This window comes from Somniosus microcephalus, chromosome 15 (genome assembly GCF_052327205.1).
Source record: "Somniosus microcephalus isolate GS21.2 chromosome 15, FLI_Smic_1.0, whole genome shotgun sequence".
NCBI lineage: Eukaryota > Metazoa > Chordata > Chondrichthyes > Squaliformes > Somniosidae > Somniosus > Somniosus microcephalus.
The window spans coordinates 51,843,394-51,915,482 of NC_141001.1; positions in this window are offsets into that span (position 1 = coordinate 51,843,394).

Here is a 72,089-nt window from a genome sequence, read left to right on the forward strand (position 1 = left end):
TGAGATCATTGAAAGGTTTGCGCCACTGCAACCAGGTCCTCCTGATGATATCCCTGCTTGTGGCCTCCTCTGCAATGTGCAATCAGGCTGTGTTGGTCTCCTGGGGAAGACGCTTCCACCCATGGGAAGGGAAGAGGACCTCCCTGCATGATGTGACTCCCTCCATAAGCATATGGAGGGAGTCATGGGAGAACCTGTGTGCAGCCCTGCAGCGCTGCTCAGTGATTGTCAGTGTTTGCAGCAATTCAATGCTGTAGAACACTGACAGCACAAATGTCAAAACAAATTTGGACATGGTCCCTTTAAGGAAACCAGCTGATGGCGCATCATGAAATGACATCACCAGACCCGCTTCCTCTAATTGGACTGGGAAATGCGCAGGGCAGTCTTAACAAGCCCTATTAACCTAAGTTCCTTTTAGGCAGTAGGATGGAGCCAGCAGCAGGGTCACGAACTGCCACTGACATCACCCGCCCTGGACCCGCCGAGGTCAGCAAAACCCTGGCCTGAGTGATCTCAATACTCAGATTCACATGTCGTATGCATGGCTACTTTAACCATATTGTACATTTTTTGTTAAATGGTAAGATGAAAAGTAGAGTGTGCAAATGTTTTTTTAATAATTGTGTGGCTTGAGGCAAATAGCATAGATGCATTTAAGGGGACGCTAGGTAGGTACATGATGGAAAAAGGAATGGAAGGATATGTTTATAGGATGAGATGAAATAAGATGGGAGGAGGCGTGTGTGGAGCATAAACACCGGCATAAACCTGTTGGGCCGAATGGCGTTTTTCTCTGCTGCAAGGTTTTATGTACATTCTGAAATAAACTTTGCTGTTACTGACAAGCAGGTTACCAATGCCTGGATGTTCTGAGGGTTGATATATTCAAGTTTGTCAAATTTTAATGTTAACAAAGAGCTGACTTCAATTGTCCGTTTGCTGTGAAAAATGAACAAATTAAAGTTTGCCTTACTCAATTACAAATATATTCTAGCCTGTGTGAAGCTCAAGTGGTCTTTAGCTACCTTCCTTGATATAGTCTCACACCACTTGCTCAAATTTGGTTTGGGCGACTTCACACCTGAATTACATCGCACAATATGTGCAGTGTAAGAGATTGGGTCGACTAGGCCTGTATTCACGAGAGTTTAGAAGAATGAGAGGGGATCTCATTGAAACGTATAAACGTATAAAATTCTGACAGGGCTAGACAGACTGGATGCAGGGAGAATGTTTCCCCTGGCTGGGGGGTCTTGAACGAGGGGTCACAGTCTCAGGATACGGGGTAGGACATTTAGGACTGAGATGAAGAGAAATGTCTTCACTCAGAGGGTGGTGAACCTGTGGAATTCTCTACCACAGAAGGCTGTGGAGGCCAAGTCACTGAATATATTTAAGAAGGAGATAGATAGATTTCTAGACACAAAAGGCATCAAGGGGTATGGGGAGAGAGCGGGAATATGGCATTGAGGTAGAGGATCAGGACCAAATTGCCTACTCCTGCTCCTATTTTTCTATGTTTCTATGTACCTGATGTATCAGTGACTCGCTGGCACCTTTCAATAACCATCTACACATGTTATCTGCAGCCAGGTACAAAAAGAAAATTGCCAATAAGGCATTCTTGATGGGTTCAGTTATCATGTACACCCTGATTTTTCAGTACTTTCACTTCTAGCCTTTGGCTGCTGGTGCAAATTCTAGAGCTGTTGTATCTCTTTCTTTCCATTTACTTCGAGGTTTTGTTTACAATTGTCTCTCCTTTTTAGAAAAATACCTACATTCTGTTCCATTTTATAAATAATTAATGTTTTTGTGCCAATCACACCCTAAGGGTAGCTAATGTTACCCCACTATTCAAAAAAGGTGGTAGAGAGAAAACGGGGAATTATAGACCGGTAAGCCTGACATCAGTAGTGGGGAAAATGCTAGAGTCCATCATAAAAGATGTAATAGCAGAGCACTTGGAAAACAGTGACAGGATCGGACAAAGTCAACATGGATTTACAAAAGGTAAATCGTGCTTGACTAATCTACTGGAATTTTTGAGGATGTAACTGGTAAAATAGATAAGGGAGAACCAGTGGATGTGGTGTATTTGGACTTTCAGAAGGCTTTCGATAAGGTCCCGCATAAAAGATTAGCGTGTAAAGTTAAGGCACATGGGATTGGGGGCAAGGTATTGACTTGGATAGAGAACTGGTTGGCAGACAGAAAGCAAAGAGTTGGAAAAAATGGGTCTTTTTCCGAGTGGCAGGCAGTGACTAGTGGGGTACCGCAGGGATCGGTCCTAGGACCCCAGCTATTCACAATATATATTAATGATCTAGACGAGGGAACTAGATGTAATATCTCCAAGTTTGCAAATGACACAAAGCTGGGTGGGCGTGTGTGCTGTGAGGAGGATGCCGAGAAACTCCAGTATGATTTGGACAGGTTGGGTGATTGGGCAGAAGCATGGCAGGTGCAATATAATGTGGATAAATGCGAGGTTATCCATTTTGGTGTCAAAAACAGGAAGGTAGATTATTATCTGAATGGCAATAGATTGGGAGAAGGGGAAGTGCAACGAGACCTGGGTGTCCTTGTGCACCAGTCGCTGAAGGTAAGCATGCAGGTGCAGCAGGCGGTTAAGAAGGCAAATGGTATGTTGGCCTTCGTAGCAAGAGGGTTCGAGTACAGGAACAAGGATGTCTTGCTGCAGTTGTACAGGGCCTTGGTGAGACCACATCTTGAGTATTGTGTGCAGTTTTGGTCGCCTTATCTGAGGAAGGATGTTCTTGCCATGGAAGGAGTGCAGCGAAGATTCACCAGGCTTATACCTGGGATGGCAGGAATGATGTATGAGGAGACATTGGAACGGTTGGGCTTATACTCAATGGAGTTTAGAAGAATGAGCGGGGATCTCATTGAAACGTATAAAATTCTAACAGGACTAGATAGACTAGATGCAGGAAGGATGTTCCCAATGGTCGGGGAGTCCAGAACCATGGGTCACAGTCTAAGGATAAGGGGTAAGCCATTTAGGACAGAGATGAGGAGGAATTTCTTCACCCAGAGAGTGTTGAACCTGTGGAATTCTCTACCACAGAAGGCAGTAGAGGTCAATTCATTAAATATATTCAAGAAGGAGTTGGATATATTTCTTAAGGCTAAAGGGATCAAGGGGTATGGAGAGAAAGCAGGGGCAGGGTACTGAATTTGGATGATCAGCCATGATCTCATTGAATGGCGGAGCAGGCTCGAGGGGCCGAATGGCCTACTCCTGCTCCTATCTTCTATGTTTCTATGTTTCTAATTCCTCTTCACTCTTCCTCTCGGTAGACACTCCAGATATAATGGATGATTACAGCTCCACAATCCTCTAATTATAATCTTCTGGATTTTTAATAGCAGTTCTGCCAGGGGAAAAAAGGGGCTGGTGTGTAGGTCGGCGATTTGTACATTAATTATTCTTTAATTGCCCTTAATGAGTACAGATGTCAACTCCCTTCGTTGGCTACCACAAAAAAAATCTTCTTGATGTGAAAAAAGTAAAAAATAGCAATTGCAGCAAGTTTAAAGTAAGGAAAGTCTAAGTTACCACACATCAAGTCACATGTTCTAACTGGAGGAGCATGTCATTTGTGTGGGATTGATACGTAAAAGTATAATCATAGGTGACTTAAAAAGATTATCTGTGACATTCTGAATGCTTAATATTAACAAAGGAAAGTATTGAAAAGATTCAAGATTGAACAGCCCACGTGTAGCCCACAGAAATAGCTGTGGGAAGCATGACAGAAAAATTACACATTACATTTACAGTGCATTTTAGGTAGCCCCGAGACTTGGAATGCTAATTATATGTTGGAGCATTTTCCGTTGATAAAGGAGCTTATATTTTTAAAGAGTTGGTTATTAGGGTTGTCAATCTAGAAAATATTATTTGTATGGTGCTGTGATTATTTATAGTGTTCAGAAAAACTCAGATGAGAGTTTACTTTCAATCCTGGTGTGTTTAGTTTCGGGTGGGGGATAAGGGGTTTGCTAGGCATGGGCGTTAATAATTGGCAGCAGGATTCAAATGTACACTAGTTGTTCATTGTTGCAGATGTTAGCAGAGCCCGACGTAGGCTGTGATTCAAAGGTGAAGAGTCCTCTGTAGTGCAATGGATCGTTAGATTCAGAATGCATAAGAATTCCAAACAAGATAAGCCAGCACCAAATTATAAAGAACAGTTGGACCTGCAGAGCTCAGCCTTCACTTCCCCTGGAAAAAGCAGCAGTAGGCTCTCCTCAGTAGTATTTTTATCCTCAGAATGTTAATGTAAATAGCACAGTTTATATAAGCACATAGAAAAATTCAAGGATGAGAAAAAAAACACTTGGCTCACTGATCTTGTCCTCTCTGCCATCCATGTCTTGTGCTTCTACTATTTTGTCTTATTTTAAAGTAATATTCAGAATTTACCTTATCTAAGCCATTTAATATTTCAATTTTTTTTCAATAGGTTCACCTTTAAGTGTCTTTCCTCCAGCTGTAATGTTTGAGCTTCTTTTAATCTTTCCTCATAGCTCACCCCCTTAGACCAGAACTCATTCTTATTGCTCTTCCTAACACCCTCTCCTGTGTAGCACATTCATTTTGTTGTGGGATTACCAATGGAGATGATCTTACTAGAAATATCAACCAGAAGAAAACTTCACACTTTTGTTTACAACATCACTACATATGATGACAAGAGAAAATCGTCTCCGCTGAACTGTACACAGTGCTCCAAGTATGGTCTGGCTAATGCATTGTAAGTAAGCTTGTTTATCACATCTCTGGGAGAGGTTCCTAAGTGCTTCATACAGAGAAAATTACATTTTAGAATGTAATTACTGTTAGGTGGGCAAGTGTGCTAAGCAATTCACACATTTCAGATCTCGCAAACAGCAGTAAGAGAAATGACCAGTAAATCTGATTTTGCTTGAAGAAGGAATGTTGGCAAGGACATTGGCAGAACTCTCTGTTCTCCCAGTGTCAGCAAGTAATGTCATAAACATTTAGCATCCACCAAACTATCAGAACAGACAGAATGTGCAACAGCTTGCATGCTTAACTTTAACTTAAATGAGAGCATTAATATTTAGCTTTCGGGTGGAAGTCCAGTCCAGTGTTGGATACACCCAAAGTAGATCTTATAGGAAAGCTGCATTCTGGCATATGAGGGAATCAAAGAAGGAATGCCCAGATGGCCAGCTGGTGCTAAAGCTGGGGAGCCTGCACCTGCCATTATACCATCAAATATACCTCCAGGCCTTAGCACATCTATCAAGGAGAATGAGCTCCAGAGTCTCCAGAGCAGCTTGGAGCCAGTTAAAATCTGCTTTATGTACACATGCAAAAAGCCTGCACCACAGGTACAGCATCACTGGTGACAATCCTTACTCAATATTTATGCTGCTAGCTCCTTCCAGGCTAGCACGGGGCATCTACAGTAAAAGCCATTTTGCTGCTCAAAGATGTAATAGGAGACTGATGCATTGTTCAGCTCTTTCCCACTGAAAAGCAAATTCTGCAAGATGGACCTGCCCTATTTCATTGCATTGCATTGCTGGTTTTCTTAAAATCTAGGGGTCATTAATAACATTCATGCTGTCTGACTGCTGTATGGAGTAGCAGTAAATATATAACTGGTTGTTAGGCAACACTTTGTGGCATTTATCTCATGCATCAGTGCCTCTACTGTCATCCATAAATCTAGGGGTTCAGTTTCTATGGCACCCCATCAATTACACAGAGAGCCTGTTTGCTGGATGGAATTTCTTTTGCTGTCCAATTGCCATGTTTCTTTAAATAGCCACTTCCTTTTAAATAGCTACTGCAACCCTTTAAGTATTACAGGAATTTAGGAAGTCCTGCTGCCCAGCATGTGAGCTTTCAGGGGTGGAGGTTGCAATGGTACGTAATTAAGCCCGAACCTAGGAATTTTGGTGAGAATGGGCATGTGCAGCACAGCACTGGATGTCCCACTGAGCACGCTTTTTACCTGGATTCACACAGCACAGATTTCCACCCTTATAATTTGGTATATTGGAGATATCCAAACTGGATGAGAGTACACACCAGGGAGTCTCATTAGAACAGCTGAAGGGTTATAAGCTTTAGTCAACCCTGATCCACTCGCAATGAGCATTACTGTCCCTTGGGCCTGTGAAGACAAGGGTTATCAAAAGCTTACCCTAATTTAGGTTAAATAATACCTGATTGAAACTGTCTTACTGAGGGCTAGAAAGTGACGCTACTATTTCCATTTGGCTGGAACCATGACTTACACTGACCCCTGAATGGGGCACAGTCCCGAGGAGTATTTATTTTGTAGAATTCTCCTAATGTAACATCATACAGTCTTACTGCAAAAGGTATTTTTTGTTCCAAGTACAGAAAGGATAATTGCATGATACAATTTTGTCCCATAACTCACCAGGGATGAGTTATGAACATCGTTCCCCACCAATTGGATAAAAATAGCACTTTCTGCTTTTATCCACTGAGTAATATATTTATAATCATAGTTTATTTTTTTTAAATGATTATTCCTACACTTTTCATTCCATATCTGTAGAAGCTATTAACTGTTACCACACCAAGAGAGTTTTGTATTCCAATGGGTTTACTGGGCCACTGACAAGATTATTCATTTTATAGCAGCACTTCTTCCTGGATTTATATGTAAAAAAAATCCCCTAGTAAATACTGTAAGATTTGCAAAATTCCCACATTCTCCCCAAAGTTATTAATGAAAGGGACCCTGCATGGACAATTTAAAAAAGGGTACCCAAAGATGGCGCCCGCACTTCGTGACCAAAAACCTGCAAAATTTTAGAAGCTTGGACTCTGTGGCACAAGCAGCTTTTGGGGAAATCGAAACCTAAAATGCAGTTTCTGTGAAAAAGGACTTTGTATTTTGGAAAGCAGACAGAAAACATTGAATATGCATTAAGCCAGATCGTAGGCAGATCAAAACCAGTTTGGCCTATACTTGAGGCCATCAAGTTGTCTGCATAAATAATCGGAAACAGCTTATGAGAGCCGTCAAGGCTGGACAGGCTGATTAGAATGCATTAATAACAATACAGCTCGGACATCAGGCCAGTAGGTGCGATAAACGGCCGTCTAAAAACAGTTAGTTTAGATTGCTACAATCATTTAAACCAGCCCGCCAAAATTGGAACAATGAACTAACCTGATTTGGCGTGCAGATAAGGGGCTATCGTAAGGAGTATAACTGCAGGCCCCGGGTAGCAATCTTGGGCTTGCTCTCTTGCTCATGCCCTTGTCCCTGCTCTCGTGGCTCCGGCCTCTTGGGCTGCCGCTCGTACTCGTGCCCTGGCCTCGTGGCGGGTTCTCTCCTCGCTCCCTGTAGCAGAGTTTCAGTAACTAAGGTCACCATACCAATGGCAGTGAAGGGAAACGAGACCCAAGCCCATAGCCATCCAGGACACCCAGGACGCAAAAAGGGCGAGACGAAAGTGAGTAGGCAGTTCAGGACTTGTGTAGTAACCGAACGAGACGAGACGAAAAGAGACGAAGAAGACGGTAACAACTCGATAAGAGCAGGGCAGTGAAAAACGTATTGATGAGGCCAAGCATCTAGTTATAAGCTAGCGCTTGGTGAGATGAACATTCCTGGTGAGCACTGCAAAAACGCAGGTGTCCACACCACGACGAATATACTGGCGATCTTATGCTTGGGTAGGAAAATCTAGGCAGTTAAAACTGCCAACTGCCCTGTAGGCACCACATTGCCGCCGCCGACCGCCCGAGGGAGAAGAAGAGGAGAACCCATCGCGACGAGACGACAACGGCAGCGGAGGGGAAGAAGGTGTGTCGCAGCAGCAGCTCCAGCACCGCGCCCCTGAAGACCATGTGGCGACGGGGTACCTAAGAGGACAGAGAACCAAACCTCAAAACCTGCACTCGTTAACAGTTGGCTTTGCTTTGGATTGGTGAGCATGAATTCTGGCCCCTCATAGCTTAATCTAGTCAGGTATAGGGGGTGGGATAAGGATAAGGGGATTGTTAAGATAGTTTGTTTTCCCTCGATGTGCCGTGTGTTCCCCATTCCCTGTATAAGTATAGTTATTTTGTATTTGCCTGTAATTTTATACTAGTAACTTCTCGTAAAACTGTGTTAATTTCTGTTTTAATAAAATCTTGGTTTTCTTACATCCAAACCACCTATCTACTCGAGTTTTCTGTATCGTCGCCTGTACCTAAGTCTGGTGTCTAGAACCCAGGGGCGTGGGAGTGATTTGAACTGCTCACAAACAGTCAGGGGCATAACTGACTGGGCACACGTGCCACACCCGCCACCCCCCTACAATACATTAGGCACTAGTCAAAAAAATTCTGATTAAAAGTAAGATACCAATTTTGGCTTTGGGGTAGCATACTCACATCTAAGTCAGAAGGTTGTGGGATCAAGTTCCATCCCAGAAATTTGAGCATATAATCCAGGCTGACACTTCAGTGCAGTACTGAGGGAATACTGCACTGTGGTAAGTGCTATCTTTCGCTGAGATGTTACACGGAGGTCACGTCCACGTTCTCAGGTGAATATAAAAATCCAATATTTATCCGTCAACCAACATCATTAAAACAGATTATCTGGTCATGTTTGTGAGAAACATGGGTTCCAACCTTGACTGGGGCAGGTTTTCCAAGCTGGGGGAGGAGTTGTGGTCGCACGCTGTGAAGTTTTAACTCCAGAGCGTGCGTCTTTTTTTTCAAGCAGGTTCCCTGCCTGGAAGATGGCCTGATTGACAGGCTTGGCTCCCTGTTGGGTGGGGAACACTCCGGAGGAGGCTGCAGACCAGGAGCAGGTAGGGAGCCTGCTGTTGGGGTAGTGAAAACTTGGCGAGGGGGTGTCCGACCCTGGGGGTGGCGGGGGGGGAGACGGCGATCTTGGAGCAGGGGTTGGCGATCCCAGAGGGGCGGTTGGCAGTCTTGGATTGGGGGGGGCGGCGGGGGGGTTAGCAATCTTGGGGGTGGGGGTGGAGGAGACACAAGCCGTGCTGGAAAAGCACTTAACTCTCTTCCATGCAGCAGTCCCCGCCTCCCTTTAGCTGCTGGGTTTCCAAGGCCTGGGAACCCTGGCCGGCCAGGGTTAAACTGGAAGACAGATAAAAATCTGGGGCACGCAGCCTCATTATAATATTTAAATGACCAACCCACCTCCTGGGAGCGGCTTGGTTGCTTGCCCTCAGTTGCGCCTCTGTTAAAACCGGAAGTGGGTGGGTTCGAGGCGGGTTGGGTTTGGGTTTGAGAATTTTTAAATTTTCACATCCCACCAGACCCAAACCCACCCATTTTTCGGGGTTTAAACTTCCCCCATGGTGTGCAAAATTGGTTGCCGTGGTTCCCTAAATGCCGACAGTAACTACACTTCAAAAGTACTTCATTGACTATAAAGCACTTTTGGGTCTTCCTGAGGGCATGAAAGGTGCTATATAAATGCAAGTTGCTTTTTTCTCCCTTCTAAAAGATCTCCATTGATATGTAGAGAAATTAGAGCAAGAAATGATATACTTGCCATAGAGGGAGTGCAGCGAAGGTTCACCAGACTGATTCCTGGGATGGCAGGACTGTCGTATGAGGAGAGATTGGGTCGACTAGGCCTGTATTCACTAGAGTTTAGAAGAATGAGAGGGGATCTCATTGAAACGTATAAAAACCTGACAGGGCTAGACAGACTGGATGCAGGGAGGATGTTTCCCCTGGCTGGGGGGTCTAGAACAAGGGGTTACAGTATCAGGATACGGGGTAGGATTGAGGTGAGGAGAAATTTCTTCACTCAGAGGGTGGTGAACCTGTGGAATTCTCTAGCACAGAAGGCCAAGTCACTGAAAATATTTAAGAAGGAGCTAGATAGATTTCTAGACACAAAAGGCATCAAGGGGTATGGGGAAAGAGCAGGAATATGGTATTGAGATAGAGGATCAACCATGATCATATTGAATGGCAGCGCAGGCTGCTCCTATTTTTCTATGTTCTTTCTATGAGATGTAAGAAAGGACATATGATAAGTATAAAGGAATAAGTTAAAAGAAAACTATAAGAAATGCAGGAAGGCTAAGAGGAAGTTTGAAAAAGACTACATTAAGGGAAATAACAAAGGCTTTTATAAGCACAAAGTAAAAGAATAATTAAAGAAGGTGTGGGACCAATTAAAGATGAAGAGGTCAGCGTGCAATTGAGATTGAAGAAATGTCAGAGATGCTTTGCTTCGGTTTGTACAGAGGAAGGTAAAAGTAGGTCTGTAGGAGTATCTGAGGTGGAAGAGCCACTGCTAAATATTGAAAAGGAAAGTTAATGGAACCAAAAGTACAAACGTCACCAAGCCCAGACGATACGCGTCCCACAACATCAAAACAGTTGGAAAGGAGATAAAAGGGCCAAACATATTTTTCCAAAAATCTTTGGAAATTGGATTTTTAGAGTATCAACTGTTACACCCTCTGAGTAAGAAAGGAGAAAGGGACATGCCAGGAAAATATAGGTCAATATCCTTAACAGGGGATAGATTTTTGAAGGCAAAAAAGTTAGAAATTGTGACACTTCATTGCCAGTGCAGAGCCTCACTAGATGCGAGTGTGGGTTGGAGATATGCTAGTGTCGAGTCAGGCTCTGTACTGGCAGCAGAGCCTCAAGATTTCTGCCCTTAAAACTCCATCATATGGATTATAACAACAACAACTTAGTCCTCATCCATGCCTTTGTTATCTCTAGACTTGACTATTCCAACGCACTCCTGGCTGGCCTCCCATGTTATGCCCTATGTAAACTTGAGGTGATCCAAAACTCAGCAGCCCGTGTCCTAACTCGCACCAAGTCCCGTTCACCCATCACCCCAGTGCTCGCTGACCTACATTGGCTCCCGGTTAAGCAACGCCTCAATTTCAAAATTCTCATCCTTGTTTTCAAATCTCTCCATGGCCTCGCCCCTCCAACGGCTCTCATCAAAGTCACAAATGACATCATTTGTAACTGTGACATAGGTAAACTAGCCCTCCTCCTCCTTCTTGACTTGTCTGCAGCATTTACGTAGTAAAACATCCCAAGGCACTTCACAGGAGTATTAAAAGACAAAAAATTTGACACCGAGCCACATAAGGAGAAATTAGGGCAGGTGACCAAAAGCTTGGCCAAAGAGGTAGGTTTTAAGGAGCGTCTTAAAGGAGGAAAGTGAGGTAGTGAGGTGGAGAGGTTTAGGCAGGGAATTCCAGAGACTAGGTCTTAGGCAACAGAAGGCACGGCCACCAATGGTTGAGCGATTATAATCAGGGATGCTCAAGAAGACAGAATTAGAGGAGTGCAGATATCTCGGGGGGGGGGGGGCGAAGGAGATTACAGAGCTGGGGGGGGGTGGGAGGCCGTGGAGGGATTAGAAAACAAGGATGAGAATTTTGAAATTGAGGTGCCGCTTAACCGGAAACAATGTAAGTCAGTGAGCACAGGGATGATGGGTAAACGGGACTTGGTGCGAGTTAGGACACGAGCAGCCGAGTTTTGAATCACCTCAAGTTTACGCAGGGTAGAATGTGGGAGGCCAGCCAGGAGTGCATTGGAATAGTCAAGTCTAGAGGTAACAAAGGCATGGATGAGGGTTTCAACAGCGGATGAGCTGAGGCAAGGGCAGAGATGGGCGATGTTACGGAGGTGGAAATAGGCAGTCTTAGTAATGCTGTGGATATGTGGTCGGAAGCTCATTTCAGGGTCAAATATGACACCAAGGTTGCGAACAGTGTGGTTCAGCCTCAGACAGATGTTAGGGAGAGGGGTGGAGTCAGTGGCTAGGGAACGGCGTTTGTGGCGGGGACCGAAAACAATGGCTTCGGTCTTCCCAATATTTAATTGGAGAAAATTTCTGCTCATCCAGAACTGGATGTTGGACAAGCAATCCGACGTGAGGTAGAGCTGGGTGTTGTCAGCATACATGTGGAAACTGATGCTGTGTTTTCGAATGATGTCGCCAAGGGGCAGCATGCAGATGATAAATAGGAGGAGGCCAAGGATAAATCATTGGGGGACACCAGAGGTAATGATGCAGGAGCAGGAAGAGAAGCTGTTGCAGGTGATTCTCTGGCTACGATTAGATAGATAAGAATGGAACCAGGTGAGTACAGTCCCACTCAGCTGGATGACAGTGGAGAGGCGTTGGAGAAGGATGGAGTGGTCAACCATGTCAAAGGCTGCAGACAAGTCAAGAAGGACAAGGAGGGCTAGCTCATCTATGTCAAAGTCACAAAGGATGTCATTTGTGACTTTGATGAGAGCTGTTTCGGTACTGTGGCAAGGTCAGAAACCTGATTGGAGGGGTTCAAACATGGAATTTTGAGAAAGATGGGCACGGATTTTGGAGGTGACAACACGTTCAAAGACTTTGGAGAGGAAAGGGAGGTTGGAGATGGGGCGGTAGTTTGCAAGGACGGAGGGGTCAAGGGTTGTTTTTTGAGGAGAGGAGTGATGATGGCAGATTTGAGGGAGAGGGAGGACAGTACCTGAGGAGAGAGAACCGTTAACAATGTCAGCTAACGTGGGAGCCAGAAAAGGAAGTTGGGTGGTCAGCAGTTTGGTGGGAATAGGGTCAAGGGATCAGGAAGTGGGTCTCATGGATAAGATGAGCACGGAGAGGTCATCAGGGGAGATTGGAAAAAAATTGGAGAAAGATGTGAGTTGAGGGCTAGGGCAGGGGGAACCTTAGAGGAAGTTTGGCCCAGTGGGCTAGGGGAGGAAGGGAAGTGGCAGAGGTAGCTGAACAGATGGTCTCAATCTTAGAGACAAAAAAGTCCATGAGCTCCTCACACTTGTTGTCAGAGATGAGGGTGGAGGAGACAGGGGAAAGGGGTTTAAGAAGATTAGTGAATGCCTAGAAAGGCATAGGTTAATGAGGGGCAGTCAGCATGGATCTGTGAGAGGCTTGAATATATAAATTGAAATTACTGAGGAAATTGATAAGAACATAAGAACATAAGAAATAGGAGCAGGAGTAGGCCAATCGGCCCCTCGAGCCTGCTCCGCCATTCAATAAGATCATAGCTGATCTGATCCTAACCGCCAATCTACTATCACAGAACCATCTCCTGAATCTAACAGAATTAGACACACGAAATAGGAGCAGGATCAGGCTACACGGCCCCTGGGCCCGCTCCACTACCCACAGGGCCATGACCGATCCGAACCTAGACTCATGTTCAAATTCCTGCCCGCTCCCCGTAACCCTTAATTCCCTTTACTTCTAGGAAACTGTCTATTTCTGTTTTAAATTTATGTAATGATGTAGCTTCTACAGCTTTTTGGGGCAGCATATTCCATGGACCTACCACCCTCTGAGTGAAGTAGTTCCTCCTCATCTCAGTTTTGAAAGAGCAGCCCCTTATTCTAAGACTATGCCCCCTAGTTCTAGTTTCACCCATCATCGGGAACATTCTCCCCGCATCCACCCGATCCAACCCCTTCACAATCTTATATGTTTCAATAAGATCGCCTCTCATTCTTCTGAACTCCAATGAGTAGAGTCCCAATCTACTCAACCTCTCCTCATATGTCCATCCCCTCATCCCCGGGATTAACCGAGTGAACCTTCTTTGTACTGACTCGAGGGCAAGTATGTCTTTTCTTAAGTATGGACACCAAAACTGTATGCAGTATTCCAGGTGCGGTCTCACCAATACCTTGTACAACTGAAGCAATACCTCCCTATTTTTATATTCTATCCCCCTAGCAATGAAAGCCAACATTCCATTGGCCTTCTTAATCACTTGCTGCACCTGTATACTAACTTTTTGAGTTTCGTGCACCAGGACCCCCAGATCCCTTTGTACTTCAGTACTTTCAGTTTCTTGCCATTAAGATAATAACTTGCTCTATGATTTTTCCTGCCAAAGTGCATAACCTCACATTTTCCAGTATTGTATTCCATCTGCCAAATCTCTGTCCACTTACTTAGCCTGTCTATGTCCCCTTGCAGGATTTTTATGTCCTCCTCACTCACTACTTTCCCCCCCGTCTTAGTATCATCTGCAAACTTTGATATGTTACACTCGGTCCCCTCCTCCAAATCGTTAATATAGATTGTAAAGAGTTGGGGACCCAGCACCGACCCCTGCGGAACACCACTAGTTGCTGATTGCCAGTCTGAGAATGAACCATTTATCCCAACTCTCTGCCTTCTGTTAGATAGCCAATCCTCTATCCATGCCAGAGTATTACTCCCAATCCCGTGATTTTTTATCTTAAGCAATAATCTTTTGTGTGGCACCTTGTCAAATGCCTTTTGGAAGTCTAAATACACGACGTCCACTGGTTCCCCTTTATCCACCCTATATGTTACTTCCTCAAAGAACTCCAGCAAATTTGTCAAACATGACTTCCCCTTCATAAAACCATGCTGACTTTGTCCTATTAAATTAGGATTATCCAAATGTCCTGTTACTGTCTCCTTAATAATGGACTCCAAAATTTTACCTACCACAGATGTTAGGCTAACCGGTCTATAGTTTCCAGCCTTCTGTCTACTGCCTTTTTAAATAAGGGTGTTACATTAGCAGTTTTCCAGTCTGCCGGGACCTTTGCCGAGTCCAGAGAGTTTTGGAAAATTATTACCAATGCATCCACAATCCCTACCGCCACTTCCCTCAAGACCCTAGGATGTAAGCCATCAGGTCCAGGTGATTTATCCGCCTTGAGTCCCATTATTTTACCGAGTACCACTTCCTTAGTGATTTTGATCGTGTTTAGCTCCTCCCCCCCTATAGCCCCCTGTTTGTCCAGTGTTGGGATATTCTTATTGTCCTCTACTGTAAAGACTGATACAAAATATTCATTCAGTGTTATTGCCAGCTCCATATTTCCCACCATTAATTTCCCGGTCTCATCCTCGAAGGGACCAACATTTACTTTAGCCACCCTTTTTCTTTTTATATAACTATAAAAACTCTTACTATCTGTTTTTATATTTTTTGCTAATTTACTTTCATAATCTATCTTCCCTTTCTTAATTAATCTTTTTGTTATTTTTTGCTGTCTTTTAAAGTTTTCCCAATCCTCTATCCTCCCACTAGATTTGGCTACCTTATATGCCCTTGTTTTTAGTCGAATACTATCCTTAATTTCTTTACTTAGCCACAGATGGCTGTCTTTTCTTTTACACCCTTTTCTTCTCAGTGGAATATATTTATTTTGGAAGTTGTAAAATAACTCCTTAAATGTACACCACTGATCATGTATCGTCTTACCCTTTAATCTATTTTCCCAATCCACTCTACTCAATTCCGCTCTCATACCTTCATAGTCTCCTTTATTCAAGCTTAGCATGCTTGTTTGAGATCCAACCTTCTCACCCTTTAATTGAATATGGAATTCAACCATGTTATGGTCACTCATTCCAAGGGGATCCTTTACTAGGACATTTTTAATTAATCCTGTCTTGTTACACAGGACCAGATCTAAGGTTGCTTGCCCCCTGGTCGGTTCAGTTACATACTGCTCAAGAAACCCATCCCTAATACACTCAATGAACTCATCCTCAAGGCAGCCTTGCCCAATTTGATTTGTCCAATTAATATGATAGTTAAAATCCCCCATAATTATAGATGTTCCCTTATTGCAAGCCTCAACTATTTCCTGATTGATATACCTATCAATTCATCCAATGAAAAGCGACGAGTTAAGACAGTAACTATAGGTTTTTATTGGCTAAATAACAGAGCCCACCCTCATGGGTGATCGGATCCAACAAGGAGGAATACCAGCCAGTCGACCACCTTTATACCTGGGCAAGTAGGTGGAGCCATGGGCGGAGTCAGCAGTGGTCAGCCCAGGTATAACAGCGTGACAAGAGGTGACCTCGTGTAGTGATACAACAGTGTAAACAGTGATAACCATAGTGTAACGATATAACAGTGATAACCATAGTGTAACGATAGTGAACGATAAAAGTGGTTTACCACATTCACCCCTTGTTTAGATTTGAGTCCGGCGGGGTGAAGTGTACTACCAGTTCGGCTATGTCAGTCTGTCCGGAGGCCTGGTAAGCCTTTCCGATCGTCGCAGCAGCGGTGGCGGTGATGCAGTATCCGATGTTAATGCTGGTGTCTGCGTGGTCGGCGAAGGCTCGTGGGGTGCGGGGAAGGGGGTATGCGTCCAGCTGGGTGTACCGGTTTATGGTTTGGCTGTAGTCGATGACTAGGCGGTTTTTATCGCCGGTCTTAACGACTACGACCTGGGCACGCCAGGGGCTGTTGCTCCTCTCGATGATGCCCTCTTTCAGGAGACGCTGCACCACAGAGCTAATAAAAGCTCTGTCCCCGGCGCTGTACCGCCTGCTCTTGGTAGCGACGGGTTTACAGTCGCGGGTGAGGTTGGCGAACAGGGAGGGGGGCGGAACCCTGAGGGTGGATAGGCCGCAGGTGGTACGCGGTGGGCGGTTTAAAGGCTGTTGGTTGTCGACTGTGAGTGGGGGGAGGGGTCCACCGTATGCCAAAGTGACACTTTGAAGGTGGGATTGGAAATCCAGCCTTAGTAGGACGGCAGCGCAGAGTTGGGGCAGGACGAGAAGTTTAAAATTTTTATACTCCATGCCCCTAACCGACAGGGTCACAACACAGTATCCGCTGATGTCTGTTGAATGGGACCTCGACGCCATCGAGATCCGGTTGCGCGTTGGCTGGACAGTGAGGGAGTAGTGGCTCACCGTGTCTGGATGGAAGAAACTCTCCGTGTTTCCGCTGTCGAACAGGCAGGTCGTGGCGTGGCCGTTTACTTTGATGTCCATCATGGACTTGGACAGGTGATGCGGGCGAGCTTGGTCCAGTGTGACGGAGGCTAGTGTATGGCTGAGCGAGCTGCTGTAGTCTGCGGGTGAGGCTGCGGTCGGGTCTGGAGACAAGGTGGCGGTCGAGTGTGGTGAACAAAATGGCGGTGCCCACGACGTTGCATAAAATGGCGGAGAAGATGGCCGCCCCCACAACTCACATGAGGCACTGCCGGTGTCGGTGGCCTTGATCAAAGATGGCAGCCCCCACGACTCACACAAGGGGATACTGGCATCTGTGGCCTTGATGAAAGATGGCCGCCCCCACAGCTCGCATGAGGCACTGCTGGTGTCTGTGGCTTTCCCCCTGCAGGCCTTCGCGAAGTGGCCTTTCTTGTGGCAGTCGGAGCAGGTTGCGTTTCTTGCAGGGCAGCGCGCCCTCGGGTGTTTCGCCTGGCCACAGAAAAAGCAGCCGGCGGCCCGATCGCGGGGCTCCGATGTCGCAGCCGGTACCAGGGGTGGCGGTCCCGATCGGGTCCGGGACGCCGACGCTGAGGTATGTCCCAGAGGCGGCGGTGCGAGGGGTATTGCGGTCGGGGTCGGGCCCGAGTCCCAGGGTCGCGCAGCACAGTACCTGGAATACGCCTCGAGGTCCCGATGGGCCACTTCCAGAGAGCGAGCGAGGGCTGCAGCTGTGTTCAGCTCGAGGTCCTTTGATTCGAGCAGTCTTTGCCATGAGTAGTCGGACCGAAGGCCTTTCACGAAGGCATCGCGGATATTCTCTTCAGTATTTTCTGCAGCCGTTACAGCTTTAAAGTCACAGTCCCTGCCGAGTGTTTGTAGCGCCCATAAAAATTCATCTACAGACTCTCCTGGCTGTTGCGGGCGGGATCTTAGGAGATGTCTGGCATACATAGAATTTACCGGGCTCCGGTACTGCTCTTTCAGCAGGTTGAGGGCGGCCTCGTATGTAGTAAGGTCCTGGATGAGTGCAAATTCTTTAGGGCTCACTTGGGCGGTCAGAACTCTTAGTTTGGATCTCTGAGGCACGCCGGATTCTCCCAGGTAGGATTCGAAACAGCTCAGCCAGTGTTTGAAGTCGAGGGCTGAGTTTGCTGCCTGTGGGTTTAGATCCAGGTACGGCGGTCGGAGGGCTCGCAGCCAGGCCGGCTGCTGTGGCTGTTGTAGCTGGGCGTCTGACTGGTCATTTGGCTGCTCCGTTAAAGACATTTCAAAATTTAGCCAATAAAATTGATATACCTATCAATTCATCCAATGAAAAGCGACGAGTTAAGACAGTAACTATAGGTTTTTATTGGCTAAATAACAGAGCCCACCCTCATGGGTGATCGGATCCAACAAGGAGGAATACCAGCCAGTCGACCACCTTTATACCTGGGCAAGTAGGTGGAGCCATGGGCGGAGTCAGCAGTGGTCAGCCCAGGTATAACAGCGTGACAAGAGGCGACCTCGTGTAGTGATACAACAGTGTAAACAGTGATAACCATAGTGTAACGATATAACAGTGATAACCATAGTGTAACGATAGTGAACGATAAAAGTGGTTTACCACACTGATTGATACTCCGTCCAACAGAGTTGCAACTGTTTGGAGGCCTATAGACTACGCCCACTAGTGTTTTTTTCCCCTTATTATTCCTTATCTCCACCCAAACTGTTTCATTATCCTGATCTTTTGACCCAATATCATTTCTCTGTATTACAGTGATTCCTTCCTTTATTAACATAGCCACCCCACCTCCCCTTCCTTCCTGCCTGTCCTTCCTGATCGTTAAATAACCTGGTATGTTTAATTCCCCGGCATTGTCACCCTGCAGCCATGTTTCTGTAATGGCCACAAGATCATACCCATATGTAGTTATTTGTGCCATTAACTCGCCTATTTTGTTACGAATGCTACGTGCATTCAGATAGAGAACTTTCAAATATGTTTTGTGACACTTAGTTCCTGCTTTTGCCCTTTTTATTACTTTACCTTTTACTCCATACCTTCTGCCCCTTCCTGACACGCTCTGGTTTTTAATTTCCCCACTGCTACCTAAGTCTATGACCTCCTCTGTTGTCATTTTTATTATTTGCTCTCTAGGAACCTCCCCCCCACTAGTTAGTTTAAAGCCCTCTCTACAGCCCTAGTTATATGATCCGCCAGGACTCTAGCCCCAGCACTGGCCAAGTGAAGCCCGTCCCAACGGAACAGCTCCCTCCTGCCCCAGTACTGGTGCCAGTGTCCCAGGAAGCAAAACCCATTTCTCCCACACCAGTCTTTGAGCCACGCATTTAACTCTCTAATTTTATTTGTCCCAGCCAAATTTGCTCGTGGCTCAGGTAATAATCCATTATTACCCTTGAGGTTCTGTCTTTTAATTTGACCCCTAGCTGTTCATACTCCTTTAACAGAACCGGCTTCCTAGTGCTATCTATGTCGTTTGTACCAACATGGACCACGACAACTGGATCCACCCCCTCCCACTGCAAGTTTCTTTCCAGCCCAGAGGAGATGTCCTTAACCCTGGCACCGGGTAGGCAACACAGCCTACGGGACTCTCGCTCTCGGCTGCAGAGAACTCTATCTATCCCCCTAATAATACTATCCCCTACCACTACAACATTTCTATTTACTCCCCCCTCTTGAATGGCCCCCCGTTCCACGGTGCTGTGGCCAGGTTGCTCATCCTCCCTGCAGTCCCTGCTCCTGTCCCCACAGGGAGTAATAACCTCGAACCTGTTGGACAAGAGCAAGGGCTGCGGCTCCTCCAACACTACCTCCTGGATCCCCGTACCTGCCTCACTCGTAGTCACACCGTCCTGTCCCTGACCATGGGTTACATCTGAATTAATTACCTTCATAGGTGTGACCATCTCCTGAAACAGAGTCCAGGGACTTCTCCCCCTCCCTGATGTGTCGCAGTGTCTGAAGCTCAGACTCCAGCTCATCAACACGGAGCTGGAGTTCCTGTAGCAGCAGACACTTGTCACAGACGTAATCACCGTGAGCCTCAATGGGGTTCACCGGCTCCCACATCTCGCAACAGTAACACATCACCTGCTCCATTCTATGTAATTAATTAAATTTTTTATTGTTAGTTATGGACACCCTCTGCCCAATTATAGATGCTAGTATCCCCTTTAATTTATTGGATTTAAATTAAATCAATCCCTCTAATTACACCAGTTAAATGGTTCACCAACAGTCACTCTGCACCAGAAAGGCCTTATTAACTGCAACCCACAGAGTTAAAGTTTGAAAAGAGCACCTAGCACCCCACTTACCCTAACTCACACTTACCCAAACTCACAGCACTCTCTGCTGACCTCGCACTCAGTGCTTGCTCGCACTAGCAATGGTCTTTTTATACTGTTTGTTTGTTTACAGCCAAATGAGTCACCCCTGCTGATTGGTTAGAAAACTGGTTTTCACTGCCTGCTGTGCCAATTTACTCCTACTGCAGTGTAACCTTGCTTTACTCTTCTTAAACCAACAGAATCCCAAATACTTAACTTGAGTATATATGGATAAAGGAATTGTGGTGGAGGTTGTATATATGGATTTTCAGAAGGCATCTGATATGGTGCCACAAATTGGAAAATTTAAGGCATATAGGGGGAAAATTCAGTTGGTAGCACCACCCATTAGCACCTTAAGAGGGCGCTAAGTGGGGCGCAAACCAACTAGCGTCCGGGCGCAGTGATATTTGCGCCTCTCGCGAAATTGACCGGACATTTTGCAGTGGCGCTAAACAATACCACCCGATCTCCTGCACACACAGATCTGGATGTTATTCGAGAGTGGAATGCCCTTGGGGCGCCTCGGACCGGAAATTCAGTGGCACCCCCCTCCTTTCCGCCTGGCGCTACCAATGACAGGTTGACTGGAAAGCTTCCCAGTCGCTGTGGGGCTGGGGGGTCGCTATATGAAGGGGGCCTCTTCCTGGCTTTTGTGTGGTAGCCAATTTTGCCCCACTCGTTCTGAGAGAGAGAGAGAGATTTGCAGCGAGACAAAAGAGAGAAAGAGAGACTTCTGCATTGAGTCAATGCTGTCTGAGGTCGTTTTGGCTTCTGACCATAACTTTGCAGGTACTTTGCTTTTTGACCTTCATAACTTTGATTGGCCAGATACTATGGGGGCGGCAATGAATGGGAACATCGTCCTTCTCCATCATATTCGGAGGGCACAGAGATGCAGAGAGAGAGTGGCAATCATGGCCAGATGGAGGAGGGTTAACAGGCCTCGGTACAGGAGACCTTACCCTCCCAGGGTTTTTCGCCAACAATTCTCCTACATTAATATGTCTGAGGAGCAATGTTTGCGAAGGATGCGATTCAGCAATAAAGTGGTCACTGAGCTGTGCCACCTGCGTCAGCCAGATCTGCAGCCTCAACTGAGGAGCAGGACTTCTCTGTCAGTGGCAGTGAAGATAACAGTGGCTCTCAACTTTTATGCCACCAGCTCATTTCAATCAGCTACTGGGGACATCGCCAATATCTCCCAGTTCGCGGTGCATTGCTGCATCCGTCAGGTAACAAATACCCTCTTTAAAAGGAGACGAGAGTACATCTCTTTCCCCATGACCCCGGACAAGCAGCAAGAACGCGCAACGGGCTTTGCTAGGATAGCGGGCTTCCCCATGGTGCAGGGCGCCATTGACTGCACGTATGTGGCTTTGTGGGCACCGCAAGAGAATGCCGAGGAGTTCCGCAACCGGAAGGGCTTCCATTCCTTAAACGTCCAGTTGGTCGGTGACCACAGACAGCTGATACTCGCTGTCAATGCCCACTTTCCAGGCAGCAGCCACGATGCCTTCATCCTGCACCAGACTTCTGTGGCAGACCTTTTCCAGGCACCGCATCACCCAGGAGGTTGGCTTCTCGGGGTCAAGGGATATCCTTTGTGCACCTGGCTGATGACACCGCTCCGTTCGCCCAGCACCCCTGCTGAGCTATGATACAACGAGAGCCATCAAGCTACCAGGAACAACGTTGAGCACACAATCGGTGTGCTCAAGCAACGGTTCCGCTGTCTGGACCATTCTGGAGGAGCCCTGCAGTACTCACCTGAGCAAGTCTCCCACTTCGTTGTTGTATGCTGCATGCTGCATAACCTTGCAATCCTCAGGACCCAGCCAATGCCACCAGGCCTTGGAGCACCAGCGAAGGAGGAGGAGGAGAAGGAAGATGAGGAGGATGATCATCAGTAGCACCAAGGCGGGAGGGAGGCACGAAGTGGAAGGGCCGTCCGTCAAAGGCTCATAGCAAGTCGCTTCTAGGCCCCCTCTGAGGGAATGGCTTCTGCCATTCAAACAACCTGAATGAAACCATCCCGCAACCCCTAAGCTGGTCAAGGCAAGAATGAGTGCAAAGACCAAACATGCATATTTTGAATACAGACACTTCTTTATTTCACAAACTGTGTCTCATTTCCGCATGACAAAGTAATAGAATGAAACACAAAAAAAAACCAGTCATTCACATAACTGGCTCTCACAACCTGGAGACAATGTCCAAAACAGTAACAAAAATTTGACCACGAACCTCGGCCTTCAATAAAACAATGAAAGACATTTTGCCACACCTCCTACTTTTTGCCCTTCGAGGGTGATCTGCTTCCCTTGTGAAATTGCACCTTTCCCACCCTGCAGCTCCTCCGTAATGGGACCCCAGTGGCTGGAGCAAGGCTGGGGGAAGGCTGCTGAATGTCAGAAACTGAGGCTGCAGATGCCCTTGAGGGACAGCCTGGACCAGCTCTGGGCCTGGAGGGCCCGGCTGCTGACTGCTCCAACTCTGCATGGGTGGCAGCAGTCTGTCCTACAGGTGGTGGCAACTGCAGTGGAGAAGTGCCAGTGGTGGCAGCAGGAATACTGTCATCTTGAGAGAGGACAGCAACTCACTGCTCGACCGACATACTGGCACTCCCATGGGGCAGCACTTCAGCATCCAGAGCAATCTGATGGAGCACAGATTACTGCCCTGCTGCGGCGCATTGAGAGCCCCGAGGAAATCTGCCTGATCCAGCGAGGGTGGCAGCAGTCAGTGCTCGCATGACCTCAATCTGCGTCTGCATGAGACCAGCCACTGACTGCATTGCAGGACTTAGCATTTGCGTGGCAGCCGCCTGTGCTACAGCGAAGTGCTCCACACTCCTTACCAGTGATTCAATGGATTCGGGCATCCTTGCCACTGCAGCCATGAGCTCAGTATGCCTTTGCTCCGCCTGGGCGCTCATTTCAGCGAGGACCCGCTCCTCGTCTGCGTCCAGTGCAGCAGGACTCGAGGCCATACTCTCCGACCGGGGAGAAGGCCCCCGAGCTTCCCTAACCCCCTTGCATTGCTGCAGCCTGCTGGGTCCTGGAGCTTCACCCTCATCAGACCATTCCCCCCTGCTCCCCTCCAGGGAAGGCGTGTCCCCAGTATGGGCATGGGCTGCCTCGATAGAGGGTGGCGCTGATGGTCAGGCATCCTCTTGCTCCTCGACTTCAGCTTCACTCTCACTGGCAGCTTGAGGGCCCGTCTCCTCGCCTGTTGAATCACCATCTGAAAGCAAGGAGGTACAAGAGTGGCTTTAGCGTGAGGACAGGGTGGCAGCAAGGGAGGCATGAGTGCAGCGATTTAGTGATTTGGATTGAAAGTGTCAAAGGCTGCTGTTGTGAGGAACGAGTGGAAGGAGAGAGGACAAAAAGGTGATGACCTTACCATTGCTGTCCACAACGGGGTCGGCGTCTCCAATGGTGATGGGACCAATCACCCGGCTTGCCACAATCCTGTGGACGCGCTGCTCAAGATCGCTGAGGGCTTGAAGGTGAGGCCGCCTTCCACCGGTCCATTGCTGCTTTCTCCTATTATGAGACAGCTTGGCCTGCAAGAAAAAGGACAGCGTCTGAGTAAATATGCAACCATGATCTTGCCTGAAATGTCTCCCATGATTGTATAGCCCTTACTGTATGCAGCCATGATCTTGCCTGAAAAGCCTCCCAAGGTTGAATAGCCCTTACTGTATGCAGCCATGATCCTGCCTGAAAGGCCTCCCATGGTTGAATAGCCCTTACTGTATGCAAAGTGTGGAATGTGCGTGTGTGTTTCATGAAAGGGCCATAGGTGTTGGATGAGTGTTGGGCATTGGGGCTTTCAAGACCCTCTGGCCATAAAGTGAGGTGGAGATGGAGGGATGAAGAGGTTTTGAAAAAAAGGCTCTCACCCTGATGACACGAGTGAGGTCGTTGAACTTTTTCCTACATTGCACATGGATCCTAGGCACCATGCTGCTTGAGGACACTCTCTGAGCCACCTCCCTCCACACTTTCCTGTACTCGCTTGGCAAAGGCCTCCTGCCACTCTCTGGGTACAGAATGGATCTTCTGCGCTCCACCCCGCGAACTAGAGCCTCCAAAGCCCGCTCGCAGAAGCGCTGTGCTCGCTCCCTGGCCCACTCCATAGTGTCTGGCTGCTAGATTTAGCCACAGGTCTGCCCAGGCGTGGCTGCAGAGCAAGATCGACCCTCCCCTTTAAGAACTGACCGGCGCCAGTGTGTCTGTGTTCAATTGCTAACTGACAGCACCTGCGCTACGCCCGCCCTCTGAGGTAGCGCCTCGCTTCTCGGCCTTAGCACCTTAAGAGAGTTGTGTAGCGCTTGATTTAGCGGTCCAATCACCTCCAGGGGCAATAAAAGCCAAGTTTGCTGTCAGAGGCGATAATTAGTGCCAGGCGCTAATATTTGCGCCCGGACGATAATTGCGCCCCAAATGGGACAATATCAAATTTCTCCCCCATAGTATAAAACAGAATGTTGCCATATGAATAAAGAGATGGCTCAGGGGACAGAAAGAAGAGAATAGAGTAAATGGATGTTTTTTGGATTAGCATGATGTGGGTGGTAGTGTCCCTCAGGGGATTATATATCTGTCATTTTTCATTTGTATAGATAATTGGGATATAGACACAAGAGGAATTAAATCACAATTTCCTGATGATACAAAATTAAGGAGCATAGCACATTGTGAGGAAGAATACAGGAGACTGCAGGAAGACACAGTAGGTAAATTGCACATAAAAGATCCCATGGCACTATTTCGAAGAAGAGCAGGGGAGTTATCCCCGGTATTCTGGCCAAAATTTATCCCTCAACCAACATTAAAAAAACAGATTATCTGGTCATTATCACATTGCAGTAGGTAAGTTGCAGATACAATGTTGTGAATGTAGTTCAATGTAGCTCAATGTAGAGAACTGTGAAGTAGTAAATTTCAGATAAAAGAAAGACTTGCATTTATATGGCACCTTTCATGACCACTGGACATCTCAAAGCACTTTACAGCCAATGAAGTACTTCTTGAAGTGGAGTCACTGTTGTAATGTGGGAAACGCGGAGCACACAGCAAGGTCTCGCAAACAGCAATGTGATAATGATAATCTGTTTTTTTTATGTTGGTTGAGGGATAAATATTGGCTAGGACACCGGGGATAACCTCCCTGCTCTTCTTCGCAATAGTGCCATGGGATCTTTTACGTCCACCTGAGAGAGCAGACGGGGCCTCGGCTTAACATCTCATCTGAAAGATGGCACTCGCTCAGCACTGCACTGGAGTGTTAGGTTAGCTTTATGTGCTCAAGTCCCTGGAGTGGGACTTGAACTTTCTGACTCGGAGGCGTATGAGCTTCCCACTGAGCCACAGCTGACACTGAAAGAAAGTATGCCTTAAATAGTAAGATTCTTAACAGACTGAAGGAAGAGAGCAGTTTGGGGTTGGATACATAGATCTTTAATGGTTGGAGTGCAAGTAGAAATCCTCACAAAAAAGCTAAATGGAGTTCTGGCTTTTATATATAGGCATGATGAATAAAAAAACAAGGAAATGACATTGAATTTGTACAAGACATTGATTAGTTGGGTTAGAGTATTGCAGTTCTGGGAACCCCAGTATAGGAAGGATGTTAGAGCCATGGAAAGGGTATACCAAGATTCACTAGAATGATGTTGGGAATGAACGATTATAGTTATGAGGAAAAGCTCAACAATTGGAGGTTTGTGCACTGGAACAGTGAAGATAAATAAAGGTTTTCAAAATTATGGAAGGGTGAATATTGAAATCTTGTTTCATCTGGTTGACAAATTGGTAAAAAAAAAGGGGGCAATTACTTGGAATTATCAGTGAAAGAATGAAGGGGGAAGTCAGAGGGATTTTTAACACGTAGAGAGCATTATTAGAACATGGAATGCATAACCACAAGTGGCTACTGAAGCAGAGAGAACAGGGTGATGGGATTAGAGTAGATAGCTTCAGCTGAAGAGCTAGCATTGGCAGTGACACAATGTTCTCAATTGCTGCAATTTCATTGATTCCATAAATTGACTTGATTACATTCAAGATAAGACCAGGTCAATCTTTTGATTTGCCGGACTCAATTGACTGGAAAAACTGGCATTTGAAATGGGTTATTTAGCCAATCTGTTGCTCTTGTAAGGATATTTGCACAATTCACAAACACACAAATTCATTATGGATTTTTTTTTGTAGCTATTGAAGAGACCACATTGGATAATAGACAACTGGATTGAGTCAGTCCTCAGATACATGTTGAAATTGCATTTTCTTGTGAATCAAAATAGAGAGGCCTTAACGTAGACAAAAAGATGCTGGGTAATGCTATGAATGGAAGACAGCATTGCAGCTCCGACCTCCGAGATGGGAATTAGGAGACACAGAAAGATAGGAAAAGTGTGCTTTACCTAATTTTAAAAAACCCCAAAATGTGTGATATTAAACAGAGACAAAGAAAAGTTAGAATAAAAGAGAAAATGGAGAAAATCAAATTGGGGAAAGGGGACACAAGGCGGGTTGAAGTAAAATGTTTAAAACATTATTTGTATTTGAAATTGTTTTCAAAGTGTTTATTTTATATTAGAAAGTTAATATCGTTGTAAGATAGCCACTTCTGATATTTGTTTCAGGATCACTGTATGTGAGCTGCTAAATATTTAAGAACGGACAAACCAGCGATTCTAAACCTGGTGGCATTCTGAGTGGTTGTATCCCCTGGGTGTGCTGTTTTAGTGCAATGGTTAATTCTATCAAATTCCAGTTTGCATTTTTACCCAAAAGATCACTGGTAAACATAGCTGAGGAAGACCATTCGGCCCATCTTAGTTCATCCATTGGGAAGACCTTACACTCCTTCATTGCAGCATCTAATTGTTTCTTAAATTATCTCAGGGTTTTTGTTTCCACTATTTTACCCAGAAGTCCATTGCATGCATTGATCATTCTTTGTGTGAAGAAGAACTTCCTGACATCAGTCCAAACTTTTCCTTTTGATTATTTTGAACCTCTGTCCCTTGTCTTAGGATTGGGCGCATCCCCATAGGGATAAACTTTGTACGCAGGTGAAGGCCTTAACGAGCTGCTTGTTCAGAAAGTATAAGGATCTGATCTCTTTCTTCTTTGCCAAACATCACTTCACTTTTGCTCCACCTTCCCATTGGTGCTCATGATGCTGAACTGTGAACTTTCCACCATCTCCTTTGCCCAGCATCATCTCCTTCAACACAAGGATGCCTGGGACAACCCACTGCCACTCCTTCCATGCCCAGACCTCACTCGCTGCACAGTTCTATCTTCACAAACCCTTCACACATGGGGATAGGCAGGTTCAATGCAATCATTGCCTGATAATCAATACTTGCTTCTGCTTTTGTAGGAGAAGACAGCACACCACAGGAGGCAGATGGACACAACTGGAAGGGGGAAGCTACATTGCATGATCTGACCCCAGTTGAGGAGAAGGCCCTGCAAGTTCAGAGTGGGACTTGGAGGAGACAGAAGATTTTTATTTCCCAAGCTGCCTCCTCAGAATCATCTGCAAATCTGACCAACTGTCATTGAGTTTCTGAATCCAAGTCATTGACGTAGATTAGAAACAGTAATGAACCCAGTCTCAATCCCAGTCCCTGGGACTCCCCAGCACTTAGCAACAGCACAGGGCCCTGTAATTTCTCTCTGAGTTATCCTCATAATTACACAGTAGCTTTAATATTTGTTCGGAGGAATTTGGGTAGTGAAACATTTAACTGGCACAGTTTAGGGAGCTAATACCCCACACATTTTTACATTGTTCTTCACAGTTTAGTTCTGTGAGTGATAAGCACTCAAAAAAAAAGTAATTAATCACCAACTTGTTATTGCATTCCCGAGGGCCAGGATTGTCTTTAAGAGTTATTTTGCAAACAATGTGACCTATAAATCCCGCCCAGACCAAATACAATAGGAAGGAGCTAATGCATTATTCCTTTGAAATCTTCTCACGTGGCCCAGTGCACAAAAAACTGTCATTAAATTGAAACCAAAAGCAATATTTTAAATTTAGGGTAGGATCAAATAAAGTTCCACCTCCATTATGAAAATGTAAGCTTTTTCTCAAATGCGTTTTGAGTTTGCTCAAATTTTCTCTTTCTAAATTCTTATCAACATTTTGAGTTTTTTAAAAATTTCTCCACAAATGTGTTTTTGGTTGGTGTGCCGTCAAGTTGCTTTATTTACCAGTCTGTTTCTCGTCACATCTTAAGCTGTTGTTCCATCAATGTGAAGTGCTTTCAAGAGCACATTGACGCACACAGGAGAATAAATCAGGAGGCTGATCTGATCCCCGCCAGCTACCAGGTCAAGCAAACCACAGGCAGGTCGTGCTCCACATCACCTGGGCCTCAAACTCCACTGGATGGTTGGAGAATTTTTATGAACGTCATTGTTTTTAATGTTAGCCGAGAGCTGATGCTCCCACCCACGCTCTCCTGAGCTCCCACTCCACTCTCCTGCATTCCCATGTACTCTCCCACGCTGCCATCGTGCTCTCATAACATTAAAATTTAACTAGACATTTGACGGAGCTCTGTGTTTACTGCTGTGCATCTTCCACATCAAGAAGTCACTGTTTTTAAACAGATTGAAGGGTCTCCACCCAAAACTCAAACCCGTCTTCTCTTTTCTGATGCTGACTCACCTGTTGCATATTTCCAGCATTTTCAGTTGTTACTTCAGATTTCCAGCATTCAATTTTTTTTGACTCCACTCTTTTCAAAATTTGGACAAATTAATGGAATGAAGTAGTCGGATTGTAAAACTGCACATATAGGCTGATTAAATTCACTTATCATCTGCACTCTAAATAATTTAATGTCCCGTTGTGTCTGATAGTACATAATACTGTAATGAGTCATTAATGGGCAGCCTTATGCCAAAGTGTATGAATATCAATATTTCTAGATGATGTACAGAGTTCAAAGTCATTTGTTGAGAATTCTTTTATTCATATCCAGCCTGATGAATCATCCACATCCAAGAGCACTTCAGACATCATTGAATCTGAGGAGGAGGAAGATGATGAGTGGAAGGACACTGATGCCCTGGGCAGCTATCTGTCATCTGAGGGGCCCAACAAAGCCACTATTTAATCGGTACCTCCATAGGGCCATCTTGAAAGAGGATAAGATCATGCAACAGAGAGAGAGTGAAGTATAGTCAGAAATTATCACCTGGAAACTTTCACTTCCTCCCCCCAACAGCCACCACTACCAGACACCTCAGGCTGAGGCCTAGAATGCCTGTGTGCAGACACAGGACACATAAGGGGTGATAATATGTCGTGGCATAATGGCATTGGGCACTGTGGTTCCTCAGGTGAAGGTGAAGGTGAAAATTACCCCCAGGGTGTCACCACAGGATATACTTCTGGGAGAAGGGGTCGCCACTCTGGTTGACAGGACCGCTAGCCAATCCCTTGCTTGGGAAAATGTCCTCTGTTTCCTGGGTTCAGAATTAACAGGAAAGAAGGATAAATTCACGTTCGGGACACAGTTGGATTTTGAGCAAAGAACTTTAACTGGAAGCTACAAATGCAGGAAATCAGGTCTTGCAATTAAAAGTTGTCAAGAAAGGCATAAACAAGTAGAGTCAGCCCATTGAACGGGGCAGGGCTCATGGTTTTTTATTTTTCCTATTTTTCAAGGAGTGAAGTAAGATTGGTTTAAGTAAGTGAAACTTGCTTTGTCTATTACTCTGTGTATTGATTTCTTTGTGGGTTCAATAACGGCTCATTTATGAAAGAGAAAGTTGTTTTAATCTAAAGTCTATTCAACTCTTTTTAACAGCCTTTACAGAACACACTATGCTGTGATGCATCTAGAATCAAACTGAAAGTAAAAGCTTGTCAGCCTGCTTGTCTGTGTCACATGACCTCTGCTGCTCAGGCACAAGCAATCAAAAACACAGACAAATATGCTGTAAGGCATAAGTAATCAAACACAGACAAATATCATCACTATTTGCTGATATCATTACATCTCCCTTTCTTAAAACAAAAGTATTTTACTTTTAACTAACAACATTTAATGAACTTACATTATCATTATCATGATCAAGGTTTTTTACCCTTGCTTTGTGTGTTCACATGAAATATGTCAATACACTAGAACTTGAAGAAAGAATAAGATAACATTACTTCCTTCTATAACAATAGTCCTTAAATTTGCTTAATGAGTCTCTCAGGAGGCTTCACGTGTCTTGAGGATTTTCTGATTGATTGTCCTTGAATCTGAGTTGTTGCCTCAGATGATTGGTTCTCAGCTGTGTGATCAGGTTGTTCAACAGTATCAGTCTCTTGACCTGCTGTGGCTGGTCCCATGAGAAGATCTCGACGATTTCTTCTCAGAACAGCACCCTCATCTGTCTGAATGGTGTATGATCTTGGTTGAACTTCACTCAGGACAGTTCCCTTCTGAGTCCATGTGTTTGTTTTGTCTTTGAACCTTACTTGGTCACCAGTGTGGAGTTCAGGTAGGTTTTGTGTTCCTCTGTCATAATAGTACTTTTGCTTTTCTTTCTGTTGTTCTTTGAACTTCCTCACTTTCTCCCCCTCTTTTGTTTTCAGGAGGTTCTCCGGGATGGGTAGGTTTGACTTTAGCCGACGTCCCATCAGGAGTTGGGCTGGTGACATACCACACTCGAGCGGCGTTGTGCGGTATACAAGCATGCTTTGGTAGAAGTTGGTTCCACTGTCTTTTGCCTTGTACATCAGTCTTTTCACTGTCTGGACCGATTTTTCCACTAGTCCATTGGACTGTGGATAGTGAGGACTTGACGTTGTGTGGACAAAGTCCCACTCTTTGGCAAAGTGTCGGAAATTTGCATTGTTAAACTGGGGTCCATTGTCTGTGAAGACCTCGCTTGCCACGCCATGTCTGGAGAATATGGCTTTCATACTTCTTATCACAGCTTCTGCAGTGGTGGTGTACAGTCTACAAACCTCTGGATACAGGGAGTAATAGTCTGTGATGACAAGATAGTCCTTCCCTTGACATACGAATAGGTCAGCGCCTACCTTCTGGTAAGGTCTGTCTGGTGCTGGGTGTGGCTTTAGTGGTTCTACCGGATTGCTTGCTCGATATTTCAGGCATATTGTACAGTTTGACACCTCATTTGTCACATCTTGGTTGATTCGTGGCCAGTACATCACCTCTCGTGCTCTTTTCTTACACTTTTCGATTCCCAGATGTCCTCCATGGATCTTTTTTAGCATCTCTCTTCTCAGACTCTTTGGGATAACTATTTTACTTCCTTTGTAGATGATGTCTTCGACCACTGATAGTTCCGCCCTGCAGTTCCAGTACTCTGCTATATCAGGTGAGCAGTCTTGCTTCATGTTGGGCCATCCATCCAAGATGCTTTTTCTCAGTCGTCTCATTGTTTCATCTTTGTTTGTCTCAGTCTTTATGAGCTCCATTTTTGCATCTGCTATGGGCAGTGCACTTGTGATCATGTCCACGTAGGCGTTCACTTTTTCATCCATTGTGGTGTTTGCGAGCTCACTTGGGTCAACAGCTCTGGACAACGTGTCTGCTGTATACATCAGCTTACCCGGTGTGTACGCAACATTCAGTGTATAGCATTGCAGCCTGATCATCATTCTTTGTATTCTAAGTGGACAGCTATTTAGTGGCTTTTGGAACAATGCAATCAAGGGCTTATGGTCAGTCTCTACACTGATTGCTTGTCCTGCCACAAACTGGTGAAATCTTTCACAGGCGTATGTGATGCTGAGCAGCTCCTTTTCTATTTGAGCATATCGCGTCTCCGCGTCTGTCATTGAGCGCGATGCATATGCAATAGGTTGCCAGTAGTCATATTGTTGCAGAAGAACGGCACCGAGCCCACTCTGTGATGCATCTGATGATATCTTGATGGGTCTCGCTGGGTCATAAAACCTCAGAACTGGTTCCTCTGTGAGCAGTTTCTTTAGATCGCTCCATGACTTCTCATGCTCATGATTCCATTCCCATTCTATGTTCTTTTCAGTTAGTCTTCTCAGTGGCGCTATTTTTTCTGAGAGGTTGGATATGAATTTACCCATGTAGTTGATCATTCCATTAAACCTCTGCACGTCCTTTTCGCATTGTGGCCTTGGCATATTCTCATTGGTGGACACCTTTTTGGGATCTGGTTTGATGCCCTCACTGCTAAGGATATCTCCCACGAATGTCAGTTCTGTCACCCCGAGCTGGCATTTCTCTCTATTCAGCTTCAGGTTTGTTTTCCTTGTTGCTTCCAGCACTTTTTTCGGTCTCTCGTCATGCTCAGTTCTCGTGGTTCCCCATACTATGATGTCATCCATTGATGTATCAACTCCCTCCAGGTGCTCATAGATCATATGGATAGTCTTGTGATACACTTCAGGAGCTGAGGCAATGCCAAATGGTAACCTTAGGAATCTGTATCTGCCAAATAGAGTGTTGAACGTGCACAGTCTTGAACTTGCTTCGTCCAGCTTCATCTGCCAAAATCCTGAGGACGCATCTAACTTGCTGAAATATTTTGCATTTGCAAACTGTTCCATGGTTTCCTCATGTGTAGGAAGCTTGAAGTGCTCTCTCTTTATTGCTCTGTTTAGATCTCTTGGATCCAGGCAAATTCTGAGCTTTCCATTCTTTTTGTCCACTACGACGAGGGAACTCACCCACTCAGTTGGCTCATCTATCTTCTGAATCACGTTCAGGCTTTCCATCCTGTCCAACTCTGCCTTCAGTTGCTTTTGAAGAGCAAACGGAACTTTTCTGCATGGATGTATGACCGGTGTCATGCTTTTATCTACTCTGATCGTGTGTTCTCCTGGAATGCAGCCTAGACCCTTAAATAGGTCTTTGTACTCTTTCATGAGTTCATCATAGACTGTCTCTCCTTTGCTTTCCACAACGAGGACTCTCTTTACCAGGTTCAGTCTCTCACAGGCTTTTAAACCTAGTATGGCTTGCACATCCTTTGGCACCACGATTAGTGCTAGCGTGTGCTCTCTGTCCTTGTGTGTTACTTTGACAATGCATTTTCCTTTCACTGGTACATCAGTACCTGAGTATCCGGTCACTTTCACTTGTATTCCATGTAACTTTGGTTTGGGTCTAATTCTCTTAAAATCGGTCTCTGATTTCACATTAACTTGTGCTCCAGTATCCAATTTAAATGGAATGTGTATGTCGTTCACTTTTAGTGTCAACATCCAGTCTCTTTCTTCTTTTTTGCTTTCAGACACAACATCTACATTGAATTCCTCTATCTCGCTTTCATCTACTGTATGGACCTTGCTTTGTTGCACTTGGTTCTTACAGCAACGGGCATAATGGTTGTTTTTGTTGCATCTATTGCATGTTTTACCATATGCTGGACACTTTCTTGGTGGATGCTGTGTACCGCATCGATTACATGACTTCCGATTGTCCCTTTCATTTTCGTTTGCTGGCCACGTCTCTTTTTTCACATTGGCGCTCTCTTTGTTAAACGGTTTGTATCCGTTCTTTCTCACTGCATCCACGTTGCAGCTACTGTCACTGAACAGCTCCTTTGCCTGCAACTTCACAGTCTCTGTTGCCCTACACAGTGCTATGGCTTTTCCCAGGTCTAGATCTTGCTCTCTTAGCAGTCTTTCCCTTAGACCATTATCTGGAATACCACACACCAGTCTGTCTTTTATCAGTGAGTTTGTCAGTCCCCCAAATTCACACGATTTGCTTCGGTTTCTCAGTTCAGTCACATACTGATCAATAGTCTCACCGATTTTCTGTACACATGTGAAAAATTTGTGCCTCTCAAAGGTCACGTTGCGTTTAGGTATGCAGTAGGCCTCAAACTGTTCCATTATTTTATCTAGCTTCATTTTGTCTCCATCAGCAGCAAATATGAAATTATTATATACCTCCAGCGCTGCATCACCCACGACATGTAAGAACAGTGACGATTTCTGTTTATTACTTTTATCGTCAGCTCCGATTGCTGATAAATACAACCCTACACGTTGTTTGAATCTCCTCCAATTTTCAGCCACATTACCTGTCAATTGAAGCGTCGCCGGTGGGAGTAAACCTTCCATTTTTCACTTCGTTAGCTATTCTCTAATGGTAAGCAACGATGTTCTCTTCTGGCTTGCTAATCTGTGGAGAGCTGATTTCGCTTACTTGCCACAACTCCTTTCACTGTCCCATCGAGTTGCTAACTTCAGATGTTTTCTCTTTCAGCCACTTCTGACATCATGTATTGATTTCTTTGTGGGTTCAATAATGACTCATTTATGAAAGAGAAAGTTGTTTTAGTCTAAAGTCTATTCAACTCTTTTTAACAGCCTTTACAGAACACACTATGCTGTGATGCATCTAGAATCAAACTGAAAGTAAAAGCTTGTCAGCCTGCTTGTCTGTGTCACATGACCTCTGCTGCTCAGGCACAAGCAATCAAAAACACAGACAAATATGCTGTAAGGCATAAGTAATCAAACACAGACAAATATCATCACTATTTGCTGATATCATTACACTCTGTAGGGTTGAATTTCTGCTGGGGTTCTCCCAATCATCCATTGTCACTTCGACAGAAGATCTAATGGAAACACCGGAGAAACATTTGTCCCCTTTACTAGTCGCCCATTACATAAGAACATAAGAAATAGTGGCAGGAGTAGGCCAATCGGCCCCTCGAGCCTGCTCCGCCATTCAATAAGATCATGGCTGATCTGATCCTAACCGCCAATCCACTATCACAGAACCATCTCCTGAATCTAACAGAATTAGACACACGAAATAGGAGCAGGATCAGGCTACACGGCCCCTGGGCCCGCTCCGCTACCCATAGGGCCATGACCGATCCGAACCTAGACTCATGTCCAAATTCCTGCCCGCTCCCCATAACCCTTAATTCCCTTTACTTCTAGGAAACTGTCGATTTCTGTTTTAAATTTATGTAATGATGTAGCTTCTACAGCTTTTTGGGGCAGCATATTCCATGGACCTACCACCCTCTGAGTGAAGTAGTTCCTCCTCATCTCAGTTTTGAAAGAGCAGCCCCTTATTCTAAGACTATGCCCCCTAGTTCAGTTTCACCCATCATCGGGAACATTCTCCCCGCACCCACCCGATCCAACCCCTTCACAATCTTATATGTTTCAATAAGATCGCCTCTCATTCTTCTGAACTCCAATGAGTAGAGTCCCAATCTACTCAATCTCTCCTCATATGTCCATCCCCTCATCCCCGGGATTAACCGAGTGAACCTTCTTTGCACTGACTCGAGAGCAAGTATGTCTTTTCTTAAGTATGGACACCAAAACTGTATGCAGTATTCCAGGTGCGGTCTCACCAATACCTTGTACAACTGAAGCAATACCTCCCTATTTTTATATTCTATCCCCCTAGCAATGAAAGCCAACATTCCATTGGCCTTCTTAATCACTTGCTGCACCTGTATACTAACCTTTTGAGTTTCGTGCACCAGGACCCCCAGATCCCTTTGTACTTCAGTACTTTCCAGTTTCTCCCATTAAGATAATAACTTGCTCTACGATTTTTCCTGCCAAAGTGCATAACCTCACACTTTCCAGTATTGTATTCCATCTGCCAAATCTCTGCCCACTTATTTAGCCTGTCTATGTCTCCTTGCAGGATTTTTATGTCCTCCTCACTCACTACTTTCCCCCCCATCTTAGTATCATCTGCAAACTTTGATATGTTACACTCGGTCCCCTCCTCCAAATCATTAATATAGATTGTAAAGAGTTGGGGACCCAGCACCGACCCCTGCGGAACACCACAAGTTACTGATTGCCAGTCTGAGAATGAACAATTTATCCCAACTCTCTGCCTTCTGTTAGATAGCCAATCCTCTATCCATGCCAGAATATTACCCCCAATCCCGTGATTTTTTATCTTAAGCAATAATCTTTTGTGTGGCACCTTGTCAAATACCTTTTGGAAGTCTAAATACACTACGTCCACTGGTTCCCCTTTATCCACCCTATATGTTACTTCCTCAAAGAACTCCAGCAAATTTGTCAAACATGACTTCCCCTTCATAAAACCATGCTGACTTTGTCCTATTAAATTATGATTATCGAAATGTCCTGCTACTGTCTCCTTAATAATGGACTCCAAAATTTTACCTACCACAGATGTTAGGCTAACCGGTCTATAGTTTCCAGCCTTCTGTCTACTGCCCTTTTTAAATAAGGGTGTTACATTAGCAGTTTTGCAGTCTGCCGGGACCTTTGCCGAGTCCAGGGAGTTTTGGAAAATTATTACCAATGCATCCATAATCCCTACCGCCACTTCCCTCAAGACCCTAGGATGTAAGCCATCTGGTCCAGGTGATTTATCCGCCTTGAGTCCCATTATTTTACCGAGTACCACTTCCTTAGTGATTTTGATCGTGTTTAGCTCCTCCCCCCCTATAGCCCCCTGTTTGTCCAGTGTTGGGATATTCTTAGTGTCCTCTACTGTAAAGACTGATACATAATATTCATTCAGTGTTTTTGCCATCTCCATATTTCCCACCATTAATTTCCCGGTCTCATCCTCTAAGGGACCAACATTTACTTTAGCCACCCTTTTTCTTTTTATATAACTATAAAAACTCTTACTATCTGTTTTTATATTTTTTGCTAATTTACTTTCATAATCTACCTTCCCTTTCTTAATTAATCTTTTTGTTATTTTTTGCTGTCTTTTAAAGTTTTACCAATCCTCTATCCTCCCACTAGATTTGGCTACCTTATATGCCCTTGTTTTTAGTTGAATACTATCCTTAATTTCTTTACTTAGCCACGGATGGCTGTCTTTTCTTTTACACCCTCTTCTTCTCAGTGGAATATTTTTTTTTTGGAAGTTGTAAAATAACTCCTTAAATGTACACCACTGATCATGTATCGTCTTACCCTTTAATCTATTTTCCCAATCCACTCTACTCAATTCCGCTCTCATACCTTCATAGTCTCCATTGCTGCCGATAACTAGTGTCACTGACCCGGTGCTTGTGTTAAGTTTCTGGGAAACATTACCTGTCTATTCTTGGTTTACATGCACAAAACAAGGCATGTTTGAAGTGTGCTTTTGCTGTGGGGCTGGCTGAAGGCCAACTCGCTTATTCTTTGAGTAATTTGGCAGCTTGTACACGCTCCTGCTATGATAAAGTAATGTTTCACTGCTGGGTGACGGCGCTAATCTATATTCACAACTCGTCTGCTATCAAATCCTAGCAGATGGTGTCGTGTCAGCACAATACCCCCTGAAACGACAGGCACGCGCAATATATTCCTTAAAATAAAACAACATCACTACATTGGGGTCAGTAACTGTAGGTTAGAAATAGCACTATACACCTTTCTCTTAAAGAGAATGCTGCATTTGTGAAAGAAGTGTTTGCAAACTTTTTTTTTTGTTTGGTGAGGCAGAAGCACTGTGCATCAACAGCCATGTGACAGGGCAAATTCACTGAACCCGCATTCCCAGCAGGAAGAGCACTTGCTGTGGACTTGGGGCTGCAATGTTGTAGCTATCTGTCTGAGTGTGGCTCCCTACTTGCTTCACTGAATTTGCCTGATCAAACAGAAAGGATGCAAGATGATGATGGGGGTTGATAGGGTAAAAGCAGAGATGATGTTCTCACTTGACGGTGAGTCTAAAACTAGAGGCCATGATCATAAGATAATCACTAATAAATCAAATGTTTCAGGAGGAAATTCTTTACTCAGAGAATGATGAGAACATGGATTCGCTACCACAAGGAGTAGTTGAAGCGAATAGCATACATGCATTTACGGGGAAGCTGGGCAAATACACAGGGAGAAAGAAATAGAAGGAAATGCTGATGAGGTTCATGAAGTGGGGTGGGAGGAGGCTCATGTAGAGTATAAATGCCAGCATAGACCTGATGGTCTGAATGGCCTTTTTCTGTGCTGTAAAATTCTATGTAATTCTACGTAAGATACTTCTTTCTCCTCTCTTCCTATCCTGAAAGTGGTGGCCCTTTACTGGAGTATGGTTATAAGCAGCCTTCCAGTATTTCACCCAATTTTCATATGTGAGCCTTGACATTGAGTTTTGTCAAACTGATCGACTGCAGGAGGTATCACAACTGAGCCCAGTTCCGTCCTCATTCAAAATCCACATATGTACCCTTTTTAACAAAGGTTGCCAGAAAGCAATCAGGATCAGATTTTACAGTTAGATTTTATTGCTATTATTTGTTGGATACGTTTGGCCCGGATTTTGCAGTCAGCGGTGAAGGAATGGTGCTTGCTGTTCACTACGCTGACAGCTGCCCACAATGTTTTTGTGGGCTTTAGACTTGCTCTAAGCTGGTGTCTGATCCAATGTGGCGCCCTCTACAGGGCATCTGTAGCATCTGTGAGTAGGACGAGAAACAGCGAAGCACTTCAACCAATCAAATTGAACAATCCTCACTGAACCATGCAGTCTAAACCAGGAAGTATAAATTATACTTAAATCATGTACAGAAAGCAAAAAAAGATAGGGAAAGAAAGATGGGATTAAGAGTGAGAGATAAAAGAGATAGACAGATTTTTAAAAAAAATTTACAACACTAATTAACTTCTGAAGGAATGAGGCGCCACACTTGTAAAATTAAATTTTCAGGACCAGAGAGGTTGTTTGGCAGTAATTATCACTTATCACGCCTTTAAAAATGTATTTACTCCTGAATGCACTAGCCCAAATTTTTCTAGCGTCTTTAGTGGGTAACTAGTGGGTAAATACCCCAAATTCAAGCCGTTACATGTATTTCAATGCTGAGTCTATTGGCAAGGTTCTGTTGTAGCACAGTCTTTGGAGGAGCAGGGTAACTCGGACTGCAACTTCCGGATTTCCGCATTTAACTGAGCATGTGCGTACTCTGTAAGTTGCTGTCCGATTTCCTCCATAATCGGCTCACTGTTACTATTAACGCAAAATCCGTGTCAATATACTTGATATATTCACACTGTACAGTATAAAGGGTGCATTGGTACAGCATGATAGCAAATGAGCATTGCAGTGTGCTGGGGTTTATTCTCCTGCCCCCTTGCCCCAAAGGGTACTGAGGTATGACCTTCACCACTGCCCTGATATCAGCTAATTCAGAACAGACTGGGGACCTTCCTGGTCTCTATCACACCAGGAGGTGCCTTTAACTACTAAACTTTTGGAAGAGTCCAGCAGTTACACATTTTACTAATTTATACCACAGCAATCCATGTCTGATGATGCTACTTTTAACTTTGTTGCATGGAAGAGGGGTAAATTATTTACAACTTCTTCTCATTTTAGCATCGCTGAGCCTTTCCTTACTTAGCTTTCCATCAGTGCTACCTTTGATCCATCTACTAGAGGACCTGTGAGAATGAAGTGGTGTGACTGACCCTCTCATTTGTTTTCTTTCCTCCCTCTGGGAAATTGCTGGACCTCCCTCCCCACCCCGGCATGGCAGCAGGTCCAAAATAAGCAATTCACCAGGTGCCAAATCACAGGCAGCCGACCAATTCATGGCAAAGTACATTGGTCTCTGACATGCTGACCTCCTTCTCTTAGCACGCTGAATGGATTGCCTTTCCATGTGTGTGTGGCCAGTACGAGTAAGCTATGCAAAGACTATAGTTCAATGTTGTACAATGCCATACTGACCAGGAAGATCCCAAAGTAGGTACCTGATGCTGCTATAATTACAGTATCTGACATTTCATCACATCACTATGGGTACCATAGTCATTCTTTCACCTCCCCCCACACAAAAAAAATTCTTACAAACAAAAACCATTCACCTTGAAAAACACCACCTTCAATGGATATTGAAACTACTTCAGATTATACATTGGGGCTCGGATTCAATAGATTTTATCCCTTCAATTTGCAAAACCCGTGCATGAATTGGCTGTGGTTGACTCAGGCCACCAACTGTACTCCAGCTGTGTTGGAATGAATAGTAGTTAGTTGTTTTTACTCCCTCCCAAAGCAAATTACATCCTGTGCACCAAAATATTAAAATAAAATTATGAAATCAAATCCATCCATGAAATTAAGCCTAATTACACAGAGCCAGAAATTACTTAACAACAGCGTGCAGCTGCTCTAAGGCAATGGTTTCTCTCAAGTTATTGTCGTCCACTCTGTTACTGATCACTCCACAGAAATTATATGGGGAGAAATTAGCATCGCTGAGATACCTCAGTAAGTTAATGCATTGTCCGAGGTCACACAGAGTCAGACAGAGCAGGAACATCTCAGAGTCAATAGCACGGTCTGTAATGATTGGCTGAACTCAGGATGGCAGGAGAGGTGCAACAATTAGCTTCAGTGTCCCTAAGCATAGAGGAGGAAAATCTGCCTCATAACTGCCATGTTGTGGTAGGAAAGATCAAATGGTAGCGATCGTGCCCAGAATCATCATCTACAACAAGTTTTCACAAAGTTCGCGACTCCACTCTGATGGATAAGCGCACACCTCATTTTTAACCCACACAGGTCCAAGTCAAGTCAATTAACTACATACGGGAAATAACAACAGAAAATGCTGGAAAAACTCAGCAGGCCAGGGCAGCATTTGTGGAGAGAGAAACAGAGTTAACGTTTCAGGTCGATGATCTTTCATCAGAACTGGAAAAAAGCAGGAAATGGAAAGCAGGTTTAGGGGCTGGGAAATGGGGGAGGGGATGAAAGAAGAAAAGGGAAGGTCAGTGATAGGATAGAAAGCAGGAGAGATTAAGAGACATTAAGAGATATTCAAGGTGAGAGGAGGTAGTAATGGGACAGGTTAAGGAATAAAGGATGGCTCTAGATGGGGTGTGAATTGCGCTGGCAGAATGAAGGACAGCTGCCATGTGGGAGGGAAGAAAAAAAGGCCAAACAAAAGTGTGGATAAAAAAACAAAGAAAATATATATATGTGATAGGGGCCTAAGTTATGATCTGAAATTGTTGAACTCTATGTTGAGTCCAAAGGGCTGTAGAGTACTTAATCGAAAGATGAGGTGCTGTTCCTCGAGCTTACGCTGAGCTTCAGTGGAACAATGCAAGAGGCCGAGGACGGTGAGGTCTGAGTGGGAATGGAGCGGTGAATTAAAATGACAGGCCACCAGGAGCTCGGGGTCCCCCTCACGGACTGAATGGAGGTGTTCCGCAAAGCGATCACCCAATCTACGCTTGGTCTCCCCAATGTAGAGGAGACCACATCGTGAGTACATATAGGAATTTGATATAATTCAAACAATTCTAGTTTAAAGAAATGTGCTATTGCCAATGCACTAAGAATTTACTTCAGGACAGGATCTTTCCTGCCACAACATGATAGTTGTGAAGCAAGGTTGTGCTATCTGTGGCTGGATCCACATTGTCAAAAGACACCATTTCTTTGTTTTGGTTATCTGTTTGATACAAGCTAATCCATTTGAGAGTAAATGTACAGTCTTGTGGTTGGTACATATCTTCACGATTCCTGCTCAAGTTTCACTTGACAACTTTACTTGAAACCTCAAGGAAGGCCAATGTCCAAAATAAAAGTAAAAGCAGATCATTAAGATACAGATTGCCAGTCAGAACTGCAGGCCACAGAGCCTCCTGGAATCACACTCAACCACTCATATAACTGGGTCTGGTCTAACACGCAGTGTTCAGCTGAGAAAGGGTTAAATCAAATAATTCAACTGACATTGAACAAATGCTGCACTTTGCTTAAATATCATTGCACCTGGTAACAATACCAGGGTTTGAGCCAGACAGTGCAGGATTTTGAGTGAGCTAAGATTTTAAAACGTAAAATCAAAATTATTTTAAAAGTCAATTCTTTCCCTTCTACTTCTGTGTCTTATGAAGCAAGGTAGCAGTTTTAAAGGTTATTAAGATGTCCAGTCTTCTTCAGTAAAGAAAGCATCAGAACTCAAGCCAAGAACCCATCTGCTACCTCACTTGTATCAACCCCCATCTGGTTTTGGATTTGGCAAGAGATGAGGGGCCGATTATACAATCTCACTGCAGTGAAAGTGGGACTATTGCTCTTCACATGTAATGCACTCCACCAGTGTACTGAGCTGACCTTGCCTTAAAGGGCTACCCCTTGCTGGATTAAATTTTGTTTATTACAATCTACTACGGCAGAAAGGAAGGGAAGGAACAGGATTGCTTCTTTTGAGGATGCTACTTTAGATACATTACTCAACAAGGTATTGGCAAAAGGGTGCAGTATCTCATGGATAGAATACATTTCAGGCCTCAGGAAGGTTGCCAAGGTAGGTGTACTGATCCCTTTTCCCAGCCCCTAAACCTGCTTTCCATTTCCTGCTTTTTTCCAGTTCTGACGAAAGGTTAGCGACCTGAAACGTTAACTCTGTTTCTCTCTCCACGGATGCTGCCCTGGCCTGCTGAGTTTTTCCAGCGTTTTCTGTTGTTATTTCGGATTTCCAGCATCTGCAGTATTTTGTTATCGTAGGTGTACTGACACTTTGCTTGTTTTTGCTATATGGTTTTAGGATGAATGCCAACAGCAGTCCACTCTCACCTTGGTGCAGCATTACAGAGACAACATGCACATCGCTCAGACAACCACGCATCTATTTGAAAAATGCCTGTGTTGCTGCAGGGGCACACTTTATTTTTTATTTTGTTTTTTATCTGGGGCACACTTTATTGCTGTCATAGAAATATATTTTTAATGCCACACATGAATCTTTTAAGTAAGAACTACCAACTGCACTTCCATCATAAGTCACCTGCCTGCTGCATGTTGATGGATTCACATAAGGTGGCTGGTAGGCTGGACGTATGGATCACACTGTCTCTGCTCTTTCTAATTCTAAAACATCTTTTTGTATCCACTTGCATGAGAAGGTCGATCATAATAGGTGAGAGCCGACGTGGACCAGAGGGCAACTTCCCCACCTTTGCCCATTGACTCCCTGCGAGGAGAGGCTCTCCAAATTCTGGGCTGGAAGCAATAGAGGAAGTGGAGGATGGAAAATACCATCCTTTATGTTTGATCTTTTTTTCTCCACTTATTCATTCATTCATTCCCCAGCACACTTGGATACACTGCATCATTGCGGGATAACACACATTATCTTGGTATGACATTTATGTTTGAAGGGGTATATTCTGGGCAGCATTGTAAAACATATTTCTCTTTTGATCCTTCAGTTTTGCATGTGAAGGCACCCCACCCCGATCTATCGAGAAGGAAGAACCTTTGCTTCAACATCTCAATAGTGTGTTTTACCAAGGTCCTGGTGACAGCAGAGACCTTATTATATTGCATGAGAGTTCCTGTTCAAGGCTGTCAGAAAATTATTCAACTACAGATGAATTGGGGTAAAATAATGGCTCTCATTGTACTGGCCGCGCTAGACGTGCTCCTATCTAGTTATCCAGCAAGTTAAACACTTATTCAAAAATAATTCTTCTGAAGCCAGTTGCTGTTTTGAATCTTTACTTGAACAAATTTGTGAAACTGTAAACAAAGACAAAGTATGTTTTGTACATAAACTGAGTACTATACATTCGATATTACATAAGATATAAACATATTTACAACAGTAGAATGGACTAATTGTATAACTAACTAACATTTGGACTAACTTCTATAACTATCAAATATTAACCTTTTATAAACATAGTATTTTCAAAATATTACTCTGACAACATTGCTATTATGCTAAGGAACAAAGATACTCACAGATATTGCGCTTGGCCTAACATATGAAATCAGATTACATTGGATTGTGAATGGAACCTCTCATGGCAGATTCTCCATTACTCAAGTCAGGTTCTTCCTAGCAAAACTGCTTCCTGGGGTCAACAGGAAGAAAGGTAGGAAGGTCAAATGACCTCTCACAGGAAGAAAGGAACAAAGGTCAAATGACCTCACACAGGAAGAAAGATCAGATGACCTTTCCAGCATACAAACTGTTAACACAATAACCACTACCAGAGGGTGCCATCTGCACACATAAAATGTTCATTGGTCCAGAACACTCCCCGTCTGGGGTCATTAACGACTCCACATAGTCCGAACTCTACTTGTCACTGGAGTCCTCTGGCGACAAAAGAAGAACCACCTCAGAGACGATCCGTCGATGTCGATGATAGGATGCAGCTTCCCGAGATTGCTGTGAGGGGATAGGTTGCGTTCTGCTACGCACAGTTCCAATCTGGGTATGGTGAGGTCTGGCTGGGGTGCCAACTTGCCTCTATCAAAGACAAAGCCGATTTTGCTTTGTCCTTCTTGAGTGGTGACCTTCAGATAAGCCACACTTGCAATGGCCTTGGCGGATGCGTCTGCAAAGACACAAAGCTCTTTGAATTGGGCATTTAAGGGAGAGAAAGACGAATAGCAGCGAGGTATTCGGATCTCCTGTAAGTCTTGGAGTGAGTCTCTCCATCTGTCCCACTCTGCTTCCATCTCTTCAGGGAGAGGTGAATCCCAGTCTTCAGCGCATGTGGAGAGTTCCCTGAGGAGCAGCCTGCCTTGTATGGTGACAGGGGCTAAGAAGCCGAGAGGGTCGTATAGGCTGTTGACTGTAGAGAGCACTCCTCTACGTGTGAAGGGTTTCTTGGCATCTAGGACTTGGAACGTGAACGTGTCTGTTGCTATGTTCCATGACACCCCTAGGCTACGCTGTAGGGGGAGGTCATCAGTGAAGAGGTCTAGGTCCTTGACGTCCTTAGCATGATCTTCAGGGGGGAATGCCTCCATCACTGCTGGTCTGTTAGAGGCTATCTTATGTAGCCTGAGGTTGGATAGTGCAAGTAGTTCCTGGGCTCGTCCGAGGGTACTGATGGCCTCTGCTTCGGTCGGGAATGACTTCAGTGCGTCATCGATGTAGAACTCTCGTTCGATGAACCCGCTCATATCACTGCCAAAGTCGTCGTCTTCTTCCTTGGCAGCCCTCCGTAGTCCATATATGGCGACAGCAGGGGATGGGCTATTCCCAAAGACATGGACACGCATTCTGTAGTCCACAATGTCTCTATTAGGGTCATTGTCCCGATACCACAGGAAGCGGAGGAAGTCTCTGTGGTCTTCTCTCACCACGAAGCAATGAAACATGTGCTGGATATCGGCAGTGATGACGACGGGCTCTTTCCTGAATCTCATGAGCACTCCCAAGAGGCTGTTGTTAAGATCGGGCCCTGTGAGGAGTACGTCATTGAGAGAGATGCCCTGATATGGTGCACTGGAGTCAAACACCATGCGGATCTGTCTACTGCATGGGGTAAGGTAGCTTGGACGACCATTCTCCAAGATGGAAGTCTTGAGTGTGCTCACCTGAGATGGCTTGTTCTCTAGTGTGCGACGTCCTACGGGGTACACATTAACGAGGCATATCTTGGAGCCTGCTCTTTCGCTCACTCTTTCTCCACGCACCTCGGTGCACCTGGATGTAATCTCTGGACCAGCAGCTCCCTCTCTCTCCCCGTCGTGCTCTGATGCAGGAGGAGGCGTCTCTGAGTTCCAAGGAGCTGGGCCTGGGTGTAGTGCTGAAACGTGCCGATCACTTTCACATTCAGTGCATTTTGCATCCACCTTGCAGTTCTTGGCGAGATGGCTCGTGGACGAGCAGCACCTGAAACATATAGAGTTCTATTTAAGATATTGTTTCCGATCTTTCAGGGACATCTCCCTGAAGCCTCTGCACTTCTTTAAAGGATGGGGCTTGTTGTGGATAGGGCATTATTTGCTCATATCCTCAGGTTTCTTCTGAATCTTTGTGTGCTCAGTTGAGGACACTTGCATTCTGTGGACAGATATTGGTGTCTTTCCATGTCTGTCGAACTTGTCTCTTCTGGCAAGTGCTGGGTGGGAGGAGAAGAAGTTGAAGCTGGGGTCATTCCTGGCTTTGGCTTCTTTACGGATGAATTTAACGAACGCAGAGAATGGTGGGAATGCCACATTGTGCTTTAGCTTGAACTTTGATCCAAACGTTATCCACTTCTCCTGCAGGTTAAATGGAAGCTTCTCAATGATGGGACTTACCCCTCTGGAAGTGTCTAAGTACGATAGACTGGGTAGGTAGCCGTCCTGCTTTGCGGCTTTGAGTTCCAACAGCAGATCTCTAAGGTCGCGGAGCTTCTGGGGTTCCTTACTCGTCAACCTCGGAAAGTTCTCCAACCTGTCAAAGAGAGCCCTTTCAATGGCTTCGGGCGAGCCGTAGCTTTCTTCCAGCCTCACCCAAGCCTTCTTCAACCCCTCTGGCAGCTGCCCCACATTGGCCACTTTTATCCTGCAGGCCTGTCCGGCGGACTCTGGGCCGAGCCATTTGATAAGGAGGCCGAGCTCTTCTCCTGCCGACAGGTCTAAGCCCGATATGGCATCGTGGAAGCAGGACTTCCGAGCCCGATAATTCTCCGGCCTGTCATCAAACTTGATTAACCCCGAAGTCACCAGCTGGGTGCGTGCAAGGTATTTGGCAAGGTCGTAGGTGCTGGGACCTGTGCCAGGGTTGCCTTGGCTGGGGGCTCTGTTGGGGGTCTCAAGGGACCGAGAGGGGATTTGTCTCCGACTTTCTCTATTCGGCGTCCTATTCCTTTGCACCGTGTCTTCCGTTCTGCTGGCGGAGACTCTGCGGCTTGAGGCACGCCGTCTGCTTTTGCCTTGGTTGGCAACTTGTGGCATGTTATACGAAGTGTTTGCGTCTGTAGAGATGTGCGGGTCTCCATCCCTTTCTCCTGTAAACTGTATGTCGGCATGGTCGCTCACGTAATCTATGGTGTGCTGTCGTGGACTCTGCCACGGAACGGGAATTAAAGGTTTGTAAGCTGTCTCGGGATCAGCTCCCTCCAAAATTGCCTCGAATACTTGTGTCTCGGCTAATGCAGCATCTATCTCTTTTTGTTGCTGCAGGGCGTCTAATGTGGCTTGGAGACGGGCCTGTTCAGCCTGGCGTTCCACTTGGTGATGGGCCTGTTCCGCTTGGAATTCAGCTTGGAGTTGGGCCTGTTCTGCTTGGAGCCGGGCCTGTTCTGCTTGGAGCCGGGCCTGTTCTGTTTGGGGTTCAGCTTGGAGACGGGCCTGTCTTACTTTTATTTCTATTTCACTGTCCGTATGCGCAGCTCTGGCTTGAGCTGCTACTAGCTTAGCCCGTGCTTTGGCAATGGCTATGCTTACTCTAGAACCACCCGATGACCGTGAACCAACTTGCGATCTGTAGTAACCGGAGCTTATAGACCGATTGTCACGTTCTACAGTTTCGTCTGCCTGTTTAAGGTCTTCTACTTGCTGCAAAGCATTTTCGTTATTATCTTCTGACATGTTGATGTGAGGTAGATGTGCTCTACGAGGTTAAGGCTTACTCTGGGTTCCTCCTGCTCCGCTCCTCGCAGCTAGCCATATTGCTATCTTTTCACTGTGCTGGTCGTGCTAGACGTGCTCCTATCTAGTTATCCAGCAAGTTAAACACTTATTCAAAAATAATTCTTCTGAAGCCGGTTGCTGTTTTGAATCTTTACTTGAACTAATTTGTGAAACTGTAAACAAAGACAAAGTATGTTTTGTACATAAGCTGAGTACTATACATTCGATATTACATAAGATATAAACATATTTACAACAGTAGAATGGACTAATTGTATAACTAACTAACATTTGGACTAACTTCTATAACTATCAAATATTAACCTTTTATAACCATAGTATTATCAAAATATTACTCTGACAACGTTGCTATTATGCTAAGGAACAAAGATACTCACAGATATTGTGCTTGGCCTAACATATGAAATCAGATTACATTGGATTGTGAATGGAACCTCTCATGGCAGATTCTCCATTACTCAAGTCAGGTTCTTCCTAGCAAAACTGCTTCCTGGGGTCAACAGGAAGAAAGGTAGGAAGGTCAAATGACCTCTCACAGGAAGAAAGGAACAAAGGTCAAATGACCTCACACAGGAAGAAAGATCAGATGACCTTTCCAGCATACAAACTGTTAACACAATAACCACCACCAGAGGGTGCTATCTGCACACATAAAATGTTCATTGGTCCAGAACACTCATTTCTGCAATTGCTTCCCTTAGACATACAGTTCAATACCCTTCTTCTACAGCTTGGTTCAGCTTTTCGCGCACTTGTCCAAGTCGGAGGTTTTGGATTCAAGCTTCACTGCAGGGTTTGAGCACATAATGTAAGCTGATACTCCAACACAGTACTGAGATTAAAGCATCCCCTTCATGTGACTGTGGAGCTCCTAATCAGACCCTGGAGCACATCATTGAACACTGCCCTCAGAGGAAATTCACAGGCAGCCTACAAGATATCCACGCTGTTACACCGGAAGCTTTGGCCTGGATATCTGACTTAGATATTGACATTTGATTTGCTTTGCTACTACCATACGAATGAAGAAGTAACGAGATGCTGTTCTTAGCTGAGGTATTAAATAAAACCGTGTGTGTTTGTTCTGGTGGTTCAGGTAGATGTTAAAGATCCTGTGGCATCCTATTCATAGGAGAGCAGAGAGTGCTGTGTCTGAATAAACAATCAAATTGATGTGGTACTACCTAACTGCTTTTATTTTCAGACCCTTTAGAATATTCTGTCAAAGAATAACAAACTAATACAAGAGAAGACATTGGCCCTGAATTAGCGGGCAGAGGCTTCCTGCGGGCCGATGCCTCCGACCAGCAGAAAATCTACAAATTTACCCGATTGTCCTGGAGGTTCGGACACTTGCACTCCTGGGCCTCTATGCGTAGGCCTGCGTAATGGCCCACATATCCCGGGGCGCAGGCGGTTCGCAAGCGCCCCTGGGATCACGTGGGCCGGCCCAACCAATGAAAGAAAGGAATCCCCATTCATGCTTATGGAGATTCCGTATGTACGGAATCCTCAAAAGTATGAATGGGAATACCCCCAAAAATACTCGTACACTTCAAATAAATTTTTTTAAATCACATATTTAAAATTAATCAAAATGTCATTCAATTAAATATTTAAAACAAAAATTTAATCTTTTGAAAAATAAATTTACATATTTTAAAGGGGCTAAAAATAAAATTAGCTTATTTCACAGGTTTTTAAATGTATAAATTATTGACATTTTTTAAATTTTCAGTTCTTTAAAAGTCTTACGCTGGTCAAAGCAGGCCTACTTTTACCAGGTGTAAAATTTCACAGGCATTCACTGGGCAGAAGTTGGGCAAATAGCTCAACTCTCAGCCCACGAAGGCCTTTTTCCCAGGGAATGCGTGCGACCTGTCAAGATTTTTGACAGATCGCAAGTTCTGGATTTTAGCGCACGCGCTTTGCATGACTAAACCCGGAACTTGCGCAGCCCCTACAGGCACGTGCGCACCTCATACACACCCGTAGGAGCCGCAAATTATGGCCCATTGAAGTGTAATGTACTGACTCCCAGCAGGAGGCCAGCTAGTGTTCAGTTAACAATATGCAAGTACCATACATATCAGAGAGTTCCTCAGGTGTCTTGGTCAACATTCCTCCCTCAACTAACACCACCAAAAAACAAGCTAACCAGCTATCCCGTCACTGTATGTGGGATTTTGCTGTGCACAAAATAGCTGCTGTATTTGCCTAAATAACAGTTACTGCACTTCAAAGTAATTTGTTGCATGCAAAGCACTTGAAACATTTCCAAGAGATGTGATGAGGTGCTGTATAAATGGAACAATTGTTCACTTTTCAAACCTGGCCCATAATCAGGTGATATATCTGGGAATATGAACTTCAGAAAACCTAACAGACACCGACAGCATAAACTATAGTTCCCAGTTTGAATAAATAGAAGCATGTTTAATAAGATAACCAATTTTGACAACAACTCCCATAAGATTGAGTGGTACCTATCATCTGGGAAAAATGGAAAATAAGAGGCTTTCATATATTGGGAGATAGGTTCTCGAGCTCCTTTGTTATATGTCTCTATACTATACAGACTGATGGATAAAGCATATTATTATTTAATCGAAAGCTGAGATCAGAAAATCTACTCTCTTGTGTTTTTGAAAATAATTTAAGTTAGTTCCGAGGCCATGCATGTCCTCTGTATTCAGACATTACAGGGAAATTAAGATGAGTTCAGAAGATCTAAATATGAATATGAATAGGTAACTTCTAGTTATCTATGTTTCACTTAGGCCTGTGTGAGTCTGAAAACAATCAATAAACATAGCTCATTGCATACCACATATCTATATCTGTATGAGTAATGATACAGTTCTGCTAATAATATAACCTCAGGATTGTCTCGTATATTTCCATACTCTAATGTAGTCCCTGCAAGGTAGGAGAGATGGTTTTTGATATCAACAATACTATGCAAAAGACAGCTTTGCTTTAGCACTGTGGGGGAGAGGATTTGCGAGATATATCCAACATACTGTCTGATACTGGAAATTATCATTTCATTCCCAAGCAACATACAGCGTAGGAATTGATCATTGCACAATGCAGGAATGAATCTGTAGGTACTTTCTGCACACACCCACAAGAACAAGCCACAAACTGTAGGTTCACTGATGCGAACTGTGAATTCAAGAAAGAGATTATAGAAGAATGTTTGTGTAATACTTCGCATCACCAAGCTCTGGAGAAAGATTGCATCTTAGCTGAGTGTTTATAACTGACAGGTTACTTGATCTAGCCGTGTTTGTACAGTGGATGTGGAAAATAAGCAACAAGTCCTTAACAACCACATAAACATCAAATGTAAACTGCATCACACCAAAGTGAAACCTGGCAAACCAGGTCAACTCCAATCGTATGTGTTCTTACTGCAGTAGAAGATAGCCCTATAGCGGTGACTGTTCAGCTAAGAGTATCAAAGAATGTTGGAAACAAATCATTGCTCCTAATGTTGTCAGTCATCCAACTGTAGAGCTCTACAAAAATATCCAGAGTAACATGGTGGCCCAGAGAAGTATCCACAAAATTATAGCCTATTCATTCACCAGACCAAAAGAGCACACTGCCAGATAAACAGCAGTAGTCCTTCTCTGTCCTCGACATTGCAATTTGATAATGAGTAACAAGCAGGTTACAATTGTCAATTTTCAAGGTATACCAATTGAAGACATTGCTGATTCAGGTTACAGGAAAATGGCTTTACGCCCACACAAGTAAAGTGAATTTGGTAAGAAACAGCTAGAATATTTTGACCCAATGTTCACAAAGCAGGGAATGTCATCAGACCCCAAGAATCTCAACACAACCCATAATGCCACAGCCCCAAGTAACATGTCAGAGGCATGTTACTTACTGTTCCCATTTTATTCTAAATTTGGCTACAGTTACAGGGCCATTGTGAGATCAACTAAAGGTAGTACCTTCAGGTGGGAAGACAAACACGATCATGTCCCACTTTAGATCAAGCAATCACCTTCTAGTCACACAGTGAGGGCTTATTTTGATACTGATAGCTAATGGGGATCTACACTAATATCACACAATACAATTTAAAACCTCTCGGGAGTGAAATTGGGTGCCTTTGCACTTCCCGTTAGCGCCCCGAGATGCTAATGGGGCGCAAATGGCTTTGCGACCGGGCACGGCGCTGACATCAACTCCTGCATTATTCAGCAGGAGTTTTACGGCGGTGCTACGGCATTGCACCCCAATCTCCTTCACCCGGAGATCGTGATGTCATCGCAGTGCGCATCGTCCCGGTAGCGCCCCGGACCCGAAATTGACTTCAGCCCCCTGCAGCAGCGCTGGTTGAAAACACCGACAGCTGCAGGAGGTGTGCATCAGGCAGCCGGCCGCTTCGGGGGCAATGGTTAAAGGCGAGGTAGCCAAGGTAAGTCAAAAAAAAACCTTACCTTTGTTGTTCCAGGTTTTTTTCGCAGGTTCTCTGCTCGAGTGCCGGGTTGATCGTGCAGGATCGCGGCTGCCTTGGTGGTCCAGGTAGGTAATTTTTCTATTGCAGAGCCTGCAGTGATGGCCCTTCCCTTTAAGGGAGGCAAGGAGCCTTTGAACGCGGCAGCGCTGCACGGCTCAGTGTGCAGCGCTGCTGAAGTCTCCGCCCTGCTCTCCGACATTAGCGCCCTAAGGGAAGTGTGTAGCGCTTGATTTAACACTCCAATTCCCTCTTGGGGTGCTAAAACTCAATTTTGCGGTCGCCGGCGCTAATTAGTGGCGGTTGCTAAAGTTAGCGCCCAGGCGATGTTAGTGCCCCAAAATGGTCGATACCGAATTTTTCCCCCCTTACATTTTAAGTGTATATTTTAATACAAATGAGTTAATGTTATAAAGCTACCTTTTTTTACTGTTACGTTACATGAACTAAAATTTTAAAATAATGGCTGACCCAGGAAATCTGGAATTTTCCATGGAGCTTCTGACAATCTAAGGATTATGAAGTGGTCACTTAAAATACCTTTCCTTTGTCTGTCCTTGATATGTCGACCTTAACCCTAGAACTGTAAAATTCTAATGATTATCATATTGCAAACCTCTGCAGCCTCTTTCTAAACAATTCATTATCCAAAAATGTGCGGGTTAGGTTGATTGGCCGTGATAAAAATTGGCCCTTAGTGTTAGGGGGGATTAAATACGTGGGGTTACGGGGTTACGGGGATAGGGCTTGGGTGGGATGGCTGTCGGTGTAGGGACCGGGTGCTAGGGTTTGGATGATCAGCCATGATCTCGTTGAATGGCGGAGCAGGCTCAAAGGGCTGAATGGCCTACTCCTGCTCCTATCTTCTATGTTTCTATGTTTTACCTGTTCAGCTTGAGCTAGTGATTAGTAGCAGTTGTCAATTATTGCCTTGCAGCTCATCGTGTTACTGATTTTTATTCAAATGGTAGTTTTTATGATTTCTACCTACTTACAATGTCATTCCACACCAATAGTGCCTCACCTAAAGCTGCATAAATTTGCCTAGCTTAAAATCATTCTATGATCTCTTAGTTCCAACTCTTGTCCATCTTCTGCTCAGAGACCTGTTTCTGTGATGTCAGTAATATCAACATTTTGACTGCATATACCTTCAAATCCAGATGCTTCTTGCACTAGTATAAAAGCATTTAAGCATAATCTTCCATCACTCCTCATCAGTAGCTGAATCTTTCTCCGTACCCTGAACAACATTTCCTTCTTCTATGAGTTGTGCTATTTTTTCATTTTAATATCGGGTTTTATTGCCATGAATTGTACAGATAACTTCGAGAAGCCTTTTTTTTCTCATCTGCACTGACTGTGGTGGTGGGCATGTTAAACATGAAAGAGCTATAAGGTATTACTGCCTCATAGTCAAAAGAAAGAAACCCTCTGAAATGCAGGAGAAAGGAATGACAGAAGGAAGAAAATAAAAGCTCCATGAGTTTATCTAGTGAGTATCTAAGCCATTCAGACCAGGAAAGTCCCAGGTTCAATCCTTGATTCATGCCCAGTTATCTGAGCTTAGTCAAAGTGGTGATAAAATTGGTAAAATTGCTGCGGGAGTAAGGAAGAGAAAATCAGTTAGGGTTCCTTCTTTGAATTCTGACCCTGTGGGAGACTACAGTCTCCCGCGTAAAGAAATAGGCAACACAGCGAGCTACAAGAAATAGGTCTTTACTCCAACTCTCACAATACAGTACTGAATTAGTAAAGCCCGCGAGCCTGTGATGACTCACGGATTGGTCACCTGCTGGAACCTGATTGGTTTTCCTTCTCTCAGCAGCAGGCAAGTCTGAACATGCCTTATTTCTCTCAGCTTGCAACTGTCTTGCAGGGGAGGGGAATACAGCAGTTAAAAGGGGATTATACAGGTTTATCTACATACACACAGTGTTTCCCCAATGTGGCAATGCCACATACGCCCCCCCAGAATCCTCGTTAACTGTAAAAGTCAGTCTCTGCGGAGGTTTGACCAAACGGCTGTAGCGGCTGTAGTAGCCATCTGGCGTGTGCAGAGGGCTGTCTGGGAGGTCGGCCGGTTGGTTCGTCGGCTGGTCTGGCGGCTGGTCTGCCGGTGGGCTGGCTGGACGGGCTGCCGGCGAAGGTGGGGCGGCGGCCGGGAAGTAAGGTTCTGGCGTGTCTTGGTCCTCTTGTGGGGCCGCCGCCAACGCGGGAGGTCTGCCCCGCCGTGGGGGAAGAGCCGGACGAAATGGGAAGCTGAGGTCCAGGTGCGCCGGTTTGAGGCGGTCTACTGAAATAAGGTCCGGCTTCCCGCCGACGTCGATAAGAAAAGCTTTGTCCCCCGTCTCCAATACTGAGAAGGGGCCGGTGTATGGTGCCTGCAGCGGGCCTCTGTGCGCGTCCCGGTGCACGAAGACGAACTCCGCATGTCGTAAGTCCCAAGGCACGTAGGACGGCTGCGGGCCATGTTGCGAAGTGGGCACTGGACGGAATTGCTGGGCTGCGTCCTGGTGCAGGGAAAGCTGTCTGGCGGCCGACCACGGCTCCGTTGTCAGGGGGAGGAAGTCGCCTGGTACTCTGAGCGGTTGGCCGTAGACCATCTCGGCCGCGGAGGCGCGGAGATCCTCTTTGGGCGCGGTGCGCAATCCCAGGAGGACCCAGGGTAGTTTGTCGATCCAGCTGGTGTCGGCCAGGCTGGCGCGGAGGGAAGCTTTCAAGGAACGATGAAAGCGCTCGCAGAGCCCGTTGGCCTGCGGGTGGTAGGCTGTTGTCCTGTGCAACTTGGTGCCGAGGCCAGCGGTGATGGCATTCCAGAAGTGGGAGGTGAACTGGGGGCCTCTGTCCGAGGATATGTCGGTCGGCACGCCGAACCGGGCCACCCATGTCGAGACGAATGCTCGCGCGACGTCGGTCGTGGTGGTGGAGGCGAGGGGAACTGCCTCGGGCCATCTGGTGGTGCGGTCGACGATCGTGAGCAGGTGTGTGAAACCGTGCGACGGCGGCAAGTGGCCTACCAGATCGACGTGGACGTGGTCGAAACGCCTCTTGGGCACCGGGAAACACTCCAATAGCGCCTTGGTGTGCTGCTGGACCTTAGCGCGCTGACACGCCACGCATGTGTTGGTCCAGTCTCTCACATCCTTGTGGAGTCCAGGCCAGACGAACTTGGCGGACATGAGTTTCTGAGACGCACGCATCCCTGGATGTGAGAGGCCGTGGATGATGTCGAAAACTCACTTGCGCCAGGCGGATGGGACGACCGACCTAGGCGAGGGGACTGAGACGTCGCACAGGAGGGTTGTGCCGGCTGCGTGGAAGTGGATGTCGGCCAGAGTGAGACTGGTGGTTGACGTCCTGAGGGCCTGGATCTCCGCATCGGCGGCCTGGTCTCTCGCCATGCTGGCGTAGTCGACGCCCAGGTGCACTGCGTGGAGCGAGGGTCTTGAGAGGCAGTCGGCCACCAAATTGTCCTTGCCGGCGACGTGGCGGATGTCCGTGGTGAACTCCGAGATGAAGTTGAGTTGGCGCTGTTGGCGCGCGGACCAGGGTTCGGTTACTTTGGCCATGGCGAAAGTGAGCGGCTTGTGGTCCACGAATGCGGTGAATGGCCGGCCTTCCAGGAGGAAACGGAAGTGCCGGATTGCCAGGAACAGGGCCAGGAGCTCTCTGTCGAATGTGCTGTAGGCCTGCTCGTTCTTGCGCAGCTGTCGGCTGAAAAATGCCAGTGGCTGCCATGCGCCTTCGACCCACTGTTGCTGGACAGCGCCGACGGCGTAATCCGAGGCGTCCGTGGTGAGGGCGGTCTTGGCACCTGGGATGGGGTGGGCCAGTAGTTTGGCGTTGGCCAAGGTGCTTTTGGTCTGGTGGAAGGCTGTCGCCATCTCGCTGGACCAGGTGAGTTGCTCTTTGCCCGTTTTGCCCCTGGTGGCTTCGTAGAGGGGGCGCATGAGTGAGGCGGCCTTGGGCACGAAACGCTGATAGAAATTGACCATCCCCAAAAATTCCTGCAGCGCCTTGACCGAGGTGGGCTGGGGAAAGTCCGCCACCGCCTGCACCTTGAAAGGTAGGGGAATGGCTCCCCTTGGCGAGATTCTGTGGCCGAGAAAGTCAATTTGGGCTGCTCCGAACTGGCATTTGGCCGGGTTGACGATTAGCCCGTGTTGGCTGAGGCGCTGGAAAAGAGAGCGCAAATGCGCGATGTGCTCGGCCTTGCTGGTGCTGGCCACGAGGATATCGTCCAGATAGATGAACAGGAAGCTCAGGTCCCGTAGGACGGAATCCATGAGCCGTTGGAAGGCCTGTGCGGCGTTCTTGAGCCCGAAGGGCATGCGCAGGAACTCGAACAGTCCGAAGGGGGTGATGACCGCCGTCTTCTGGACGTCTGCGTGGTGGACGGGGACCTGATGGTAGCCGCGAATCAGGTCGACCTTGGAAAAGATGGACTTTCCTGCTAGGTGTGCCGAGAAGTCTTGGATGTGCGGAATGGGGTATCTATCGGGCGTGGTGGCGTCGTTGAGCCGTCTGTAGTCGCCGCAGGGGCGCCAGCCACCGCCCGGCTTGGGCACAATGTGGAGGGGGGACGACCAGGGGCTGTTCGAGCGGCGGATGATGCCCAGTTTCTCCATCGTGGCGAATTCTTCCTTGGCCACAGCCATCTTGGCTGGGTCCAGGCGTCTGGCTCGGGCGAACACTGGTGGTCCCGTAGTGGCGATGTGGTGCTTGACACCATGCTTGGCTGCCACGGCTGAGAAGGTCGGTTGTGTGAGCCTCGGGAAATCTGCGAGTAGGCGGGCGTAGTCGTCATCCGCTGGGGCAGAGCAGGACCTGACGAGGGCTGGGCTGTTGCTCTGCTGGCAGGCCAGTGAAGCAAAAGTTGCTGCGTCGAACAGGCGCCTGTCGCGGACGTCGACCAGGAGTCCGTGGGCGCAAAGAAAATCGGCGCCCAGCAAGGGATGTGCCACCGAGGCCGTCACGAAATCCCATGTAAATCGCTGGCTGTTGAAACAAACCTCGGCCCGTCGCTTTCCAAAAGTAGTGATGGCTGCGCCATTTGCCGCCACGAGGGGTGGGCCGCTGCAGCCTGCCTGGATGTCGAGCTGGGAGGCAGGAATTATGCTGCATTGGGCTCCGGTGTCGCAAAGGAATCTGCGCCCTGAAAGGGAGTCGGTTATGTACAGCAGTTTACCTGCGGTGCCGATGGCCATCGTGGCGGCGGGGGTGCGGTCGAGCGGGCCTAGACGGCGGCGCGGGGCTGGCGCGTTGGGCCGGGTGGCCATCTTGGTTTGATCGAAAGAGCAGGGTGCTCTGCAGCGTTGGGCCTTGTGGCCGAAACGCGCGTGGTAGTAGCATAGTTCTGCGGCGTGGCGTGGCGGCGCTCGCTCGGTGGTGTCGGGGAGCCTCGCGGCTGCACAGCCGAGTTGGGCGACGGCGAAGACTTTGTCCACGGCGGCTGCCAGTTGTACACAGTCCGTGATCGGGGACCCCGTGACGGCAGTCTGTACCTGCTGAGGAAGCAGGCTGAGGAAAAGGGCCCGAAACAAGAAGCACTTCGGTTCAGAGCCCAGGAGCGCAAGCATCCAGCTCATCAACTGGGTCGGGGTAGAGTCGCCGAGGCCTGGTAGTGAAAGAAGCCTACGGGCCCTCTCCTCCCCGGACAGGCCGTAAGCCTGCAGCAAGCGGCCCTTAATGGTTGAGTACTTGCCGGTCTGTGGTGGGTTCCCCAGCAGGTCAAGAACTTCGGCGGCGGTGGAGCTTGCTAGTGCTGAGACTATGTGGAGGTACCTTTCTTCATCGTCTTGAACCCTGCGAAGGGTGAATTGGGCCTCCGTGTGCGCAAACCAAGCTGGTGCTTGGTGTTCCCAGAAGGTGGGGAGCTTCAAGGACGCGGCGCCGGCTGACATCAGGCTGCTGCTGGTTGCCGTTGGGTCGTTGCTGGCCTCTGTAGGGCTACGTGAGTCGGGGGCTTCGGCCGCCGACATTCGGGGTCACCAATGTGGGAGACTACAGTCTCCCGTGTAAAGAAATAGGCAACACAGTGAGCTACAAGAAATAGGTCTTTACTCCAACTCTCACAATACAGTACTGAATTAGTAAAGCCCGCGAGCCTGTGATGACTCACGGATTGGTCACCTGCTGGAACCTGATTGGTTTTCCTTCTCTCAGCAGCAGGCAAGTCTGAACATGCCTTATTCCCCTCAGCTTGCAACTGTCTTGCGGGGGGAGGGGAATACAGCAGTTAAAAGGGGATTATACAGGTTTATCTACATACACACAGTGTTTCCCCAACCCTATAATTCCTGAGGGAATCTGCAGCTGTGTAAACTGGGTGAGGACAGAATCAGTTTCACTATAATGCCCCTGAGATGAAATCTCCTACTAACATTCACTGCAAAGGTTCAACTAAGAATACAAGAAAAGTCAAGGACAAGAAAAGCTATTTGGTCCATGGGAACGCATCCCCTTAGTAAGAAAGAACTTACATTTATGTAGCGCTCTTCACATTCTAAAGTGCTTCACAGCCAATTAATTGCTTTTCTGAAATGTAGTTATTGTTGTTTTGTTGAGCAATGTGGCAAGGTGGGTCATTGTGACTCCCCAATGCAAATCCTTTATTGTTCTCTGCACCCTTTCAAATGTATGTGTGTATGTCTTTTGTAGTATAGTAATCAAAGTTGAACAATGCTCCAAGTTGGTCTGACCAGTTCATTGTAAAGACTTTGTAGAACTCTACTGTTTTGACCATATTTCCCGGCATTCTATTTGTTAATTGCTCTGCCACATTGTCTCAATGTTAGAACCGATGAGTCTACTATTACTCCAGGATTCCTTTCTAAGCCTCTCTGATAATTTGTTTTCAATTATTGTACAGTTATCGCTCACATTTTGTTTGACCAATGCGTATTTATCATTGTCATTTGTCTACACAATTCAAACTGTGAGCACAGGTATATAAAGCCATGAAAAGACTAATAGCATTTTGGGGTTGATAAATAGGGGTATAAAGTTCAAGTGCAAAGAGGTAATGATTACTTTGTACGGGGCAAAGGTTAGGCAACAACCCTCTGCATAAAGAAATGTGATCCTAATCTTTTTCCTCGCTCTCTATCTGCATTTTTGGATGCTCTATTATAGAGAGTACATTAAAGCCATAGAGAGCATATGTTGTACATTCACCAGATTGAAGGTAAACAAACAAAATACTGCAGTTGCTGGAAATTTAAAACAGAAACAGAAAATGCTTGAAGCACACAGCAGGTCAGGTAGCACCTGTAGAGAGAACAGAGTGGTTTAGAAACATAGAAGCGTAGAAAAATAGGAGCAGGAGTAGGCCATTCAGCCCTTCGAGCCTGCTCTGCCATTCAATATGATCATGGCTGATCCTCTAACACAATACCATATTCCCGCGCTCTCCCCATACCCCTTTTGTGTCTAGAAATCTATCTATCTCCTTCTTAAATATATTCAGTGACTTGGCCTCCACAGCCTTCTGTGGTAGAAAATTCCACAGGTTCACCACCCTCTGAGTGAAGAAATTTCTCCTCACCTCAGTTCTAAATGTCCTACCCTGTATCCTGAGACTGTGACCTGTCATTCTTGACCCCCCAGCCAGGGGAAACATCCTCCCTGCATCCAGTCTGTCTAGCCCTATCAGAATTGTATACGTTTCAATGAGAGCCCCTCTCATTTTTCTAAACTCTAGTGAATACAGACCTAGTCGACCCAATCTCTCCTCATACGACGGTCCTGCCATCCCAGGAATCAGTCTGGTGAACCTTCGCTGCACTCCCTCTATGGCAAGTATATCCTTTCTTAGGTAAGGAGACCAAAACTGCACACAGTACTCCAGGTGTGGTCTCACCAAGGCCCTGTATAACTGTAGTAAGACATCCTTGCTCCTGTACTCACATCCTCTTGCAAGGAAGGCCAACATACCATTTGCCTTCCTAACTGCTTGCAGCACCTGCATGTTTGCGTTCAGTGACTGGTATACAAGGACACCCAGGTCCCTCTGTACATCAACATTTCCCAAATACTCTACCTTTCTATTTTTCCTACCGAAGTGGATAACTTCACATTTACCCACGTTATACTGCATCTACCATGGCTTCAGGTGTGGAACCTGTTCTGAAGAAAGTTCTTCACCTGAAATGTAAACTGTTTGTTCTCTCCACAGGTGCTAACTGACCTGCATTTTCAGCATTTTCTGTTTTTGTTTCACCAGAATGATAGTGGAGTTGAGGAACTAGTTCTGAGTTAAGCCTTGAGAAACTGTGACTATTTCCACTGGTGCGGAGAAGGTTTAATAGAGGTTTTTAAAAAGATGAAGAATTTTAATAAGGCAAATAGGGAAGACTATTTCCATGGCTCAGGGAGCCAATGATGAGGGGTCATCAATTGAAAATTGTTGTTAGAGCAGTTGAAGCAGAAATTATTGCATTATTTAAGGGAAAACATGGATATATATTGGAAGCAGTTGGGAGAGTGTTGGGAAGCGGGATAATTTTCCAATTGCTCTAGCAAAGAGTCAGCCCAGACATAATGGGCTGAATGGCCTCTCTCTGTGATGTACACATCTGTGGTTCGAATTGCTTAACCAGTCTAAATCATTATGCACATCTTTTTACTGCATCTTTTGTTTTTCCTGCTATCCTTATGCTAATGCCATCAGTAAATCTGAAAGGTTTACATTTGACGGGTAATTTGTATTCCTGGCAGGAGCCTTGCCCACTGGCAGTGCATATCATAAATCCTGGTGTGCACTGCACATAATTGTCTGACTGAAATGGTTGGACAATCATGCCCTGCACAATGTGTACCCCTGGCTGGCAAGGCTGCCAGGAGCATGATGTCGGAAAATTACCTCTTTGGTGGCAATATCCAAGTCTCTAACATAGATTGCAAACAACACAGTATCCAAAGACTGATACCAGTGGAACTCCACTCACCACTTCTCCTCAGCCTAACATTACACTTCTCAGAAAAACTTTCTATTTCCTTTTAAAAAAAAATTCATTCTTGGGATGTGGGGCAGTTCCTATAATGGGCGGCCAATTCACAATGCCAGGTTTACACCCAGGTGGCATGTCGAAAATCTACCCCATGTTTTTTTTTGCTTCCAGCTCACCGGTGATTTACAATAGCCAGTGCAGGCAGCAAGCGTTGCTTGAGATACCAAGATCAAGCTGAGTGGAGTGCATATAATTAAACACAATCCAACAGTTGCAACCACAGTCGACCTGGACAGCTGGGAAAAGAGAATGCAGCAACTATCTGACCAGATCCTACTTATAATAATAATAACACGATAAGCTTTGTGAGAAAACAGTGAGTCAAAATATTTATATCCTCCCACAGGGACCAGTATGTTCACACAATAATAAAAAGGCCAATCCTGAACAAGTGTTTTCATAAAATAAACTATTACTCACAGACCCAAGCAGTGCAGAAACTAATCCAGTATAAATAGCATCAACACTTTAGCATCAGTAAACTTCCTGGTATCTGAGGAATGATTTGAAAATTATGCTAATTACTCACAAGTATTAATCTTATTAAAAGATGAGAATCAGCAGTGAATTGCTTTCCAATAGTTACTGTGGTAGAAAGGATTTGACATTCAAATAAATGTACTTTTACAAGGGTTAAGGTACCCTTTTGCCAAGGCACACAGGTGTGTGTATACAAGGAGATTTTGAAATGACCTTGTGGTGCTTTTGTGAACATTTTAAATGGGCAATATATCTTTGTGTATTTTATAGAAGCTATTTTTTGTATGCAACTGTGTTTATCAAAATCAGGGATAATAGCACAGGAAATAGAATATTTTTGTACCCAGTGGTAGCCTTAAACACTTTGAAGTGAAGTATGGTATATTTCCTTATTATTTAACAGTGGCTATGACCGATTTATTTAAGTGGATTCATGCATTTACTAATATACCATATAGATTTGTTACTTTGGGTAATTTCAATGGCCCAGAAATTCAGGTCGGGGGCTTCCCGCGGGTGCAAGCCCCCGACCTGCACTTACCTTGCGCGCCGGCCGTTGAGCTGTAGGGCCCCGTGGAATTCCGATCCGGGGCCTGGTCCAGCTGCCGGCGCGCAGTGCTTGCATATCCCAGGGGCGCAGTTAGTTCGATGCATCCCCTGGGATCACGTGGGCCATGGGCAGTCAATCGGAGCAGGGAATGCTCCATTCATAAGTCTGACAGGAAGTGCTGTCAAGACTTATAAATACTACGGCCCCAAAATAGCACTAAACCATCAAATACATTCTTATTAAATCACATTTTTTAAATAAACTATAAATTACATTAAATAACTATTTTAAACAATAATTTAAATTTTTGAAAAAAATAATTTTATATTCTAACGGGGCTAAAAATAAACTTACCTTGCTTTAAAGTATATAAAAATATTAAACCTGTGGAAAAATGTTTTAATTTTAATTAACTCATCACTTACCTTGTAAAAAGCAGGCCTTACGCCTGCTTTTTATATTTCTAAATTCTGCAGGCTTACCCTCACGGGAAAACCTGTAAAAAAACCTAAGTTTGATGCGCACGCGCAGCCTCCCCCGCGCACGCATTCGACCTCTGAACCTCTTCGTTCAGAGGAACGGAAGTGCCGGTTTCCCGCGCATGCGCAGTGCATGCAGGAAACCGGCACTTCCATCGGGCCCACGGGTGAGTACCCCGTGCGTACTCACCCGTGGAGACCTGAATTTCTGGGCCATTATGTCTTAACCCATTCTCAAGAAGGCACACCTTACTGCACCAGTGTGATTCAGTTTTCCCATTTCCATATCAGTATTCTTCCAGTATTCCATAATGACATTTCCAATTCAGCGCTGAAGTCCAAACAATTGAGCACTGTGGAGTAAAGCCCATGAAGAGCTGGGTTAAAACTGTCTAAACTCATTTCAAATAGGATCCATTAGAAAGTAGAGAATTTGATCCTATCAGTCTGGTCTGATTTGAGATCCAGTACCCAGATTGATCCTTATAACTTACACTTAACTTCAAAACTCATAAGTGATCAGATCTAAAGCACAAGTGGAATAAAACTGCTACTCACGAGGTTCTATTTCTACCCCATGGCAAATGCAAAATGTTACAGTTTTATATCATATTTTTTAAATAATTATTGTCCACAGGCTATTTTGGGAGAGAAATTCAGAGGAGGAGGAAGAAAACAACGCGTCACTGCATATCTCACCCGCAGGCACCAGCTCAGATACTGGCACTATGAGTTCTTTAGAGGCTAGTATAGTAGTGGGATCTGCACAGGGTGAGGCACCGGGGACGAGTGAGCTGTAGCAAAGCCAGGGGGAAAGGGTAGCTTGGGGGCCAGTTCCCCGGAGGGTGAATTCGCGCGCGAGTTCTGCTGCACAGGACTCAGATGAGGACCTCGATCGGGAGGTGTGTAGAAGGAGGGTGATGGACATGCACACGGAGATGATAGGTGCAATGGCAAGTGTGCCCGACAGCCTGTTGGCAATGGTAAGGAGCGTGGAGGAGTCTGCCTCCAACATTGCACAAGGCTCTGCGCACACCATGGAGCCCATCATTTCCAGTCTGCAAAGGATGGTAGAGTCCCAGAGAGACCGTGGTGACCCAGACCTGATGCCACAGGTGATGGGCGATCTGGCAGCTTCCATTGCAGCATAGGCGGAAGTGACGCAACATCTTAGTGCTGTAATGCAGTCTATGCTTGGTGACTTCCAATCTCAGACTGCTCTCATGCAGTCTCAGCTTAATGCCACGCAATCTCTGACTGCTGCCATTGTGGTTGGGTCTATCACTGTCAACCGGGGCTTTCACACTGTTGCAGCAGGCCAGCAATCTGTGCTCCAACAGATTGCTAGGGATGCTGAGGTGTTGCCCTGGGGGAGTGTCAGTAGGACAGTGGAGCAGGAACCTGCTGTCCTCTCTCAGGATGACTGCATTCCTGCTCCCACCACTGCCACTCTGCCATTGCCATTGTCGCTGCCTGTCATCCAGCCAGTCCAGACTGCTGCCGCCCATGCTGAGGTGGTGCAGTCTACAGCCAGGCCTTCCAGGCCCAGAGTTGGTCAAGGGCACCCTGCAAGGCCATCTGAAGTCTCCCACACGGACACTCAGTAGCCTTCCACCAGCCGTGCTGCAGCCACTGGGCCAACACTTCATAGAAGCACTAGAGTAGGCAAAGGCACAGTAACGCCAGGCACTAAGGGATTGCACAAGGGTGAACAGTAAATATTGTTGCTGTAAAGATGTGTTCACTGATTATTGATAAATTTATTAATTCACTTCAGATAATTTTGTACTGTCTCTCATTTCAGCTGTGCGCTATGGTATGGCCTGCGATGGGGATGGAATGATGGGGATGTGGTGAGCAACAGGGATCTGGGGTTGAATTTACTGGAACCGTAGTATGAGGAGGTGGTCACGGACCGCCCTTCCGGAAGGCCGATTGAGTGGCTGCCTCCTCCCTCGCTCATGTTCCTCCTCCTCCTCCTCCTCATGTTCCTCATCCTCCTCATTGTCCTCCTCCTCCTCCTCTCCCTCTTCCTCCTCCTGAGGTGGTCCCGCATTCCCTGCTGGCAAGTGCTGGGCCCTCATGATGGCCAGATTAGGAGCATGCAGCAGACCACGACGAAATGGGATACCCACTCAGCTGAGTACTGGAGGGCTCCTCCCGAGGTGGAGATCGATACCCCTTGTCTCCGACCAGCCAGCCGCAAGCTTGATGTGGTGGATGGAAGAGTGCTGGAACACCGGCCTGGCACAAGATGAAGGCATCATGGCTGCTGCCAAGGTAGCGGGCATTCACATTGAGGATTCGCTGTCTGTGGTTGCACACCAACTGGACATTAAGTGAGTGGTAGTCTTTGCGTTTACGGAAGATCTCAGGATTGTTATGTGGTGCCTGCAAAGCCACATGGCTGCAGTCAATGGCGCCCTTCACCATGGGGAATCCCGCTATCCTGGCATAGCCACATGCACGCTCATCCTGCTTCTCTGCGGTGATGGGGCAGGAAATGTAATCCCTTCTACTGTAGAGAGCCTCTGTGACCTCCCGGGTGCAGCAATGGATGGCGAACTGCAAGATGTTTGCTATATCTCCTGTTGCAGACTGGAAGGATCCGCTGGTGAAGAAATTGAGGGCGATGGTGACCCTTACTGCCACTGAGAGAGCCATCGTCATCCTGATCTGAGGATCGAGGTCTGGTTGCAGGAGGTGGCAGAGTTCTGTGACCACCTCCTTGCTGAAGCAGAGCCTTCTAATACACTGATCCTGGCTTAATTGGAGGTAGGAGAATTGCTGCCGGAAGACCCTCGGAGGGTAAGGCCTCCTGTTGAGAGCCCTGATGTCCCTCCTCATCGCTCTGGCCGCATGTTCTAATCTTTCTCGCTGCCTGTGCTCCCTCCGCAGTAGATCCTGGAGGGTGAGGTTGACTGCCAGTACAGCTCCCATTAATGTAAGGAAGTGCAGCACTTTGAAATTTTGTGAGAATAAATATAACTAACTTTTAGAAGCCGCAACTCTTTGGAGACTAAACAACATTTGAATATCTGAATTCAACTCTTGAACTATCTCAAACTGACAAGGAAGCAGTGAAACAGCACTAACCTGTGAGCTACGACTCATTACTCATGATCCCCTTAAGTAGCGCACCTGGAGCCGGCTACCAACTGCTTCACGCCTCCTCTCCGTGTCGCTGTCAGTGCGAGGTGATAAGGCGAGGGTGATACTCAATTTGGCAGATCAGGCACCCAGTGAGCGTTGCACACTCACGGACGCCACGATCTGCCTGCCGCTGAAGTCCCCGGCGCTAACTCATAGTGGCGGCGCTACGGGGGGTGGGGGGGTGTGCGGGAGAGTGAAGTTGGCGTGCGGCGCTGGATTCACCTCGCCACGGTGCTACTGCCTCAGCGCCCCGTTAGCGCACCTGCAAGGTGCTAACTGGAGGCGCTATGATACCGAATTTCTCCCCTTTTTTCTTTTACAGTTGGCGGTATAGCAAGAGGGCACTGCCAGAAGTAAATACAACAGGCACAGATGTCTAATTTCACCCCGTCGGTTGATGGGAACATAACAAGTCTTCGAGAAATTGAATTGGGTACATGCAGCCAAGTCACAGATTTCTCACAGCCCAGTGCAAACTCTGGGAACCCCAGTTCAGCAATTATTGGAGACGTGGAAGTTTAACATTGTGTGATATCCGCACTCTGTGACCGGGAAGAATATCTGTAGAATTCAGGCTATGTCTCACAGATAGAGGACTTTAATGATCCCTGGTATTAAACAAAAGTAAAACCACCAAATAAGGTGGGAAGGAATATTTCTCTCATTCCATCCAAGAGATTTATAATGAAGGTACAGTCTTGTAACCTCATGTCACACACTGCTTTCATATTTAACACAATCTTCCTTCCCAGACTCGGAAAGAGTGCTAATGTGTGGTGAGGACCAAAACAGTTTATTGGACAGCAGTAATCTTGGTCTAGCAATCAGCAATTCACTTCCACAATGCACAACACACTAATCAGCAGGCAATTTATACCCACACGATTCTACTCATGGTTTAACAGAATATAAATACATTTTCTCAGCCTCTGCCCCAGCTTCTCTGCAACACAGACAGATAGAGAAAGCTGGCACAGTACAAGGAAGGAGCAGCTCCCCACTCCATCCCCCAACAGAAAGCATGAATATCTCTCCTCTAAGTGGATAATCACTAATTGCTTTCGATGGGGATCTGTTCCACATATCCACTACTTTGTATGGAAAACAATTCTCTCCTGACTAGTCTTCCATGCACCTTGTTAATCTTCAACCTGCGCCCTCTAGCTTTGCACTCGCTGCCTTAGCCACCTTGTTGCTATGACCAGCCACGGCTGATACCAAACTGTACATCTGATTGCTTTCTAGGATTTACTTTCTGCAATAAAACTTAGTAACTCTATTTTGATGAATGAGAAATTAAGTTAGGTTATTCCAACAAACTTTTGATTAGCAAGGGGCAGATGCTCCCCCGACGTGGTATAATTTACTTTCTCTGGCAGCGCACTTTTGGCTAAAGTTCCTTTGTTTGCTATTTTAACAAGATGTTGATGACTGCATTAAAATGATACACAGAGGAATCTCATGTGAATGTGCTGATTGGTGCACAATCAGAGGAAATTAAACACACATCTAGTAAGTAGACAACTAAAACTGTGCCGTACAGAACACTTGTAGGTTTCCTGCTGCTTGTGAAGCCGAAGCCAAAGCCACCCTAAGCAGGAGGGCATTGGATTGCAGGGCTATCTGGAGATGAGTGGGAGGAATCCCGGCCCCAGGGACAGCTCTACCCCTGCAGGTTCTATTAGTGAGCCAGACCAGCTGTCAATCATCAACTTGACCCTGGAGTATTGTGGTGTCAGATTATCCAGTCAGCCGCAGATGGTTGCCTTAGTTCTGAATTCTTACTTCCTGGTACGTCAACATCTCCTCTTCCTACCCCCAAGTCACTAATCATAATGTGACTTTTCTTCCAAAAATATCATATTACTGAGATACAATATCTCACTGGGTTACACCTTATGGTAAAATTAAGATTTCCTTTTTCTATTTAAAGGATTAAATGTATTTCAAAGTCCTCAGTTACTTGGAAAGATTACTGGCTGGGAATACGACCATTCCCTGAGATGCTATAATTTGATTGGAATCCTCTTTATGGTTCAAAGAAAGTGTTTGTGGGAGATAAGCGTTGCCTGTACACTCAAAATAGACCCTGTAGAAGGCTTCCCCTACATGCTTGAAACACGACAGGTTGTGGGTGGGGTGTTAGTAATTATAGTTGAAAAATAAGCATGTAGAAGGGCTTTATTTAATAATCAGGGGCATAGTGAGTTTGAAAAAACATCTTCCTATACTCTATTTAGCTTTTCCCTGCAACAATTAGTTCTGATTGGACGCCCACTGTAGTGCTTCTTAACTACTGTTTTAATGGTTGATTAAGTAAAAACACTGGGTCGCCCACATGGAGATCAACATCTCAATGTGGCTGTCGTCATGTAAAAGACAAAAATGTACATGTCAGTGTAGCAGAACAACCATCAGGAGAGGGGAGAAAATTAACAAGAGAAAATAAATAATTTTGAACTTGCCTCCCTAATTATAGCCTCCTCTCTCAGAAGACATTGCCTCTCTTGTCTGACTTGTCAGCCAGTCAGCATCTCCTCATGACTAGCCTTTCAGTTTATCAACAGTGTAACACCATAGCGAAGGAGAAGGGAGTCATTTCCAGAAGCAACTAAGCGAATTAGCTGAAGACAGTGGGCCATCTACTTGTCCTAGCCTTAGATGTCTGCCCAACCTGCAGCCAGAGCCGCCTGACCAACCCTACAGCCAGAAGCAACTGTCCATTGCAGCCAGAACTACCTGCCCACTGCAGCCAGAACCACCTGCCCATTGCAACCAGAGCCACCTGCCCACTGTAGCCAGAACCACCTGCCCATTGCAGCCAGAACCACCTGCCCATTGCAGCCAGAACCACCTGCCCACTGCAGCCAGAACCACCTGCCCATTGCAGCCAGAACCACCTGCCCATTGCAGCCAGAACCACCTGCGCATTGCAGCCAGAGCCACCTGCCCATTGCAGCCAGAGCCACCTGCCCATTGCAGCCAGAACCACCTGCCCATTGCAGCCAGAACCACCTGCCCATTGCAGCCAGAACCACCTGCCCACTGCAGCCAGAACCACCTGCCCATTGCAGCCAGAACTACCTGCCCATTGCAGCCAGAACTACCTGCCCATTGCAGCCAGAGCCACCTGCCCATTGCAACCAGAACCACCCACCCATTGCAGCCAAAACCACCTGCCCATTGCAGCCAGAACCACCTGCCCATTGCAGCCAGAACCACCTGCCCACTGCAGCCAGAGCCACCTGCCCATTGCAGCCAGAGCCACCTGCCCATTGCAGCCAGAACCACCCGCCCACTGCAGCCAGAACCACCTGCCCATTGCAGCCAGAACCACCTGCCCATTGCAGCCAGAATCACCTGCCCACTGCAGCCAGAACACCTGCCCACTGCAGCCAGAACCACCTGCCCATTGCAGCCAGAACCACCTGCCCATTGCAGCCAGAGCCACCTGCCCATTGCAGCCAGAGCCACCTGCCCACTGTAGCCAGAACTACCTGCCCACTGCAGCCAGAACCACCTGCCCATTGCAGCCAGAACCACCTGCCCATTGCAGCCAGAACCACCTGCCCACTGCAGCCAGAACCACCTGCCCATTGCAGCCAGAACCACCTGCCCACTGCAGCCAGAACCACCTGCCCATTGCAGCCAGAACCACCTGCCCATTGCAGCCAGAGCCACCTGCCCACTGCAGCCAGAGCCACCTGCCCACTGCAGCCAGAACCACCTGCTCACTGCAGCCAGAGCCACCTGTCCACTGCAGCCAGAGCCACCTGCCCACTGCAGCCAAAGCTTGTAACATAGTAATAATTCCAACTTTTGAAAGAACAATTCCGCAATCGACGCTGCTGACTAAAACATCTAGGACCCGACACAATCCAACTATGTTATTGCTAGTTCAGTATCTATACAGATTACCAAGGAAAATAAGGGCTATCATGTTAATTAATGTGAGCTAATGGCTCTTAACTGATACCGCCATGTAGTAGAGGATGAAGGTTTCCTTTAAGTGAATGCTGAGAGGATTTGTGTCCTTGGGCATTCAGATTGCTACTTCCTCTCCCTTAGTAACATTGTTAAATTCTCTGCCATTGTTCAGTTCGTAACAATCGGAGCGTAATCCTGCCAGATCAGGGAGGCTTCACCTGACCATGGCAGAGTGAAAATTTTTAAAAATTCAAAGTTCCCCTCCCCATCACACCCCCATGGATATTCAGGACAATCTACCAGGCATTTGGAAAATTGTCACCAAGTTACAGATTAAATGAGCTGAAACTTCAGTGAAAGAATTTAATGTGAAGTGCAAAAAAGTTGACAGTGTCACCACTCCCACGGGCATGATGGTGACAGTGCTCAACAAATAACATTCATTCGTACTAAATTCTAAATAGCTTTCCATGAATAGAAATAACAATCTCACTGATGAATGCATGAAATCTGTATTCAGAATTGGATGTACTGGGGTTTCACCAAGCTAAATTTTCCAACAAAACCATTTTTATCTCAGTGTAGTTTTATCAACATGACAAATAAAGTAGACTCACTTTGGTAAACAAGTCAAAATCTATAAATATTCAAACTTATCGAGGCTGTATTTAATATAAAACTAATATAAGCACATCAACATGTAAATGTTTTTAAATGAATATATTATGGAGATCTATACAAATCTCAGTGGGAATAGGACGTTTCTGTGATTGATTGAGTTGGGATGATGCTAAATCAAGTTTACTTGTTTGGGGCAATGGGCTGCAAGAATGAATTTACTGGGTTTGCTGATATTTTTTTTCCTTTCATTATTTCACTGACAGCTCAAGGATGCCGGGTGTGTTTCATTCCATAGCAGCTGTCGATGTGTTTGCTCTCTCCAGTAATGGGCAAAGTAGGATCATGCTAATTGTCAGTGCCAAGAAGCAGTCCCACACAGTTCTTGATCCGAGCTTCTTTGAGTGTGTAGGTGCCTTCAGTTGCCTAGGCCCTAAGTTCTGGAATTCCTTCCCTGAAATACTGAACACAATATTCTAAGTATGGCCATTGTAAATATAACAGTACTTTGCAATGGGACACATCACATTTTGCAACAAGCCCCTGTGAATGAAATGCCAATCAATGCCAAATTAGGGCATTTTTGAGTGGTGGACTTGTGCCTATTATGAACTGGATTGAAAATGGCCTCAGATTAATTTCCTTTAGTACCATACAGCCAAAAGAGAGAGAGGAACTTTTCATCCAATGGGTCTAGGCTGCATTGATACACATAAGCCAGTAAGGGCAATGTTGTAGCCTGTTCCTACACCCAATTTGGCTAAAACAGGCTTTCTGTCCATCATTATTACATTCTTTAATGGCTCGCAAAGACAGACATGTTCATATGTCATTTAATCACTCCTGCCTTCCACCCTATCACAGACCTTTCCTGCGGTTCCTTTCTCCCCATCTCCTCCCCACCTTCTTTCCCTGCCTCTGCACTTGCTTAAAAACTTTTAAATCTCTAACTTACTTCTTCCAGTTCTGATGAAAGGTCATCGACCTGAAACGTTAACTCTGTTTCTCTCTCCACCGATGCTGCCTGATCTGCTGAGTATTTCCAGCATTTTCTGTTCTTAATTCAGCCATGTACATAGGTTGTGGTCAAGGTAAACCAAGGAGCAGGCAGGAGTGGGCAATAAATAACTAAAAATTCACATCTGATGGACCACAAACTTCATTGACTCAACACAACATGGTGTCCTGCATCAGCATCCTGCAAAGTCTCTCCTATTCATTGGGTAAAAGAATACAGTGGCGGCTCTTTTCCAAATGATCCATTGACAAAATGATAATTACATTTAAGCTGCAACCTCGTGTAATGGAGACAAAGAGAGTCAAAGTCATTATAATCTATGAGATGCAAAAAATTCATCAGCCTAAAGACCACAGTAATGATGTGTTCGTACAGACCTGAATTAACCTGCACAAAATGAGACAAAGGACCTCAAAAATGAAAAACAAAACAAAAAGCTGCATCACATCATGGCAGCTACTTTCGAAACAATTACACTGCAAGGTTATTGTCCCCATTCGTCAGCTAAATGTGCATTGATTGCAAATATAATATGGGTGCATATGAGGGTGTTAAAACAAAGAAAAAAGGAAAGCAGTGAATATTTAGTACAGGTACGAGGGGAGACAGGAAGGAACCATTCACCGTGCCATGGCATGATGGCACATGTTGGCAGTGGCGCCTACTGTCTGTTGAATTCAAAATCAGACAGGGCATAGGAGTCTGGAGAGGAGACAGAGCTTATTAATCTTTTAATAGACAAAATATTTTTGACACAATGGGCTGGATTTTGCCGGCGCTCAGAGGGCAGGTTTGGAGGCGGGTCTGCTGTCAAAATAACAAAGATCGACTGCGGGTAGGAACCCCACTGTCAACCCGCCTCCACGTTCCCAGGTGTCGGGTCTCTCAGGAGAACTGACCCGACACCAAGCAGCGGGGGAGA